We start from the raw sequence: 72,089 nt of genomic DNA on the forward strand, positions 1-72,089 counted from the left end.
AGTGAACCTTGCATTAATAAGGGCATCCCTGACATCCCGGGCAGCAATGTGAGCATTGCCCTCATCACCCTCCTCCTCCTCGTCTTCCTCCTCCTTCTCCTCCTTGGAATTGTCCGAAGAGGGTCTGAGCTCTGCACTTTGTTCCTCCTGCAGGTCCAAACCTCACTGTTGCGCAATATTGTGCAGAGCGCAGCACGCCACGACCATTCTGGAGACCCTGGCTGGTGCCTACTGATGAGCACCTCCAGATCTGTCCAGGCACCTGAAGCACATCTTCAGCATGCCGATGACTTTCTCGGTCACACTTCTGGTGGTATTATCGCATTCATTGTAGCGCTGTTGGACTTCATTGCTCAGGTTTCTGACGGGTGTCATCAGCTAAATTTGAAGTGGGTATCCTTTGTCTCCTAGCAGCCGCCCCTTAAGTCTGCTTTCAGGTCTGAAAACATCAAGGAGCTTGGACTGCCGCAGGGCAAAAGCATCATGGCAGCTGCCTGGGAATCTTGTGCACACCTGCAGAAATATATTTTTGTGTTTGCACACCAGCTGCACATTGATGGAGTGGAAGCTCTTGCAGTTGACGAATACTCCTGGTTGATCTGGGGATGCCCAGATAGCCAGGTGTATACAGTCGCTGACGCCCTGCACCTGTGGGAAACCAGCCAGAGATGCAAACCTGAGTACCCTCTCATTCTGACATCGCAGGCAAAGTTCACATAACTGCCGGCCCTGGCAAACAACCCATCAGTCGCCTGTCTTCTGCATTTGTGGGCTGCCAACTGGGAGATCCTGGATATGTCCGCGGCAAAGCACTGGAATGATCCGGAGGCTAAAAGTTGAGGGTTGTGGTGACTTTTGACAGCCACTGGTAAAGCGTGGCCACCAGGTCCAGCAGGGAACAAGTCTTCTTCTAGGATGTCTGCCACCACCTGACGTGACAACCTGAGCCTCCTAAAACACTGCTGTTTGGACATGTCAAGGAAACTCAGCCTCTGCCTGTACACCCGGTATCTTGGGTAGTGCCTCCCGTGAGCTGCACCTCCATGCTGCTCCCCTCTCTGCTGTCCTGCTACAGGTCTCTTAAGGTCAGGCTGGTGCTGCTGCTGGTTATATTGGTCCTCGTCCGAGTGCTTTGCTTCTCCTGACTCCTCAACAATTAAAAAAAATAATCACACTTACCTTTTCTGTGGCGGCTGCTGGCTAGGCCTCATCCATGTCCAGTAAACTCAAACAGTGCAAGGCTGAGTTCTTCTCTGCTCCAGGCAGCTGAATTTCTGGAAAGGGTCCTTAAACAGACCTTAGGCCTCTTATTAGCATATGTAAAGGGCCTAACATCTGTGTTAGGCAACTGCCCTGGACGTGTGAAAAACGGCCTGACTCAATTTTGGGTTGTATGTTTTTCAGACATCCTTGGGGTGCGGGACATTGCACCCCAAAATAAATTGTTTTGTACCCATTTAATACTTCAAAACAGGTGGAACAAGGATCAATTTCTTTCCCAGACAAACACACAGATAGAAAGAAGTACTGATAGAGAGAGGCAGACAGTGTCTTTCTTCATCTTAAGTTGAGTTTAAAAAAATAAAAAAACAAATAAGTTGAATTTTGAAAGCAACACAGCCTCTTTAAGGGAAAGGCGTAGGAAGGTAGACTAGGAGATGGATGGAAGCAGGTTGAGGATGAGGGTAATAGAGCCTTTGTTCTTTTGACACTTGCTCTTGAGGGAGTGAGTGGGAATGAGGACTAAGTTTTTTAAAATTTGTTCACGGGATGTGGGCGTCGCTGGCAAGGCCATCATTTATTGCCCATCCTTAATTGACCATGAGAAGGTGGAGGTGAGCTGCCTTCTTGAACCGGTACAGTCCCTGTGGTGAAGGTACTCCCATAGTGCTGTTAGGAGGGAGTTCCAGGATTTTGACCCAGTGACAATGAAGGAACAGCGATATATTTCCAAGTCAGGATGGTGTGTGACTTGGAGGGGAGTGGATAGAGGGTTAAAGGTGATCTGAGTTATTGCAGAGTGAGGGGATGGATTATACAGGGGTTAAGTGGGTAGTTCAAAGAGGAAGAGGTAGCATAAAAATGGCAGAGTAAGCATAGTGATGGGAGTGAGGGGTAGTAAAAAGAGGAGATGGCAGGGGAAGGTGTAGGATAGGGGTAGTGCTGGGAGCAAGGGAATGGGGAAGCATAAGTGATGGGACATTGGACGGGAGCCTTTGAGGGCTACAGGCCACATTTTCCCTGCAACTCACACCAGAAAATGCAACCTGCACGCTTTGGTGGCCCCCTTCTGCCCAGTGTCCCAGACCATCTCACACCATCTCAGACTAGCCCACACCATCTCAGACTAGCCCACACCATCTCAGACCATCCCACACCATCTCATTCAATCCCACAGCATCTCAGACCATCCCACACCACCTCAGACCATCCCACACCATCTCACACCATCTCAGACCATCCCATAAGAACATAAGAACATAAGAAATAGGAGCAGGAATAGACCACTTGGTCCCTCAAGCCTGCTCTGCCATTCAATAAGATCATGGCTGATCTTGGGCTCAAAAGCCACTTCCCCGCCCGCTCCCCATAACCCTTCACTCCCTTATCTTGCAAAAATCTGTCTATCTCCACATTAAATGTATTTAATGACCCGGCCTCCACAGCTCTCTGGGGCAGAGAATTCCACAGATTTACGACCCTCTGAGAGAAGAAATTCCTCCTCATCTCAGTTCTAAAAGGGCGACCCTTTATTCTAAAACTATGCCCCTGAGTTCTAGATTTCCCCACGAGGGGAAACATCCTCTCTGCATCTACCTTGTCGAGCCCCCTCAGTATCTTATATGTTTCAATAAGATCACCTCGCATTCTTCTAAATTCCAATGAGTATAGGCCCAGCCTGCTCAACCTTTCTTCATAAGTCAACCCCCTCATCTCTGGAATTAACCTAGTGAATCGTCTCTGAACTGCCTCCAATACAAATATATCCTTCCTTAAATAAGGAGACCAAAACTGTACGCAGTACTCAAGGTGTGGTCTCACCAATACCCTGTACAGTTGTAGCAGGACTTCTGTGATTTTATACTCCAACCCATTTGAAATAAAGGCCAACATTCCATTTGCCTTTTTGATTATTTGCTGTACCTGCATGCTAACTTTTTGTGTTTTATGCACAAGGACCCCCAGGTCCTTCTGAACTGTAGCATTTTGTCATCTCTCTCCATTTAAATAATAATTTGCTTTTTTATTTTTCCTGCCAAAGTTTATAACCTCGCACTTTCCCACATTATACTCCATCTGCCAAATGTTTGCCCACTCACTTAGCCTGTCTATATCCCTTTGCAGGTTCTTTGGCCTAGAAATTGGGTATAGCCCCGCTTGAGGCGTTAGAACTGGCGCTGCGCAAAGTTTATAGCCAGACGAAACTTATAGCTGCCTGGCAAGATATTGGGTTGCATCGCCCCCAAAGGGGATTGAGGCGCGAAATCAGACGTTGCACGGGGCTCCTAAGGCGCAAAAGTTCAGGCGCTACCCAATATTGGTGATCTCAATTACCGGAAACCACGAGACTTCCAGGCGCCGGCTGGCTCTTAAAGGGGTGGGTCAGTCAGCCTGAGCTGCCACACTCAACGCCCTGTAGGCCTCAGAATCGGCGCTCGCCCTTCTCTGGCGCAAGAAACTTGGTCAGGATGGAGAAGGCGAGACAGAGAGCAGAGCGCTTCAGCACTGAGGCTCTGGACCAGTTGGTGTCTGCAGTTGAGTGCCGTCGAGATGTTCTGTATCCTGACAATGGCAAGAGGCCGAATCAAAAGGCTTACCGGCGATCTTGGAGGGAGGTTTCTCTGAGGGTCAACTCCAGCAGCATGGCGACCAGGACCCCTGTTCAGTGCAGGAAGAAATTCAACGACCTCACTCGGGTCGTTAGGGTGAGTGTTGGTTATGCAAACTTCTGATTCCCTCCATCTGCACCTGACTTCGAGCACCCTGTTGCCATGATGCCCCAATGGCCATCTGTCAGCAAGCACCCATGGCCCTTTCTGGGCACACACATGGACATTTCACTCAAGGCCACATGTAAGGGCCCTTGCACCATGGGGGGCATGCGATGATCTCTCAAGGCCTCATGTAAGGGCTCTTGCACCATGGGGGGCATGCGATGATCTCTCAAGGCATCATGTTACAGAACTTCCCCTTCTTTCCCCTGCAGTCCAAGCTGGCGGCGAGGCGAAAGGACCAGACTCGAACCGGTGGCGGGCCTCCACAAGTCGTCACTCTGACGGATCTCGAGGAGAGGGTGCACCAGATTCTTGGAGGACGTCTGTCTGGTTCTGTTACCACTGCAGCTGCCGACCCCATTTCCAACAGCGAGGGTAAGGCTCTCTCCTTTTTCAGCTGTTTCCTTCCACTTGGTCCCCCCTCCAGCATGCTTCCTCAGTGTGCAGCCATTTCAGAGCCTTGCCGCAATCTGGCATGCCTTTCCGCCAACCTGTCCTTTTGCTAAAGCCACTCTTCCACCTCCCTGCTTTCAGATGATGCATCACCAACTCGGGCTCAACGCCCTGAAGCTGCCAGTGCCAGTGCCTCCGGAGGCGAGGATCAGGAGGAAGCCGGACCATCCGTTCCAATCTCAGGGGAGCATACACATCTACAGACTGGGGATAGTAGTTCCCTGGAGGGGAGGGGGAGCGGCTCTGAGGATCAGCCAGTTGCCGGAACAAGCGGCATGCAGCAACGCAAGGGGGGTAGGCAAGTTCGGCCACCGTCTCCCCGGAGGGCAAGGCAGGTAGTGATGACTGCTGCACAGAGTGCAGAGGAGGTGCGTCGCCTGGCTGAAATGAGCACCCAGGCCCGGCTCAGGCACACTGAGCTGATGGCTGCAGTGGGGAGGATGCCTCAGTCAATAGATACACTGGCAAAGATTGTGTTGGACTTCGGGGCAACAATGGAGAGGACTCTCCAGGGCTTCGGGGCAACAATGGACAGGACTCTCCAGGGCTTTGGGGCAACAATGGACAGGACTCTCCAGGGCTTCGGGGCAACAATGGAGAGGACTGTCCAGGGCTTCGAGGCCGCTATGGAAAGGACTGTTCAGGGCTTCGGACAATCCCTGGAAAGGCCTGTCCAGGGCTTGTCCGAGGCAGTGGAGCGGTCGGCACCGGCCTTGTCCGAAGCAATGGAAAGAACTGTCCAGGGCTTCTCCGAAGCACTGGCACCTGGCTCACAGGTCCTCACTGCTGCCACACAGTCACTTGCCGGCCTCGTCCACACCCAGATTGAGGCAACGCGAACTCTCACTGCAGCCACCCTATCTGCATCAGCTAGGATCACCCCGGGCCCTTCCAGTCCCATACAAGGCCAGGAATCAGTGGAGTATGCGATTGTGGCGGATGAGCCGAGCCGGTCCCCTCAGAGAGCCAGTGTGTCGTCCGACCATGGTGCAGGTGTCCTCTCTCGGCAGGTGACCATTGCACATGCCAGCGCTGGTACGTCTGCAGTGCAGCTGCCACCACCTGCAAGGCACACTGCTTCCAGCCATGCTCAGATCAAGCATCCTGCGTCCGCACCCTCCAAGCCCAGAGGTCAGCCAGGCCATCCCTCAGGGGCTTCTGCGCTTCCACACAGTCAGCAGGCATCCCCCAGCCTTCGCCCCGCCACTGGGGTTCAATTACGTAGGAGCAGCAGGGAGGGAAGGGGCCGACCGCGAAAGAGAAGTCATTCTCCATCAAGGGGCCAGCAGTAGAGGGAGATGCTGAGACGTTTCTTTGGCCAAATTCAAGGACACCCTCACCTGTTGTAATTGTTGGAAATGGTTTGTTGAGTTTTGCAGCTTTGCCGAAGAGTTAACTGTTATTTTGTTAGTTATGGTTTCTGTTGACATGACATTGTTTTGCTGTAATGAAAGACTTTTGTGACAATAAAGAGAAGTTTTAATGTGCTATGGTGCACGTGACTAATTACAGTGATGCTGGCCTTCAGAGGCTTTCAAACATCCAAAGTGCGCAGGAGTAAAGACACTCATCATTCCGCCAGAGGGGCCTCGAAACGAGTCCTCATGAGCCTCTGACGGATGGCCCTTCCACTTTCAGGAGCCCTTCCATCTTCCTCCACCTCCTCCTCCTCCTCCTCCTTGTCCGCATGCTCCTCCTCCTCCTCCTCCTCCGCCTGCTCTTCCTCCTCCTCCTCCTCCTCCTCCTCCTCGACCGCCTGCTCTGCTGGTCGTTGAGGGACAGCTGGAATTGGCTGGGTGCGTCGAATCGCCAAGTTGTGGAGCATGCAGCAGACGACGACGATGTGACCCACTTGCTCCAGCGAGTACTGCAGGGCTCCCCCCGAATGGTCAAGACATCGGAAACGCTGTTTGAGCACACCAATAGTGTGCTCTACAATGTTCCTGGTCACCTGATGGCTGCTGTTGAACAGCTCTTCTGCTGGGGTGGCGGACACACGGAGTGGTGTCATCAGCCATGGGCAGAGAGGATAGCCCTTGTCCCCAATAAGCCAGCCTCGTGGTCGAGCCGGCCCCTCAAAAAGGTCACAAACTGAGGTCTACCGCAGGATAAAGGCATCGTGGCTGCTCCCTGGGAATTGGGCGTTGACTGCCATGATGATTTGGCAGTGGCCACAGACCAGCTGCACGTTGAGGGAGTGGAACCCCTTGCGGCTGCAGAAGTCCTCAGGATTCTGGAATGGCGCCCTCAAAGCCACGTGTGTACAGTCAATCGCCCCCTGCACCATGGGGAAGTCCGCAATAGCAGCGAAGCCCTGCGCGCGCTCCGCCTGCTTCTCCGGGGTCAGAGGGAAGGTGATGAATTGATGCCTTCGCCTATAAAGGGCAGCTGTAACTTGCCGGATGCAACAGTGGACTGCAACCTGAGAGATATTCGCAATGTCCCCAATGGCTGACTGAAAGGATCCGTTGCCATAAAAATTGAGGGCAACAGTCAGTTTAACGGCCACCGACAGAGAGGTCCTGCACTGTAGACGCGGCTGCAGATCCTCAGCAAGCAGGTGGCACAGCTCAGTAACAACGTCCCTCCCGATTCGGAGCCTTCGCACACACTGCTCCTCCGACATGTCAAGGTATGACACCTGCTGCCTAAAGACCCTCGCAGCATACCCTCGGATTGGCCGACCTCCATTGCCCCTCCTCCTTCTGGCCAATCCCGGCCCTCTCTCCCGCCATCTCTCTGCCCCTTCATAGTGTTCGGCCATGAGGCCGTCGCCCTCCAAAGCATCTCCCATTCCGATGCCAGTTTGTCAAAAGGCTGTTAGGTCTAGTGCTCCAACTGCTCCGGACAGGCTTGAAGGTCCCAAGTACTCTAATGCTAAATTCCAAAAACTCTGCTCCACAGTAGCTCACCAACTCTCTCCAGCAATGATCGCAATGAACAGGCCAAGTGGCTGAAGCTTCTATACTAGAGCTGTCCCCTTTAAATAGCGCCCCCCGACTCCGAGAAGGGCCTGCTAACGCTCCTTCGAACTGTCACTAATAGCGCTAGGCGTAAAGGCTCCGGGCGCCACCCAATATCCGCTCAGGCGCCCCTAAAAGGTGTTGCAAACTGAAATGACGTCATGATCTGCTTGCGCTCGCGGGCGCGCGCAAACACTTAGCGCAGGCGTTAAATGTATAGTCAATATGGGAGTTGTCGCTATCTTCATTGCGCCCGCCCCAACATTGGGTAACGCCCCAATTCTCGGTCTCTTTAGGCGCTAACCGCTGGCGCAAACAACCGAATTTCTAGGCCTTTGAGTCCTCTACACAACTTGCTTTCCCACCCATCTTTGTATCATCTGCAAACTTGGCTACATTACACTCGGCCCCTTCATCCAAGTCATTAATGTAGATTGTAAATAGTTGAGGCCCCAGCACCGACCCCTGTGGCACCCCACTAGTTATCGTTTGCCAACCGGAAAATGATCCATTTATCCCGACTCTCTGTTTTCTGTTAGTTAGCCAATTCTCTATCCATGCTAATATATTACCCCCAATTCTGTGAGCTCTTATCTTATGCAGTAACCTTTTATGTGGCACCTTATCGAATGCCTTCTGGAAATCCAAATACTCTACATCCACTGGTTCACCTTTGTCCACCCTACTCGTTACCTCCTCAAAGAGCTCCAGCAAATTTGTTAAACATGATTTCCCTTTCATAAAACTATGCTGACTCTGCTTGACTGCATTATGCTTTTCCAAATGCCCTGCTACTGCTTCCTTAATGAAGGACTCCAGCATTTTCCCAACGACCGATGTTAGGCTAACTGGTCTATAGTTTCCTGCTTTCTGTCTCCCTCCTTTCTTAAATACAGGTGTTACATTTGCGCTTTTCCAATCCGCTGGGACCTCTCCAAAGTCCAGGGAATTTTGGTATATTGCAACCAATGCATCCACTATCTCTGCAGCCACTTTTAAGACCCTGGGCTGCAGGCCAGCTGGTCCAGGGGACTTGTCTTCTTTTAGTCCCATTATTTTACCAAGTACTATTTCCTTAGTGATAGTGATTATCTTTAGTTCCCCCCTCCCTGTGGCCCCTTGATTATCCATTATTGGGATGTTGTTAGTGTCTTCTAACGTGAAGACAGATACAAAATATTTGTTCAGAATATCCCACACCATCTCAGACCATCCCACACCAGCTCAGACCATCCCACACTATCTCAGACCATCCCACACCATCTCACACCTGGAAGGAAACTAGAAAGGAAGAAAAAGATGGAGAATGAAAAAGAAGAGTTTGGGAGAAAAAGAAGCTGAAGAGAAGAAAAAGAGAGACAGAATTAGATGAAGGGAGATAGAGTGAGTAACAGAAACATAGAGACAACAGAGACAGGTAAGAGAGAGGCCATACTCTCTGATTAACAAAAGATCCACTAGTTCTTGTTCAAATTGTTGAAGGTCTACCATTTTGCTTTAGGCGACGTCTGATGATGGTATATGGTTTATATTAGAGGTGCTTCCAGTCTTTGAAGATGCTTTTGACATCATTTAGGGTTATTTTATAAGCCTGATGTTTGTAGATTTATTTTTTTATATTCACCTATCCACAAACCCAATCCCGACATTTGAACCTCTTGTCATTAATATCCACATATCTAGCATGTGATTGCTTCTTCATGTAGCCTCCTCCCTATGACCCTGGCGGTCTGTATACCTGTTCCTTTCTGCCAGGTCCCTGCCCACTTGCCTAATTCTGTGTTTATGTACTTCTGTCTGATTGAGAACATTGGATATGCTATTCCAATGTCCCGAGTGATTTCATTATAGTGTTTTAACAGAGAAGCATAAAAAATAAATGTGAAAAAAAGTTTTTCATTACTGAGGAATGAACAAGAGTGATCAAGTCCTATGTGGATTTATACAACAAATTAGTTTACTCTAATTTCTAAAGGAAAATGCGTCTTGTGTGTTAACATTGATAAATATTGTATAATTTGCTCAGTAATGTGTTAGATTAAGGACTCAAGTGCAGATACAAACTGGGAAATGCTGTTCTCTTTAATTTAGTTCAGAAATTCTTAATTCGCAGTGAGGCAGCTTTTAAAAATGCTAGAAGTACACACAACACTGAGCAGCTTAACAAGGTAGCATTCACAATGTACTTCTAAAGACAAAACAAGGAAAGAGGTGCATCACTGAATTACTTCTTGAGGCTAAAATCAGGATGTCTTACGGAGGATTTTAACAGGCAGTAATAGACATGTATCATATTTACTGAATCCATTATTTTCAGCTGCAACTGCGTCAGCACTAAAGCTGAACTCAATGCTCTTGCACTGCAATAAAACTAGAAAGGGAACCACGTGATCAGGCAAGATAGATGAGTGATCTTGTTTACAGCAGCTTGCCCTAGTAACTAACCCAGCAACTTTGTTTCCTTGTTTCAACTAATTTCACAGCTGACTGCACCGTAGAAGTCTCATCACTTTTTGAGCTTTTATTTCATGTTCAGAATAAACCAGCCTGTCTGAACTTGTGAAATCTGCTGATTGTCCCAATCAATTGATGGTGCTTGGGGGCAGAGTTACATAGGGTGATTCTATTTAAATCAATTACTGTAAAAACTACACAGATGAAAGAGGCCAAGTGAGTAATTAGAGGATGATTTATTTTGCTGTAACTTGTCTCAACCTTGAATAGTGTGCATGTTAAACTGCTCAAAATGTCTCAGTGGTACACTGCTGATAAAGCTAGATAATCTGGAAAGTAATTTCTAACTCAGGTTATATTTTGTTTCTGCACAAATGGGAACATTTCCTGTATCTGAAACGTTGGATATCTCACCGAGGCTTCTGAAAACTGGGACAACTCAATTAGTTCATCAGAGATGACGCGGAAGTGACAGATGGGAACTTGCTCCAGTAACTAGCTTTCCTGGTGTCAAAGACATTGGGAACTGAGAGGTAAACTGAAATAGCGCACTGTCCTGTCACAACCAGAAACTGGTTTCAAATCCAGCACAGACTGATTCAGTGAAAGTTACCTCTCTTTGCTAAATGCAATGGTCCTAAATTTGGACAGCTTCAGTCCAGTTCCAAGTCGATACGAGTCCATAAAACAGACATTTTTTTGCCATTTGTAGTATGAGTGAGATCATAAAGATTCCTTTTATGGGAAAATGGAAAAGTTGCCGAGAGTGTTTTTGTGAAACTGAATTAAAGCAGATTGCTGTGCAGTGTATGGAAACCTTTATCTTGCAATAACTCCCTTGCATATAACCCAAGCCATTATTGACCTGGGAGTGCTTGGTACAGTTGTTGTCATTTCCATTCTTATCCCACCTGCTCCCATGGAGTTTAATAATGTAATTCGATCTCTATTTCTGTCTTGGAAGCTCCCAATTCTGTTCTTAAAAGCTCAAGTAGTATGAAATTTCATCCATTACAGAGGCAGCCCGCTGAGAACGTAAATTAAAAACAACAGCAAAGCAGGAATAGGTTGCAGCCATCCTCTTAATACTGGTTTGCAGCTGGCCAGCAAACCTGAGCCAAACTATGAATATTCATGATTTAGAGATCTGACAAATGAATTGCTTTTTGTTATCAAAAGACATAGAGGCACAGGAGAAGGTGCAAACTTTGTTTTTACTAGAATGATAGCAGAACTGAGAGGTTAAACCTATTGGGAAAGATTGCACAAGCTGGGGCTCTTTTCTCTAGAAAAGTGAAGACTGAGGGGTGACCCGATAGAGGTCTTTAAGATTATGAAGTGTTTGATAGGGTAGACGTAGAGAGGATGTCTCCACTTGCGGGCAAGGTGGTTAGAATGTGGAGTTCGCTACCACAAGTTGTAGAAGCGAATAGCATAGATGTATTTAAGGGGAAGCACATGAAGGAGAAAGGAATAGAAGGATATGTTGATGGGGTTAGATGACGCGTGGGAGGAGGCTCGAGTGGAGCATAAACACCGGCATGGGCCTGTTGGGCTGAATGGCCTGTTTCTATGCTGTAAATACTTTGTAAAATGTATTAAAAGTAAAATACCTAAAAGCCAATACCACTCAGCATAACTAGACCCATGGTTTGTCAGTAAACCTCTAGGTAAGGCTTGACATTACATATTTCTGTATGAAGTATACTGAACCACACGTTCTGTGTTTATAAACATCTGATTGCATGTTGCAACCATAGAACATTGAATTAAATAAACAAATTGCCATCTGATTAGTACCCGGGGGCCTCAGAACATGGGTGAGTAGTTACATAAGGACTTAAGAAATAGGAGCAGGAGTAGGCCATTTGGCCCCTCAAGCCTGCTCCGCCATTCAACAAGATCATGGCTGATCTTCTACCTCAAATCCACCTTCCCGCACCATCCCCAAATCCCTTAGTTCCCAAAAATTTATCGACCTCTGTCTTGAATATACTCAACGACTGAGCATCCACAGCTCTCTGGGGTAAAGAATTCCAAAGATTCACAACCCTCTGAGTGAAGAAATTTCTCCTCATCTCAGTCCTAAATGGCCGACCCCTTATTCTGAGGCTGTGACCCTGTGTTCTAGATTTGCCAACCGGGGGAAAAAAATTCTCAACATTAACCCTGTCAAGCCCCTTAAGAATTTTATATATTTCAATTAGATCACCTCTCATTCTTCTAAACTCTAAGGAATATAGGCCTAGTCTACTCAATCTCTCCTCATAGGGCAATCCCCTCATCCCAGGAACTAGTCTAGTGAACCTTCGTTGCACTCTCTCTAAGGCAAGTATGTCTTTCCTTAGGTAAGGAGACCAGAACTGTACACAGTACTCCAGGTGTGGCCTCACCAATGCCCTGTATAATTGCAGTAAGACTTCTTTACTCTTATACTCTAATCCCTTTGTAACAAAAGCTAACATACCATTTGCTTTCCTAATTGCTGTACCTACAAGGTAACTTTCAGTGATTCATGTACAAGGGCACCCAGGTCCCTCTGAATGCAAACATTTCCCAGTCTCTCACTATTTAAAAAATATTCTGCTTTTCTGTTTTTCCCACCGAAGTGGATAACTTCACACTTCCCCACATTGTATTCCATTTGCCATAAGAACATAAGAACATAAGAAACAGGAGCAGGAGTAGGCCAATCAGCCCCTCGAGCCTGCTCCACCATTCAATAAGATCACGGCTGATCCAATCTTGGCCTCAACACCACTTTCCCGCTCTCCCCCCGTACCCCTTGACCCCCTTGTAGTTCAAATGTCTGTCAATCTCCGCCTTGAATATATTCACTGACTCCGCCTCCACCGCTCTCTGGGGTAGAGAATTCCAAAGATTCACGACCCTCTGAGAGAAGAAATTCCTCCTTATTTCCGTCTTAAATGGGCGACCCCTTATTCTGCAACTATGCCCCCTAGTTCTAGATACCCCCACTAGGGGAAACATCCTCTCAGCATCCATCCTGTCAATCCCCCTCAGAATCTTATATGTTTCAATAAGTTCACCTCTCATTCTTCTAAACTCCAATGAGTATAGGCCCAACCTGCTCAACCTTTTGTCATACGTCAACCCCTTCATCCCAGGAATCAACCTAGTGAACCTTCTCCAATGCAAGTATACCCTTCCTTAAATATGGAGACTAAAACTACACAGTACTCCAGGTGCGGTCTCACCAGTGTATTGTAAAGTTGCATCAAAACTTCCCTACTTTTATACTCTATCCCCCTTGCAATAAAGGCCAACATTCCATTAGCCTTCCTACTTACTTGCTGTACCTGCATGCTAACTTTTTGTGTTTCTTGTACTAGGACCCGCAGATCCCTTTATACCACAGCATTTTGTGGTTTCACTCCATTTAAATAATAACTTGCTTTTTCATTCTTCCTTCCAAGGTGGATAACCTCACATTTTCCCACATTATGCTCCATCTGCCAAAGTTTTGCCCACTCACTTAACCTCTCTATATCCCTTTGCAGACTCTATGGGCTGGATTTTGTCAATGGGGACGTGATGGAGGCGGGACTCCCACTTTTTGGGCTGTAGTCCCGCCTCCATCGATTTGTGGCCAACCCACATGCTTTTCCCTTGATTGACCTTGTTGAGCCCACCCAGCGGGCTCAGCAGGCCAATTAAAGGACACCCAGTTACAGGTGATGTCAGGGATTGACATTTCATCTGTCAAGAGCTTTTGACAGATGAAATATCAGCGTTTGACAGCTCTGTGAAGCTGTCAAACACTGACAATCTGACTTCTAACTTGAGTCCTTCTCCACAGACTCAGTTAAAAATCTCTCCAGAACAGAAAGCAGAAGGCTGCAGCTTTTGACAGCTCGCGGCCATTCTGCTTTCTGTGCCGGTGAGATGAGGGACTCCCGAGACCTGAAGGAAGGAAACCTGCATTAGTAAGTAAAGGTAAGTAAAACTTATTTAAACACTTTACACGCACCAAGCATATTTACCTCTGCACTCATGCACCCATCACTCACCTGAACACCGGACATCTCGAACCCTCCAAGCCCTTCAGCCCGACAGTCCGCCTCGCTAACTCGGCGTGGTTTGGAGCCGTCGGGAATCCCACACTTCAGGGCTAAAAATAGGGATTAGGCCAAAAACTGCCTGTTAACTACCTGTTAGCAGGCAGTTAATTGGCACTAATCCCCTTCCTGCCTCGGGGAGGCGGCTCCCAGCACAGGTCGGGTACCCGCCTCCTGGGAAACAGGCATGGAGGCGGGTTGGGGCGGGAAGGGTTCATGCCCCCTGATTCTGCAATTTTCCCCCCACTCCCGCCTCTAAACCCACCTCCACGGGGCTTGGAAATTCGAGCCCTTTGTGTCCTCCTCACAACTTGCTTTCCCACCTATCTTTGTATCATCAGCAAATTTGGCTACAGTACACTCGGTCCCTTCATCCAAGTCATTAATATAGATTGTAAATAGTTGAGGCCCCAGCACTTATCCCTGTGGCACCCCACTAGTTACAGTTTGCCAACCTGAAAATGACCCATTTATCCCGACTCTCTGTTTTCTGTTAGTTAGCCAATCCTCTATCCATGCTAATATATTACACCCAACCCCGTGAGCTCTTATCTTGTGTAGTAACCTTTTATGTGGCACCTTATCGAATGCTTTCTGGAAATCCAAATACACTACATCTACTGGTTCCCCTTTATCCACCCTGTTTGTTCCATCCTCAAAGAACTTTAGCAAATTTGTCAAACACGATTTCCCTTTCATAAAACCATGTTGACTCTGCTTGATTGTCATGTTGCCATGTTCTTGCCCACTCAGTTAACCTGTCTATATTTCTCTGCAGCCTCTTTGCATCCTCCTCACAGATTACTTTCCCGTCTAACTTTGTATCATCAACAAACTTGGATACATTACACTCAATCCCTTCATCTAAGTCATTAATATAGCTTGTAAATAGCGGAGGCCCAAGCACTGATCCTTGTGGTACCCCACTAGTTACAGCCAGCCAACCCAAAAAAGCCTCATTTATTTCTACTCTCTGCTTTTTGTCCATTAACCAATCCTCAATCCATGCTAATATATTACCCCCAATCCCATGATTCCTAATTTTGTGTAATAACCTCTTGTGTGGCACCTTATCGAATGCTTTTTGAAAATCCAAATACACTACATCCACTGGTTCCCCCTGATCCATCCAATTAGTTACATCTTCAAAAAACTCTATCAGATTTGTCAAACACGATTTCCCTTTCATAAAAGCATGTTGACTCTGCCTAATCATATTACGATTTTCTAAGTGCCCTATTACCATGTCCCTAATAATAGATTCTAGCATTTTGCCTACTACTGATGTCAGGCTAACTGACCTATAGTTCCCCGTTTTTTCTCTTCCTCCTTTCTTAAATAGCGGGGTTATGTTTGCTACCTTCCAATCCTTGGGGACCATTCTAGAATCTAGGGAATTCTGGAAGATTAATACCAGTACATCCACTATCTCTGCAGCTACCTCTTTTAAAACCCTAGGATGCAGGTCGTCGGGTCCAGAGGATTTTTCACCACTTAGTCCTATTAATTTCTCCAGTACTATGCCTTTACTTATTTCTTTAAGTTCCTCATTCTCTCTAGACCCTCGGTTCCCCATTATTTCTGGAATTTTTTTGTGTCTTCTACCGTGAAGACAGATACAAAGTATTTGTTTAATGTCTCTGCCATTTCCTTATTGCCCATTATAATTTCTCCTGTCTCTGCCTCTAATGGGCCCACATTGACTTTCACTAATCTCTTCCTATTTACATACCTATAGAAATGTTTACAATCTGTTTTTATGTCTCTTGCTAGTTTACTCTCATATTCTTTTTTCTCTTTCTTTATCAATTTCTTGGTCCTCTGCTGAATTCTAAAATCCTCCCAATCCTCAGGCTTACTACTTTTTTGGCAACATTATAAGCCTTTTCCTTTGATCTAATACTATCTTTAACTTCTCTTGTTAGCCACGGTTGGACCACTTTTCCCGTGGAGTTTTTGTGCCTTAAAGGAATGTATATTTGTTGTAAATTATGTATTGATTCTTTAAATGCTAGCCATAGCTTTTCTACCATCATACCTTTTAATGTAGTTTCCCAATGTACCTTATACACTCGCCCTTCATACCTACATAGTTTGCTTTGTTTAGATTTAAGACCCTAGTTTCAGACTTAACTAAATCACTTTCAAACTCAATATAAAATTCTATCATGTTATGGTTACTCTTCCCTAAAGGTCCCTTTACTACAAGGTTATTAATGATCCCTTTCTCATTGCACAATAGTAGATCTAAAATAGCCTGTTCCCTAGATACTGATCTAGAAAACTATCTTGTATACATTTCATGAACTTGTCCTCCACACTAATATTGCAAATTTGATTTGCCCAGTCTATATGTAGATAAAAGTCCCCATGATTACTGTATTACCCTTGTTACATGCGCCTCTAGTTTCCTGATTTATACTCTGCCCTACATTACAACTACTGTTTGGGGGCCCTATAAACAACTTCCACCAATGTTTTCTGCCCCTTGCTGTTTCTTAGCTCCACCCAAACTGATTCTACTTCTTGATTTTCCGAGCCAAGATCCTTTCTCTCTACTGTCTTTATCCCATCCTTTATTATCAGGGCTACCCCTCCTCTTTTTCCATTTTGCCTATCTCTTCTAAAAGTTAAGTATCCTGGAATATTTATTTCCCAACTTTGGTCACTTTGTAACCACGCCTCCGTAATGGTTATTAGATCAAATCTATTAATTGCTATCTGCGTTATTAATTCACCTATTTTGTTGCGAATGCTTCGCACATTCAGTTACAGTGCCTTTAGTTTAGTCACTGTTGCCCTATTACCTTTGTTACTTTCTCTGTCCCTTCCTGACCCACTCTGCTTATTTTTACCCAAAACTCTGCTCTGCTCTAGAGCTTTGACATTTCTCTCGCTGCTTTTAAATTTACTCTTTCCTGAATCCTCCCACCCCCCCCCTTCATTAGTTTAAAGGCCTGTCTACTGGCCTAGTTATTCGATTCACCAGGACACTGGTTCCAGCCCAGTTTAAGTGGAGCCCATACCAACGGAACAGCTCCCTCTTTCCCCAGTAGTGGTGCCAGTGGCCCATGAAGCAAAACCTCTGCCTCCCAAGCCACTCTTTCAGCCATGCATTTAACCTTCTAATCTGCTTATCCCTATGCCAATTGGCACATGGCTCAGGTAACAATCCAGAGATTATTACATTTGAGGTTCTGTTTTTTAATTTGGACCCCAACTCCTCAAACTCTCTCAGCAGAACCTCATTTCTAGTTCTACCTATGTCGTTGGTTCCTACTTGGACCACGACAACTAAATCCTCCCCTTCCCACTCCAAGTTCTTCTCCAGCTGCGAGCAGATGTCTTTAACCCTGGCACCGGGCAGGCAACACAGCCTTTGGTACTCCCTGTCGTGGTTGCAGAGAACAGTATCTATCCCCCTGACTATACTGTCGCCTACCTCTACCACATTCCTTTTTACTCCCCCCATACTTGAATGGCTTCCTGTACCATGGTGCTGTGGTCAGTTTGCCCATCCTCCCTGCAGTCCTTGTCCTCATCCATACAAGTAGCAAGTTCCTCATACCTGTTGGACAAGATCAAGGGCTGAGGCTCCTCCATCACTACATCCTGGGTCCCCTTACCTTCCTGACTCGCAGTCACACCCTCCTGTCTCCGACCATTGACTAACTCTAAAGTATTACTTAACCCAAGGGGTGTGACTGCCTCCTGGAACAAAGTGTCCAGGTAACTCTCCCCCTCCCTGATGCATCGCAAGGTCTGCAGCTCGGACTCCAGCTCAACAACTCTGAGCCGAAGTTCCTTGAGCTGCAGACACTTACCGCAAATGTGGTTACTCGGGATCTCTTTGGTCTCCACCAACTCCCACATGCTGCAGTTATGACACACCACCTGCCCTGCCATCTCTATCTTATCTTATTTTATTTATATAATTAGTTGCAGTTTTTATTCAAACGATTATTTTTAGTTTTCATTTTAGTTTTAATCAGTTAATTTTGTTTAAGTTATGAATTCAATAAAGTTATAGTAGTTAATACTCTCCCAGTTCTGAAACCTAGAGAGCAAAAGAGCTGTAATACTCACTAACCAATCACCTACCTGCTGTCCTGTGACGTTACTCCTTTTTTGTTGTTTTTGAATTTGAATGTCCCTCCGCCCCTCCTCTCGCTGCCGCTCAGAGCCGCTCTGCCCGAGGCCTTCTCTCCTGCTGTTTTTGTGCCGTCGGTCCTCCTCTCGCTGCCACTCAGGTTGCATATTAATTTTTTTGGGCTTTGGCGATTAAGCAAAACGGGTGATAACGAATCAGCAGCCTGTTTTACACCCCGCCCGATTTTCTTTTCCATTCAGCGGGATGTAAAATCTGCTGTTGAATCACTATCATCCATTTTGTACTACCGGCAAAGACCAATTTCACTCCCAATGTTCCTTTAAATCTGTAATATTAGCAAATTAAGGCTAAAAAGCCTTGCACCATATCTGTTACTTGTGAATGACTCGTTGCCCAATAACCGCTGGTATAAATGGAAGCCACAGTCTACTGTGTTCTTGTGTCAGTATAAAAGTGAAAGGGTCCATTTAACCCCCAGTAGGTATTGGGCGCTCACAGGCCTATATTTGAGGCCCAATGTATTTTAACACCTGGGCCTCGCCTGCCTGTCCGCCTGAAATGGCTGGAGAGTGCCAACTGACAGGTGGGCGGAAGAGGAAGCTCGGGTGGCCAATGTTGCCGGCTAGCTCCAAAGGATGGCTCGTCAGCAAGCAAGTAGGTTGCAGGAAGGGGGTTTCAAGAGGGACTTTTGTAAGAGAAGGAGTGGGAGTTGAGGGCAGGGCTGGCCATGACTTTCCTTGTGGGGCCCAGAGGAGCACTCCTGCTCTTTGTGGACCCACAGAGGGAAAGTTTTTCACTATCCTTTGAGGGTTTCGTCACCCTTACCAACAGCTGCTAACCTGCCTTTACCTGGCAGGAATGACACAGCGCCTTCCCCGCTTAGACCCGGGTTAAAATGCACAAATTGATGTAATAGGATCCCAATTTGCATGAATTCATGAGGCTTCTGCGTGCTACCTGCAAGTGCTACAGCCATCTAACTGTAGTCAGCAGCTAAAATGGTGGTTAACCTGATTCCCGTGGCAATGGGCCAGTAAACCTTCAAGAATGGGTATGGTAGCATAGTGCTAATGTTACTGGACTAATAACTCAAAGATGCGAGTTCAAATCCCACCATGGCAGTTTATGAATTTGAATTGAGTTTAATAAAAAAAAAATAAAGCTGGTATCAGTAAAAGTGACCATGAAGCTATTGGACTGTCATAAAAACCCAACTGGTTCACTAATGTCCCTCAGGGAATGAACCCTGCTGACCTTATCCGGTCTGGCCTATATGTGACTCCAATCCCACACCAATGTACAGGAAACTCTTGTTTAAATGGCACCTAAATTATCCGGAATTCTCTATTAACCGGCAAAATTCATACTCCGAAAACAACACCTCAATAACCAGAAATGTTGCCGAGTCCGAGTCTCCCATGGTGGCCGAGTTAGTCAGTGGGGGTAGTTCTCCAAACTGCCACTACTCGGCTTCTTGATGCTGTCGGAAGTCCGAACACCTCAATAACAGGAGTCTGACTCTCCCATGCTGCTAGTAGTCTCTTCCGATCCGCCAATTACTGTATACTGCACATTTCTTGATTTTTTTATTTTTGTTTGTTAAAAATAGCCTCGGTAGATAACCCTCTCCGTCATCCGGAATTTTTAATCAACCGGCACCATCCCGCTCCCGTCGGTGCCGGTTACCAAAGAGTTTCCTGTACTTGAATCTTAACTGCCCTCTGAAATGGCCAAGCAAGCCACCCAGTTGTACCAAACCGTTACAATAAAGAATAAGAATAAAATCCACCAGGCCACTCGGCTTCGATGTAGGCATCGGGTTTGGACACAGCGATGGCAGACCCTGTCCAGTCGACTCTGCAAAGTCCTCCTCGTTAACATCGGGGACTGGGGCCAAAGTTGGGAGAGTGGTCTAGTCAAGCAACAGCATGATATAGTCATACTCACAGGATCATATTTATCAGCTAATGCTCCAGACTCCTCCATCACCATCCCTGGGTATGTCTTGTCTCACCGGCAGAACAGACCCAACAGAGATGGGGCACAGAGGTATACAGTCCGGAGGGAGTGGAAGTCCTCAACATTGACTCCAGACCCCATGAAGTCTCGTGACATCAGGTCAAGCATGGGTAAGGAAACCTGGTCCCATCCTCAGCTGATGAATCAGTACTCCATGTTGAACATCACTTGGAGGAAGCATTGAGGGTAGCAAGGGCAAAGAATGTACTCTGAGTGGGTGACTTCAATGTCCATCGCCAAGAGGAGCTTGATAGTACCACCACTGAATGAGCTAGTCAAGTTCGGAAGGACTTGGCTGCCAGACTGGGCCTGCAGAAGGTGGTAAGAGAACCAACAAGAGGGAATAGCCGACTTGTCCTTGTTCTCACCAATCTACCTGTTGCAGATGCATCTGTCCACGACAGTATTGGCAGGAATGACCACCGCACAGTCCTTGTGGAAACCAAGTCCTGTCATCACACTGAGGGCACCCTTCTTCATGTGGCATCGGAAAGCCCTGCAGCGGGTAGTCAAAACTGCCCAACGCATTACCGGCACCCGGCTACCGACCATAGAGCACATATACCATAAACGCTGTCTACGGAAGTCACGGTCCATCATCAAAGACCCTACCCACCCCAGCCACAGTCTGTTCACCCTCCTGCCATCTGGGAGACGCTACAGATGCATTTGCACCCGTACGACCAGATTTAGGAACAGCTTCTTTCCCAGGGCTGTCATCCTACTGAACTCCACAAATAAACTCTAAAGCCTGCACATCTGCCAATGCACTTTATTATGGTTATATTTATGTTAATATACTACAAGCCAAATGTATGTTGAATGTTTAAATGTCTTAATCCAAATGTACACTCTCGGGAGCCGCAAGCCTACATTTCGTTGTACTGCACTTGTGCACTAACAATGACAATAAAAGTTGATTTGATTTGATTTGATTTGATTTGATAGCGCTAAATGGGATAGATTAGGAACAGATCTAACAGCTCAAAACTAGGCATCCATGAGGTGCTGTGGGCCTTCAGCAGCAGAATTGTATTCCACCACAACCAATAAACTCATGGTTTGGCATATCTCTCACTCCTTCATTACCATCAAGCCACGCGACCAACCCTAGCTCAAGAAGGAGTGTAGAAGTGCATGCCAGGAGCAACACCGGATGTACCTAAAAATGAGGTGCCAACCTGGTGAAGCTACAACACAGCATTGCATACATGCTACACAGCAGAAGCAGCATGCTATAGACAGAGCTGACAGATCAGGTCACAGTTCTGCAGTCCAGCCACATCCAGTTGCGAATGGTGGTGGACTATTAAACAACTAACGGGAGGAGAAGGCTCCATGAAGATCCCCATCCTTAATAATGGCGGAGCCCGGCACGTGAGGGCAAAAGTCAAGGCTGAAACGGTCGCAACTATCTTCAGCCAGAAGTGCCAAGTGGCTGATCCTTCTCAGCCTCCTTCTGAAGTCCCCACCATCACAGAAGCCAGCCTTTAGCCAATCCAATTCATTCCACGTGATATCAAGAAATGAGTGAGTGCATTGGACACAGCAAAGGGTGCTGGTCCCAACAACAGTGCTGACGATCTGTGCTCCAGAACGAGCCGTGCCTCTAGCCAAACTGTTCCAGCACAGCTATAATGCTGGCATCTACCCAACAATGTGGAAAATTGCTCAGGTATGTTCTGTCCACAAAAAACAGGACAAATCCAACTCAGCCAATTACCATCCCAGCCACTTACTCTCAATCATCAGCAATGTGATGGAAGGTGTCATCAACAGAGCTATCAAGCGACACTTACCAATAGCCTACTCACAGATGCTCAGTTTGAGTTCCATCAGAAGCACTTGGCTCCAGACCTTATTAACAGCCTTGGTCCAAACATGGACAAACAAGATGAATTTCAGAGGTGCGGTGAGAGTGACTGCCCTTGCAAAAAAGGCAGCATTCAACTGAGTGTGGCACCAAGGAGGCCTAGTAAAACTGAAGTCAATGGGGATCATAGGGAAAACTCTCCAGTGGCTGCAGTCATTCATGGCACAAAGGAAGATGGTCATGTGGCCAATTATATCAGTCACAGGATATTGCTGCAGGAGTTACTCAGGGCAGGGTCCTAGGCCCAACTATCCAGCTGCTTCATCAATGACCTTCCCTACAGCATAAGGTCAGAAGTGGGGATGTTCGCTGATGATTGCACAGTGTTCAGCTCCATTCACAATTCCTCGGATAATGAAGCAGTCCATTCTCGCATGTAGCAAGACCTGGACAATGTCCAGGCTTAAGCTGATAAGTGGCAAGTAACCTTAGCTGCACACAAGTGCCAGGCAATGACCATCTCCAACAAGAAAGAATCTAATCACCTCTCATTGACATCAATGGCATTACCATCATCACATCCCCCACCATCAACATCCTGGCGGCCACCATTGATCAGAAACTCAACTGGACCAGCCACATAAATACTGTGGCTACAAGTTCAGAGGCTGGGTATTCTGCGGCGAGTGGCTCACCACCTGGCATCTCCGGATGGGTTAAAATTGAATCCAGAATGTTCCTTTATACTATTTAGGTGCAATTTGATTTATACCACATATACACAAAATACTGTTGATAAGTGGAATTATGATCAAATTAACAAGACGTTTACAACTCCTTCAATTTATATGCCTTATATAGGAAGGAAATTAATATATCTATATATATATGTTTTATCAATAGCGTGCATTGATCAATCTGTAATCTAATTCATAAACTTGTTAGTTATTCTAATAGGTATCTTTTGTCATTTTTTCTGTCCTCTAATCAGGAGCCTATTTTCTCTTAAAGCCACTTTATTCAATTAATATTTTAGTTATGCTGGTGATAGTGAGTTGTAAAGTCAAGTGTAAGAATTCAGTCAACAATGCATAAACCATAAGAGATTTTTGACCTTTTGAAATAGGTTAGTATGAACCTCTGGTTCAAAGTAATTTGATCTTGCTTTAGACACAATTTTTCATTAAGGTTGACAGTTCATAAATTTTCTTTTTATGAGCTCTATATTGTCCAACATTCAAACTTCCACAGCTCTTCAGTTTGAGGAGAGGCCGTCTGGGCTCTTAGCATTTCCACAACATCACATAAAGGGCTTTCTGGTGATTTCTACAGAGGAAATGTTGACATCGTTCAGCACTTGCAGCTTGGTGATGGATTTGAGTTCCTCCACGCGATGTTTGAACTGACAAACTGTAGTTCCGTCAAGCGTAACGTGGAAATATTCTTCATCAGAATAAATTTCAACCTGTCACAAAAACAGAATATAAATAGGTGAACCCCTTTGAAGCCTAGGAAAGAATATTAGGGTGAGATTCAAATCCCGAAGTAAAGGAATCCCGCCCCAACTGCGGTTTTACCATACGTGGTTTCCACTCTGCGACTATTTTTGTCAACCACGGCAGTGAACTTCGCGTATCCGTGGTTTTTAATTTAGGAATAAGGTAAAAAAACATGATTTTTATGCTATTTATATGCTTAGCTTCTTTTTTATTGTGTTTATACTGGATTTGCCAACCGGGGTTTTACTAACCGCGGGGGTTTTCAGGGACGTATCCCCTGCGGTTGAGGAGGGATCCCTGTATAGCGTTACTGAATTTACCCTACAAAGACACAAGGCCGGATTTTAACCCAGCCCGCTTGGAGCGCATGTGGTTCATTAAATGGCAGTCAGGGGATTGCGCCATGTTCCCACGTCCTCCACCATTTTTACTAACCTCAAAACAAGCAGGGGAGGGCTGCTCATGATGAGCAGATGGGGACCTACTTTGCCTTCAAAAAAATCACAGCTGCATGATGTCATCGATGCTATAGCACGATTTTAACTCAGAATTGGGAAAGCCGCACAGGGCCAAACCCGACCACCAGAACTGACGGGAGTCAGCAGAGTGGCCAGAAGAGGTCAAGGTAAGTATATTTCTTCAACGTTTCTGAGGATTTGGCCATTTAGGACTGAGATGAGGAGAAATTTCTTCACTCAGAGGGTGGTGAATCTTTGGAATTCTCTACCCCAGAGGGCTGTGGAGATTCAGTCATTGAGTATATTCAAGACAGAGATCGACGGATTTTTGAATATTAAGGGAATCGAGGGATATGGGGATCAGGCAGGAAAGTGAAGATGAGGTAGAAGATCAGCCATGATCTTATTGAATTGCAGAGCAGGCTCGAGAGGCCGAATGACCTACTCCTGTTCCTATTTCTTATACCTTGTGGGCCCTGCATGGAGTCCTTGGACTGCCCCAGCCCCGGCCTTGCCTCTCCCTCCCAGCGCCGGCATCTCCTTTCAAACCCCTCGCTAGCAGTCAGAGGACCGTTCGCTTGGGTCCCCGGCAGCGTCGGTTCTCGTGTTCCTGTTCCCACTTGTCGGCCCTGTCGGGAGACAGCTCTGCCAAATGAACATAAGAAATAGGAGCAGGAGTAGGCCATTTGGCCCCTCGAGCCTGCTCCGCCATTCAATGAGATCATAGCTGATCTGATCTTGGCCTCAACTCCACTTTCCCGCCCACTCCCCATAATCCTTGACTCCCCAGTAGCTCAAAAATCTCTGTCTTGAATATATTCAATGACTCCGCCTCCACAGCTCTCCGGGGTAGAGAATTCCAAAGATTCACAACCCCTGAGAGAAGAAATTCCTCCTCATCTCCATTAAATGGACGACCCCTTATCCTGAAACTATTCCCCCTAGTTCTAGATTCCCCCACGAGGGGAAACATCCTCTCTGCATCTATCCTGTCAAGCCCCCCTCAGAATCTTATATGTTTCAATAAGATCACCTCTCGTTCTTCTAAACTCCAATGAGTATAGGCCCAACCTTTCTTCATAAGACAACCCCTTCATTTCAGGAATTAACCTCGTGAACCTTCTCTGAACTGGCTCCAATGCAAGTATATCCTTCCTTAAATAAGGAGACCAAAACTGTACGCAGTACTCCAGGTGTGGTCTCACCAATGCCCTGTACAGTTGTATCAAGACTTCCCTACTTTTATACTCCATCCCCCCTTGCAATAAAGGCCAACATTCCATTTGCCTTCCTAAATGCTAACAAGGTCAGAAGTTAAACTCACGTTCAACTCTCCACGGGGGATTCCCACCTGCTTAAAATTGGGGCTGAAGTTGACAGGCATGGACTAGTTGGGCAGAATAAAATTCTATATGTACTTCTATATATGTAATGATAAAAAGAGAAAATATGAATGTTGGAAATCTGAAATATATCAGAACTCGTGACTTCTGTTAATTATTCTCTTCCACATTTGTTTTTGTGAGTCCTGTAAAGTTCTGTTCTACTGTTCTACCTGAGCATGCCAATTCTGATGAAGAGCTTCCCCTGAAACTTTCTCTTTCAGATGCTATCAGGGCCTGATATGCATTTCCATCATTTTACGTTGATGGGAAATAATATTGTGCTTTTTTTTGATGAGGTTGTGTTATGTTGTCGGGATAATATAGGGAGTTTTGCGGTGCATCCAACTCAATCCATACCCGACTTCTTTTATTCCATAAAATGTGGTCGTGCTTTGAATAAAAACATCCCCTTTAATTTCAGTTGTCACTGAGGGCCATATTTCTGTAATAACTACTGGATCTCCCATGGCGTTGCTCACAGGAGGTCTGGAGCAAGGCTGTGATATGGAGCTCATCACCTGGCCTGTTTCTTTAAGCCCACTGCTCTCAATAGGCAAATCCAGGTAATTGAAGCTGCTTATAAAGTGCTGAGGCTGCTGATTGGGCAATTGTAAGAGCTTCTAGGTTTCAGGCTCTCTGCCAACGACCGGCTTTCTTTCTCTTTTTTTTTAATGGCTTTACATCTGTAATAAACTGTGACCCTTTCATAGAATCATAGAATGGTTACAGCACGGAAGAAGGCCATTTGGCCCGTCGAGCCCGTGCCCACTCTCAGCTAGTCCCACTCCCCTGCCCTTTTTCCGTAGCCCTGCAATTTTTTTTCCTTCAGATACTTATCCAACTCCCTTTTGAAAGATAAAATTGAATCTGCCTCCACCACCCTTTCAGGCAGTGCGTTCCAGATCCTAACCACTCGCTGCGTAAAAAAGTTTTTCCTCATGTCGCCTTTGGTTCTTTTGCCAATCACCTTAAATCTGTGAAATCTTGGAATTATGATCTCTGCAATGTGATTGTTATATGCTAGACACAAGACATTAACCCATATAGATTATAATACATGCTTTAATTACCACTTTATTACAATGTTAAAACATCTGTACGTTTCAACTTGTCTCATTTGTTAGCAGTCTTGTTGCTGAGTCAGAAGGCTATGGGTTCAAGCCCTCCTCCGGGGCTTGAACTACGGTCTATGCTGACACTTCTGTGTAGTATGAAGGGGGTTCTGCACTGTTGGAGATACTGGGGTAATCAACTTACCGTCTGGGCATAAAACTGATGTTCTGGATTGGCCGCCAATATAGAAACCACCCCATTTTCCATTGCCATTGGTGATTTCTATAATGGGTGGCTAATCCACAATGCCAGTATTATGCCCGGCCAGCCATTTGAAAATCTACCCCACTGTCTAGCAGTTAAGATGCTGAACTGAGGCCCTGCCTGATTAGGTGGACAATCAAGATCCCATGGCGCTATTCAAAAAAAGCAGGCTTTTCTTCTGGTATCCTCTGCAACCTTCCCCTTACAACCAACAAAGAGATTAAAGGCTCGATCATCTGATCTGCAATTTGTCAGCCCATGCTACTATGCCTGCCAGCACAACAAGAGTGCAGTTCAAAAATAATTCATTAGACGTGAAGCACTTCAGGACGTGATAAGCTGCTATACCAATGCAAGCTTTTTCTTTTCATTTCACATGATGAATGAATTAGAGCTTGGCACTGCACCCAACACAATTCATAGCTGACTATTTTATTCTCTAAAATGTGGGTGATGTAAGAAAACTACTATAAGGCATTTGGTCTGAATATTAAACAAAGCTTTAATCAACTGTTTTTCAACATGGAGATCTAGTTGTGTCCTTCACTAGTTCCTGTTAAAGAATGTCCAGAGCAAGCTGGGCCCGTGCCCGAGTATTTATACTCTCCCTGGACAGCGCCACCAGCAGGCTGCCCAGTATTACTTCATAAGTCATTTCCACATGAATGACAAGATTCATGTCAGTGGGCGTGCTTTGAACAAAAAGCGATGCGGCGGATATACAATTAGCTGATGAGCAGATTCTCAAACTTTGACTCCATATTTTTTTTTAAATCACTGCACTAATAATCAATATTTTATTAAAAAATTGCACTTATCTCTCTCAGAGAAGAATATAGAGAAGTCCACTCATCGGTGGAAACATTAGAAAATTATCTATAGTTTTTTTTTATGGGTGAGGTGGGCTGTTTGAGTATAATGAAGCATAATTTTATGTTAAAATTCCCTTTTTTTATTAGTTACCTCAGGTGTGGGTCAATTTATTTTAGGACATATAAGGCTAGTCAAGCAATGCATTGGTGGCAAAATTTGAAGAATGGTATTAACACTGCTCTTAGGTACCTGTCTTCGGGAGATCATCTAGGTGGTTGTCCATCTAGAATCGTGTACAATATAAACTGGCGAGTTTTACTTTTGTAGCAAACTGGCTATAAAAAGTGCACATCTGCAAGTGAGCAATATGATGTAACAGCACAGCAGAAATGTCAACCATGTTTTTGCTTCTGTGGCCTGTATATGGGCTGTAATGTGTAGGCCAGAACAATTACATATCCTGAGGAACAAATGCAAATGAAATGTTTTGTAAATTTGTTATGCTGCACAACCTTGTTAATTTAACTTGTATGAACATATTCACTGAAACTGTGGTAAATGTCAAAATCTTCCCATTCAGTAAGCTAATTAATGTGATCTCTGACCTGGAGTTCAATAGCCACATTTCTTTTTTTATATATCTCTTTCCTCCCTTTTCCCTCTATGCACTCTGCAAGTTTTTCACGATTAGCCTGTGACACGTTGTTAACAAGGCCTTAACAAGCAAAAAAGCTTGGGTTTTTTTGTTGCTAATTTCCCTGAACCCATTTTAGGATGGGAGTACTACTGAGAGTAGCGGAGCAAAGATGTGAATAATCATTAAAACTTTCTCCTGTTCCTCCACCTCTGTTTACACATGTCTGCTTGTTGATATAATATAAACACACAAAGGAAATATGCCCCAATATAAACTGGCAATGAAACTCTTTTCCGACTTAAAAACTGCAGTGGGTATTTTTCTCCATCTCTCGTTCTGACTCTTACTGATGTGCAACTATACAATCACGGGCCATGCTCCAGAACTATAACTAAGTTCTGATGAAAAGTCACCGACCTGAAACGTTAACTCTGTTTCTCTCTCCACAGAAGCTGCCTGACCTGCTGAGCGTTTCCAGCATTTTCTGTTTTTACTCCAGAACTATTGCTGTTGTGTTTTTTTAATATATTCATTCATGGGATGTGGGCGTCATTGGCAAGGCCAGCATTTATTGCCCATCCCTAGTTGCCCTTGAGAAGGTGGTGGTGAGCCGTCTTCTTGAACCGCTGCAGTCCATGTGGTGAAGGTACTCCCACAGTGCCGTTAAGGAGGGAGTTCCAGGATTTTGACCCAGCGACGATGAAGGAACGGCGATATACTTCCAAGTCAGGATGATGTGTGACTTGGAGGGGAACTTGGAGGTGGTGGTGTTCTCATGCGTCTGCTGCCCTTGTCCTTCTAGGTGGTAGAGGTCGCGGGTTTGGGAGGTGCTGCTGAAGAAGCCTTGGTGAATTGCTACAGTGCATCTTGTAGATGGTACACACTGCAGCCACAGTACGTCGGTGGTGGAGGGAGTGAATATTTATGGTGGTGGATGGGGTGCCACTCAGACGGGCTGCTTTGTCCTGGATGGTGTCGAGTGTTGTTGGAGCTGCACTCATCCAGGCCTTGTGCGAGAATACTCAGTGATTGTCGGTACAATATTTAACCACAGGAAGCAGAGTCTGGTTCTTTATTTGTCTGACATCCATGTTTGCACACTTTCTAGCCAGAGCCATTGGGTAGCAAACAAGAGTTGGAGCCCTAGACAATTTTTTTCCTCAGTCCAGTGACTGGAAAAATTGCAGTGGTTTTCATTAGAACGGAGGAGATTAAGGGATGATTTGACAGAGGTGTTTAAAATTATGAAGGGATGGGACAGAGTTTTTAGAAACAGACTGTTTCCAGTGATTGAGGGGTCTAGCGCAAGGAGAATAGGTTAGGTAGGTAGTCAAAGGAAAGGGAAATAAAGGGCTGTGGGAACAGAGCAGGCACATGAAATTAGGACAACTGTTGGCATTACCTCAACATAGACTAATTAGGTCGAATGGCCTATTTCCATGTTATAATATCAGTGTAATTCTATGAATACTCCGACTAATTCAACACAGACTGAGGATCAAAGTTAAGAACTACTCGCATTCATGGCCGTGTACTGCACTGGGAGAGTTCTTACCAGCTGTGATTGTGCACCATTGTGCTCAGCCTGAGGGAGCAGCTGGGAGGGGGGAATGTAATCCGGGAATAAATGGAGAGAGTTAAACAGGATAATTTCAGTCTTTCCAAGGCTAAGCTGGAGAGAGTTTTGTCTTGGCCTTGGATAACAACTGCGCCTTCCCCTGAACAAGGCATTGCAAACTTTACATTGAAAAAAATGTGATGTTATTTTCAAAATTTATAATTACTACAGCACTGGATGATTACCTGGAATGGTTCTTCTGCCTCGAGTGGACATGTTGTGGCCCGTTCCTCCTCGCCCCACTCTTTGGCCAGGTAGGAATTACACACAAGCAATGATTCGGTAAAGCGTGGGTTAAAATGGAATGCTATTTCTTCACTTCTTTCACACACAAAATTGATTTCAAACCTATCAGCAGAGAAACCACAGTTAGATTGTGTTTAATTCTGACCTTCAGTGTCTGCTTTGATTTTCCTAGTTAATCCTTCATTAAGGACAAAATCCTGTCATTCTCATCCCACTCCTGCTCTCCTGGGGTCATCGACGCTCTGTTGGTGCACGTTTCCATGGTCACTGATCATTATAATTCACCTGTGAGTCTTGGCTGTGAGTGGTGGTAGGCTATTCAACTCAGGGTCAACGCCCTCAAACCTGACCTGATATCCACTAATCCGCTAATTGGGGTAGGCAAGCATGGCTAATTTTCCCTTACATAACTTGAAGCCAGTTGTAGTGTCTCCGCCAATGCCTCACACAGCATGAATTATGGATTGAACCTGGGATCGACGTAGCCAGAATGGCTCAGCTACTCACTGGAGAAATAAACCATCCGGGGATCAAACACCTGAAATTTAAAGCAGCATTGACAATTGGTAGATTAATAAGAACATAAGAAATAGGAGCAGGAGTAGGCCAATCGGCCCCTCGAGCCTGCTCCGCCATTCAATAAGATCATGGCTGATCTGATCCTAACCGCCAATCCACTATCACAGAACCATCTCCTGAATCTAACAGAATTAGACACACGAAATAGGAGCAGGATCAGGCTACACGGCCCCTGGGCCCGCTCCGCTACCCACAGGGCCATGACCGATCCGAACCTAGACTCATGTCCAAATTCCTGCCCGCTCCCCGTAACCCTTAATTCCCTTTACTTCTAGGAAACTGTCTATTTCTGTTTTAAATTTATGTAATGATGTAGCTTCTACAGCTTTTTGGGGCAGCATATTCCATGGACCTACCACTCTCTGAGTGAAGTAGTTCCTCCTCATCTCAGTTTTGAAAGAGCAGCCCCTTATTCTAAGACTATGCCCCCTAGTTCTAGTTTCACCCATCATCGGGAACATCCTCCCCGCATCCACCCGATCCAACCCCTTCACAATCTTATATGTTTCAATAAGATCGCCTCTCATTCTTCTGAACTCCAATGAGTAGAGTCCCAATCTACTCAACCTCTCCTCATATGTCCATCCCCTCATCCCCGGGATTAACCGAGTGAACCTTCTTTGTACTGACTTGAGAGCAAGTATGTCCTTTCTTAAGTATGGACACCAAAACTGTACGCAGTATTCCAGGTGCGGTCTCACCAATACCTTGTACAACTGAAGCAATACCTCCCTATTTTTATATTCTATCCCCCTAGCAATGAAAGTCAACATTCCATTGGCCTTCTTAATCACTTGCTGCACCTGCATACTAACCTTTTGAGTTTCGTGCACCAGGACCCCCAGATCCCTTTGTACTTCAGTACTTTCCAGTTTCTTGCCATTAAGATAATAACTTGCTCTACGATATTTCCTGCCAAAATGCATAACCTCACACTTTCCAGTATTGTATTCCATCTGCCAAATCTCTGCCCACTTACTTAGCCTGTCTATGTCCCCTTGAAGGTTTTTTATGTCCTCCTCACTCACTACTTTCCCCCCCATCTTAGTATCATCTGCAAACTTTGATATGTTACACTCGGTCCCCTCCTCCAAATCGTTAATATAGATTGTAAAGAGTTGGGGACCCAGCACTGACCCCTGCGGAACACCACTAGTTACTGATTGCCAGTCTGAGAGTGAACCATTTATCCCAACTCTCTGCCTCCTGTTAGATAGCCAATCCTCTATCCATGCCAGAATATTACCCCCAATCCCGTGATTTTTTATCTTAAGCAATAATCTTTTGTGTGGCACCTTGTCAAATGCCTTTTGGAAGTCTAAATACACTACGTCCACTGGTTCCCCTTTATCCACCCTATACGTTACTTCCTCAAAGAACTCCAGCAAATTTGTCAAACATGACTTCCCCTTCATAAAACCATGCTGACTTTGTCCTATTAAATTATGATTATCCAAATGTCCTGTTACTGTCTCCTTAATAATGGACTCCAAAATTTTACCTACTACAGATGTTAGGCTAACCGGTCTATAGTTTCCAGCCTTCTGTCTACTGCCCTTTTTAAATAAGGGTGTTACATTAGCAGTTTTCCAGTCTGCCGGGACCATTGCCGAGTCCAGGGAGTTTTGGAAAATTATTACCAATGCATCCACAATCCCTACCACCACTTCCCTCAAGATCCTAGGATGTAAGCCATCAGGTCCAGGTGATTTATCCACCTTGAGTCCCATTATTTTACCGAGTACCACTTCCTTAGTGATTTTGATCGTGTTTAGCTCCTCCCCCCCTTTAGCCCCCTGTTTGTCCAGTGTTGGGATATTCTTAGTGTCTTCTACTGTAAAGACTGATGTAAAATATTCATTCAGTGTTTTTGCCATCTCCATATTTCCCACCATTAATTTCCCGGTCTCATCCTCTAAGGGACCAACATTTACTTTAGCCACCCTTTTTCTTTTTATATAACTATAAAAACTCTTACTATCTGTTTTTATATTTTTTGCTAATTTACTTTCATAATCTATCTTCCCTTTCTTAATCAATCTTTTTGTTATTTTTTGCTGTCTTTTAAAGTTTCCCCAATCCTCTATCCTCCCACTAAATTTGGCTACCTTATATGCCCTTGTTTTTAGTCGAATACTATCCTTAATTTCTTTACTTAGCCACGGATGGCTGTCTTTTCTTTTACACCCTTTTCTTCTCAGTGGAATATATATTTTTTGGAAGTTGTAAAATAACTCCTTAAATGTACACCACTGATCATGTATCGTCTTACCCTTTAATCTATTTTCCCAATCCACTCTACTCAATTCCGCTCTCATACCTTCATAGTCTCCTTTATTCAAGCTTAGCACGCTTGTTTGAGATCCAACCTTCTCACCCTCTAATTGAATATGGAATTCAACCATGTTATGGTCACTCATTCCAAGGGGACCCTTTACTAGGACATTTTTAATTAATCCTGTCTCGTTACACAGGACCAGATCTAAGGTTGCCTGCCCCCTGGTCGGTTCAGTTACATACTGCTCAAGAAACCCATCCCTAATACACTCAATGAACTCGTCCTCAAGGCAGCCCTGCCCAATTTGATTTGTCCAATTAATATGATAGTTAAAATCCCCCATAATTATAGATGTTCCCTTATTACAAGCCTCAACTATTTCCTGATTGATACTCCGTCCAACAGAGTTGCCACAGTTCGGAGGCCTATAGACTACGCCCACTAGTAGATTCTCCAGTTAGTAAACAGTGTGCATACTGATGGAATTGATGATAGAATTACAACAGTGCATTACCACACACATCAACTCTCAGTTTATATGCCAGCTTGGGGCTCAGTTGGTAGCACTCTTGCCTTTGGGTCAGCATGTTGTGAATTCAAGCCTCATTTCAGTGTTAGCCCATAATCTGGACTGACCCTGCAGTATAGTACTGGGAGAGTGCTGCATTGTCAGAGGCGCCATCCTTTGGATGAGATATTAGACCGCGACCCCATCCGTCAATGCTTCGGGTGGACATCAAAGATTACGCAGCGCTATTTGGAGAAGAACAGAAAGTTCTCCCAGCATCCCGGCCAAAATTCCTCCCTCTACCAACATAATCAGATTAACTGGACATTCATCACAATGCTTTTTGTGGGACATGCTGGTGTAGAATGGCTGCCACATTTGCCTCCAAAACAACAATCACTCTATTCCAAAGTAAACCAATGTGACAAGCGTTTGAGACGTTTCAACGTGACAAAGTGCTAGTAGTATTTATATATTGGCCACTACATCTTTTCAATGATAAACATTTCTAATAATCAACTAGCAAATTGATGACATATGATACAGCACCAATAGTGTGTGCTGCAGAATGAATCTTCCCCTGAGGCTAACATAACACCATCAGATTTTGTGCTGACAGATTTTCTGTCTGTTTTTGCAGGTCTGTGTGTAACTTCTTCACGTTACATTGGATTTACTTTTTTTTTTGAGTGATTGTCCCTATCAACACTTCCTTCCCGGGGGGCACTGGGCTGTGGCCATGACTTGTATTTCAAGTTGTTCCTGGTCAGATCTATCTGCGCGCTCGGGGGCCTGGCTGAAGTTACTGCCGGAAGCTGCGTTGATGATTATTTTATGGGATAGATTTTCAACCTGCCACCCGAGCGCAAAAGTAGCACCGGGAATGAGCCCACCCATTATAGAGACAGCCCAATTTTCTTTTCCATAGAAATGTCTCCGGAAGAAAATCTACTTTGCCAGCCAGATGTGCTGTTGATGTTATTCTTTTTTTTGAGGCTGAGTCTTTTTGTTCTCTAATTTTCTTTCCACTCCTCTGGGATGCTTTGCAGGGATTTTGTTGCGCACACACCAAGCACCTTCCATTATCTTACCCAAATTAACATTCTTCACACGTGGATCTTGACAGCGTGTGTTGGCACGACTACTTGAAGCTGAGGCTGATCCAGTCCTGAGCTGATGTCCACACACTTGCTCACATCAACATCAGAAGTAGCAACTCTGGATGATTCTCCCCTACTTAACACAATGGCGCCGCAATTCACTCATGTCACCTTACGCTGCCCTGGCTGAGATCAGCTAATTCACTAAATAAACTTGAGGTCATCCAAAACTCAGATGTCAGTGTCCTAACTCGCACCAAGTCCCGTTCACCCATCAACCTTGTGCTTGCTGACCTACACTGGCTCTCGGTCCAGCAACACCTCGGCCTAGAAATTGAGTTGACGCCGCGCCAGGGCTTTAGCGCCGGAAATTTAGCGCCGGCGCTAATTCCCTTGCGCGCGCCAAAAATTCAGTAGCGCCGCGCCCAGATGGCTGCCGGCGCTACTGGCGGGCGTGAGTGCCTCCCAATGGGCGCTGAGTGCCGCATTGCGGCGCTAATCCGGCGCTGCGGCACCCGATGCGGTGCGGCAGGCTGGGGAAGTGCAGGCCTCCTCCTCCCGTTAAGGAGGCGCTGCCTTCACCCGATCGCTGGCCGTTTGATTTTTTCAAAAATGAGCCCAGCACCTCGGACAAGTGCCGGGCTTGCAGGCCAGACGCATCTGTTCCGCGGGGGGGGGGGGCGGTGGAGGAGTCCGGGGAGGGAGGTGCGGGCAGGCGGCCGGCGGGAAAGCGGCCGGCCGCCGCGCGACCTTAATGCGCCGGCGCTAACTTGTGTAAGACTCGGTTGCCAGAGTCTTAGTTGCGGCTGCCATGGGCGAGGCGGTCGCAACTGAATTTCGGCGTTCGGGCGCGTTGCCACGGCAACCGGGACGCTGCGCACACCGATGATGTCATCGGTGCCGGCGCAGCGCAACCGGCTAACGCCGATGGCAGCGCCGAAGTGAATTTCAGAAACGGCTATCATTGTGGCGCTAGGCCCTCTAGCGCCGCAAAATGGGCGCTAACCCTACTGAATTTTCAGCCCCTCGAATTTAAAATTCTCAATCTCAACTGGAGTATTGTGTCCAATTCTGGGCACCGCACTTTAGGACGGATGTGAAGGCTTTAGAGAGGGTGCAGAAAAGATTTACAAGAATGGTTCCAGGGATGAGGGACTTCAGTTACATAGATAGACGGGAGAAGCTGGGGTTGTTCTCCTTAGAGCAGAGAAGGTTGAGAGGAGATTTGATAGGGGTGTTCAAAATCATGAGGGGTCCAGACAGAGTAGGTAGAGAGAAACTGTTCCCATTGGCGGAAGGGTCGAGAACCAGAGGACACAGATTTAACATGACTGGCAAAAGAACCAAAGGCGACATGAGATGACATGGTTAGGACCTGGAAAGCACTGCCTGAAAGGGCGGTGGAGGCAGATTCAATCGTGGCATTCAAAAGGAATTGGATAAGTATCTGAAGGGAAAAAAATTGCAGAGCTATGGGGAAAGGGCGGGGGAGTGGGACTAGCTGAAGTGCTCTTGCAGAGAGCCAGCATGGTCATGATGGGCCGAATGGCCTCCTTCTGTGCTGTAACGATTCTATGATTCCACGATTCATCCTTGTTTTCAAACCCCTCCATGGCCTCGCCCCTCCCTATCTCTGAAATCTCCTCCAGCCCCACAACCCCCCGAGATATCTGCGCTCCTCTAATTCTGCCCCTTGAACATCCCTGATTATAATCGCTCAAACATTGGCGGCCGTGCCTTCTGTTGCCTAAGTCCTAAGCTCTGGAATTCCCTCCCTAAACCTCTCCGTCACTCTACCTCTCTTTCCTCCTTTAAGACGCTCCTTAAAACCTACCTCTTTGACCAAGCTTTTGGTCATCTGCCCTAATTTTTTCTTATGTGGCTCGGTGTCAAACTTTGTTTTATAACACTCCTGTGAAGCACCTTGGGATGTTTTACTCCGTTAAAGGTGTTATATTAATACAAGTTGTTGTTGTTATTGTAAATAAACTTGCTGAGCCAGGAACTGGTACTTCCTTTTTTTAAGATATCCTCGTGCCTTTATCTGCCTTGCATGCAATATCACAAATACTCTCAGGCCTCTGACAATGCCACTCTGAAACCAGCCACTGGCAAGTGTAGAAATGATGCTCAGAGCAACTCCCTGATTTTCTCTCCTCTGTAGTGAAGCTCCTGACTTCAAGTGCAAATTGGCTGCTGTATTTCCCCACATAACCACAGTCCCTACACTTCAAAGGTTCATTAGTTGTGAAGCGCTTTGGCTCGCTTCTTCCTTTTCAGCTTCTCCCCATGATGGTGCAGCGGAGGTCAAATGTGCTCTATCAGCGCATGGCAATAACGTCCTGTACGACTGCAACAAATGCAAAATACTGCAGATGCTGAGATTCTTAAATAAGAACAGAAAAAGCTGGAAACACTCAGCGGATCTGGCGGCATCTGTGGAGAGAGAAACTGAGTTAACATTTCAGGTCGATGACCTTTCATCAGAACCGTACCACTGTTGCTTATTGTAGTTAATCCTGTGTATAGTGCAGGTATGAATTAGTAGCATGTCGTCCTATCACACGAGGAGATCTTCACAAATGTAAATAAGATGGGGCACCTAACCTCTCAGTGGTGAATGTACCGCACTGTGTGGAGCTGAGCCTTACACAGCAGATAGGTTTCAACTCCCGTTCTGATGAAAGGTCATCGATTTGAAACGTTAATAGTCTTTCTCTCTCCGCGGGCGCTGCCTGACCTGCTGAGTGTTTCCAGCGTTTTCTGTTTTTTTTAAGGCTTCAGCTTCGCTCCCCTGCCTGTGCTGAGTGAGGCAATCTCGGATAGAGTGTTATATAAATAGCACTCATTTGACAATGTCCAGTGTCTTTGTGGGCAGATAAACAAACTCGGATCATGGCCGTTTCTACAGGTGTTACTAGAGGTTGAAGAATAGGCAAGGCTGCCAGCTTCTGGGCGTGAAGTCAAAATGTGACTGCAGTCTTTAATTGAACCACAATTTGTGTGTTTCAAATGTAACCCTCTTCCCTACACACACACCATAGCAGCGTTACATTTCCATTTGCAGCATTCTCTGTCATTTCAAATTCCATTAATTTGCCAGAAAGTAAATACTGTTGATGTTAAGGTGCAATGTCAACCTTTATCAATTAACAACTGCACTTTGACTGACCAAGGACATTTAATTTAAGATGTGTAACGGAGTGAGACCGACGGGTGCAAAGGCCGAAAGGAAAGGAGCCGATGACAGGCGTAGAAAAAGATTTGACATGAGACCATGACAGAGAGCAAGAGGTAAATGATAAAAGGGAGACAACGAGACAGAGTCTGCTCTTGTATTACAGTGCTGGCACTGACTGCAGCCTTGACTTTGATGACAGGTGCACAGATGTAATATAAATGAGGTGGCACCAATGTCTCTTATAGTACAAGGTGCCATGTTAAGAGGTTTTTTTCTCCAAGCTACTAAAGAAACAATGTCAGTGGCAGCAAATATAAATGTCAGACTCTGGCGGTACAATAACGTGCATTTATTTAGTCCATTTATCGTAGTAAAACATCCCAAGATGCTTTACAGGAGCGATTATCAAACAAAATTTGATACCCAGCCTCATAAGGAGATATTAGGACATGTCAAAGAGGCAGGTTTTTGTGAGCGCTTTAAAGGAGGAGATAGACGTAGAGAGGCAGAGAGGTTTAGGGAGGCAATTCCAGAGAAAGGGCCTATGGTGGAACGATGAAAATCGGAGATGCGCAAGAGGCCAGGATTAGATGAGCACAGAGATCTCAGGGGTGGGGGGGGGGGTGGGATTGTAGGGCTGGAGGAGATTACAGAGATAAGATGGGGTGAGGCCATGGAGGGATTTGAAAACAAGAATGAGAATTTTGAAATTGAGACATTGCCAGACTGGGAACCAATGTAGGTCAGCGAGCACAGGGGTGATGGGTGAACGGGACTTGGTGCGTGTTAGGGTACAGGCAGCAGAGTTTTGGATGAGCTCAAGTTTACAGAGCATGTACAATACGTTCAAGGACTTTGGAGAAGAAAGGGCGGTTGGAGATGAGGTGGTAGTTTGCAAGGGCAGAGAGGCCAAGGGTGTTTTTTTGAGGAGGGGTGTGAGGATGGAAGATTTGAAGGAGAGGGGGACAGTACCTGAGGAGAGTGAACCATTACCAATATCAGCTAACATGGGGGCCAGAAAGAGAAGTTGGGTGGTTAGCAGTTTGATGGGAATAGGGTCAAGGGAGCAGGAGGTGGGTCTCATGGACAAGATGAGCTCGGAGAGGGCATGAGGGGAAGTAAGAGAGAAACTAGAGAAAGATGCAAGTTCAGGGCTTGGACAGGGGTCGGGGGGGGAAGCCTTAAGGGAAGTTTGAGTTGGTGGGCTAGGCAAAGGGGGGAAGTGACAGAGGCAGCTGAATGGATGGCCTCAATCTTAGTGACAAAGTAGTCCATGAGCTCCACACACTTGTTGTTGGAGGTGAGACTGGCGGAGGCAGGGGTGTGGGGTTTAACAAGACGGTTTGCAGTGGAGAAGGTAAGCCAGGGGCATTCCAGGATGATCCTGGAACAGTGAGCCATTTTGGCAGAGCAGAGAGGACCCGATAGTGTTTGATGAGGTCCAGCCAGATGTGGCGATGAATGGCTAAACCAGTTGTCCACCATAAGTGTTCAAGTTTGCGTCTCCTGGACTTAAGGGAGCAGAGATGGAGGCCGTACCAGGGGGATCAACCAGGGTGAGAGATAGTAATGGTTTTAATGGGGCCAAGAGCATCAAAGGTGGAGGTAAGGGTGTGATTGAATACAAGCTGCTACAGGCTTTTGTTTTTTCTCACCATATCTGGGTTGAGGGCCTAGACAGCTCCTCCAGTCAGCAGTGCAGTTGTGCAGAACTTTCACCAACATCTGGAAATGTCCAAAAAGCTGAAATCCTAATTGTGATTTTTACAAACATATGAGCAATGGCGGACAGGAAAAGACCCTCTGGTTCATCCAGCCTGTCCCACACAGCTGCGATGCCTTGTGCATCACAACATATACAGTCCCCACCCCACCTAAAAGTCATGCGATCTCCTGGGAGAGGCGAAAAGCCAGATAAACACCTAAGCCAATTAGGGAAAAGAGACCTGGAAAATTCCTCTCTGACCCTGTTAGGTGATCGAAACTAGTCCAGGAGACCACTCGGACCCTGATTTTTGTATGGTGTGATCTCCGCCCCAGCTAGAAACAAGTCCAGCTCTCACTTGATGGAATTTGGGAATGCTGTGTTCACTGGACGGGCCTGTTCCAGAGGTCCACTATTTCTGGGAAGGGACCACCTCCGAACATCTAACATATTTGCACGTGTAGTTGTGTTTGTGTTGCTGCCAGAGCTCTGAAACATGCACATGGGGTGGATTCCAGAGCATTGGAAATTAACAGAAACAGAATGGGCTGGATTTTCATTAAGCTGTCGGGAAGGAGGCCGGACTACAACTTTCGGATTTTAGTCCTGCCTCCATCGATGTCCGGCCAATCGACACGATTTTCCTTTGATTGACCTTGTTGAGCCCGCCCAGTGGGCTCAGCAGGCCAATTAAAGGGCCACCCAGCAACAGGTGACGTCACAGACTGAAATTTCATCTGACAAGAGTTTTTGACAGATGAAATATCAGTGTTTCACAGCTGTTTGAAGCTGTCAAACACTGACAGTCTGACTTCTAACCTGAGTCCTTCTACGCAGACTCAGTTAGAACTCTCACTGGCACTAAAAGCTGAAGGCTGTCACTTTTGACAGATCGCAGCCATTCAGCTTTCAGTTCTGGCTGAGTGATGGACTCCCGACGCCTAGAGGAAGAAAGGCTGTTAAGGGAAGTACAGGTAAGTAAAACTTCTTTACACACTTTAGACACACCAAACACACTTACCTTTGCACTCATGCACTCATCACTCACCTGAACACCGACATCGCGACCCCTCCAAGTCCTTCAACCCGACGGCCCGCCTGCTCTAACCTGGCGTGGTTTGGAGCCGTCGAGAATCCCACATGACACCCCTCAAAATAGGGATTAGGCTAAAAACTGCCTGTTAACTACCTGTTAACAGGCAGTTCATTGGCACTAATCCCTTCCCGCCTCGGGTCGGCGGATCCCACTGCGGGGCGGGTAACCGCCTCCCTTGAAACTTACGTGGAGGCGGGTTTTGGGCGGGATGGTGTCGGGACCCCCGAATTCGGGACTTTTGCCCCCTGCACGCCTGAAAACCCGCCTCACGGCACACTGAAAATCTGGCCCAATGAGTTCCATTTGAAGTGCTTCAAAATAGTGTACACCAAGTATGCAGAAGACCAAAAGACAGAGGCGACGAGTAAGGGAGAGAATGAGAAAATACAGAGATGAAAAGACAGTGGGAGATGGAGAGACAAAAAAAAGGATGAAATGTGTGAGCCTTGACAGTGAGTTTCAGCAAGCAATTTGAGCTGGGAGGAGGAGCATCGGAGTCTGGTCTGCTTCTGCCCTCACCGGATAGCCACAAACACACACATGAGCACTTCCAGAATCGACCACTGAATCGAGGTCAGGAGTGGGAACTCCAGCTGATTTGCAGAAATATTTCTAATGTCTGCTGATGTGTGAACAGAAGGGATCTGTTCTGAAATGGTATGGATTGGCTCCACTTCACTTCAAGGCTAAACCAGAACATATAATGACTGTGGCAGACAGCGTGCTCTTCAATTACCTTTTGGCTTCTGAGCGTGGTTCACCCTTCAGTGTCACGTTCCAACCAGGGCACAGGCCCTCGGGACACACAGCTTCAAACTGCCCAAAAAAGGAAAGATTAATAACATTTTATTAAAGCAACACATTTCTCTTCAGAAACATAGAAACATAGAAAAATAGGAGCAGGAGTAGGCCATTCGGCCCTTCGAGCCTGCTCCGTCATTCAATATGATCATGGCTAATCCTCTATCTCAATACCATATTCCCGCTCTCTCTCCATACCCCTTGACGCCTTTTGTGTCTAGAAATCTATCTATCTCCTTCTTAAATATATTCAGTGACTTGGCCTCCACAGCCTTCTGTGGTAGAGAATTCCATAGGTTCACCACCCTCTGAGTGAAGAAATGTCTCCTCATCACAATCTTAAATGTCCTACCCCATATCCTGAGACTGTGACCCCTCGTTCTAGACCCCCCCAGCCAGGGGAAACATCCTCCCTGCATCCAGTCTGTCTAGGCCTGTCAGAATTTTATACGTTTCAATGAGATATAAGTAAGTAGATAAGTAAATTAATATACACATAATTTTTTCCGATTTAGTCCCCTCCCTGGCTGATTGCCAATCTTCATTTTCCTGTAGTTCGGAGAAGGAGTACAGTTGAGGTTGTAGACTTATCTGTGACTATTTAAAATAGGGGTCTATGATTGGCTCGAAGAAGATTAGGGCCTAGAAATTCAGTATAGCCACTTTTGGGGCGGTAAAGTTGGGCGGCCGCTAAACTTTGCGCCCGGTGCAAAGTCGAGCCCCCTTCGCCGATATTCAGTTGCATCGCCCTAAGAGGTTGCTGCTGCGCTAAAACAGGTGATGCACGACTATCATTAGGCGCTAAGCCGGCAGCCCGGGGCGCTAACACCGGAAGTTGGGCGCAGGGCAGGTGCGGCGAGCTGCTGATTGCCGGCAGACACTCTGGCTCCGGTGAGCTCTTAAAGGGGGAGGGTGGATTTGTTTTTTTGAAAGGCCGAGACTAGTGTATTTGTGTGTTTTTGGGGAGGGCTTCTCTCCATCAGTTTGTTATGTGGTATCCTCCTCCTCCTCCTCCTCCTCCTCCCAAAGAAGGAGTGTTGCAAAACGGCTGCCTTTTCTACTGCAGGAGTGCCCTTTAATTTGCGCTCCCCGCGGCCCGCCTCGGCTGTGTACCGTTCCACTTCACAGTCGTTCGGGCCGCCAGGCGCACAATGGGGCGGCGCGAGTGAAGTTCCGGTTCCGGGCGCACAAAGGGCGTTGCACGACGAAATGACGTCATGATCTGCGCGCGCAGATGAGCACGCGCAATGACTTTACGCCGGCGCTAAATGTCTACTGAAGTTGGGGCGAGGCGCAGATCGCGCTGCGCCTGGGCGCTAAGTGCCTAGCGCTCGAGATCTGCTCCTCCTAAGGCGCTAACGGCTGGCGCAGCCAACTGAATTTCTAGGCCTAGATTTCATGAACCAAGGCAGCACCCTTACCCCCTCCATTCATACCTTGCTATCATATAGTCCTCTCTCTGGCTGAGAACAGAGAAGGGCCTGAGCAAATTGGTTTGAACTTGACTTATTGCCAGAGTTAATTGTTCAATTGCATGAACCACTTAGTTGCTCTCATTTTCCCCATTTGCATCATCTTTGTCAGCATCCCTTTATTGTAATATAACTGCTTACAGATCAGCTAAATGAGAAAGGAATGGTGGCATGGCACCAGGTTCATGATGGTCTGATATATAATCATGATGAACGATAGGTTCACTCAGTCACTCTAGCAATGTTCGTCCTACAATCATTGCAGAAAGTTTAAAACTAAAAGTATAAATAGAGTTTTCTGAATAACAAGTCAGTTTTTGTCCCAGTAGAGAGGCAAATGAATATCCAGCTTATATCAGAATCTGTGGTGTCCATTAATGAGGAGGTACTCTTAAATGTTTGTCAATTATGCTAAAGGTTTGGATTTGATTAGTCAAGTGGGGCTGTTTGAGGTGCCGCTAATATTGGGTTTTGTTCAATGTCTTGTTGCTCTTTTACGAGCGTTACATCACTGTAGTGATTGGATAGAACAGAGAAGAAGAAGAAGAAGAAAAAACAAATAAACAAACAAAACAACAACAACTCGCATTTATATAGTGCTTTTCACGTAGCAAAATGTTCCAAAACTGCTTCACAAGACTGTTAGCATTCAGAGTCTGACACCGAGCCACAGAAGGAGATATCAGCACAGATGAGCAAAAGGTTGATCAAAGAGGTAGGTTTTAAGGAGTGTCTTAAAGGAGGAGGAAAGAAGTAGAGAGGCGGAAAGGTTTAGGGAGGGAATTCCAGAGCTTAGGGCCCAGGCAGCTGGAAGCACGGCCGCCAATGGTGGAGCGATTAAAATCAGAGATGCGCAAGAGGCCAGAATTGGAGGAGCGCAGAGATCTCGGAGGCTTGTAGGTCTGGAGGAGGTTACAGAGATAGGGAGGGGCAAGGCCATGGAGGGATTTGAAAACATGGATGAGAATTTTAAAACGGAGATTTTGCCGGACTGGGAGCCAATGTAGGTCAGCAAGCACAGGGGTGAACGGGACTTGGTGCGAGTTAAGCTATGGGCATCAGAGTTTTGGATGAGCACAAGTTTATGTAGGGTGGAAGATGGGCGGCCGGCCAGGAGAGCGTTAGAATAGTCAAATCTAGTGGTCACAAAGGCATGGATGACGGTTTCAGCAGCAGATGAGCTGAGGTAGGGGTGGAGGCGGGTGCTGTGACGGAGGTGGAAATAGGCGGTCTTGATGATGGAGTGGATATGTGGTCGGAAGTTAAAGTAGCAAACATTGATATGAGTGTTATATGTGTCTGCATGCTAACAGCATCAATAGTCCTTTCTATCCTCATTTTTAAGTATGTGTTTCGTTGTTTAAAAAACTGATCTTGCCCCACCTTGTACAATGTGGAAGATTACAATCTGGGAGCTGGAAAAACATCTATTATATTGAGGAGTATGCGATAACAGATTGTAAATGAATAATTATTTGATTGCTTTTCAGCAAATGTGAATAAATTGAATAAAACACAAGCAATTAAATTAGTATTGAAGTGTCTAGTGCCCAGACAGTTCAAGAACTTAAAGATAGTTGTAATATGTGCAGTCATTCAGTTTAGTTCTCTAAGTCTGTGCATTAGTGTATTATAAGTGAAAATATGTTTGATAGCGATGAATATATTAAGTTCCAATTCGCCACAGGCTAAATATTTTGAAATCTGCATCAAATGAGACGTGTATAAGAAACCCTTGAAAAGCATTGATTTGAAGTCTAATTGGAAGTACTCAATGGGCTGAGCTAATATTTGGATATTTTCATATCCCGAGTAAGCTCCAGCTTCACTGATATGAAACCACTGACGCTGGCTCTAACCTCATATAGAAGCCTGAGGGAAGCTTTGCTTCCATTCACAGTTGAGCTGACAGGGATGTGGATATTATTCACTTCTGCAATGCTCAACCCATTCAGAGGAGGAAGACTGATTTAGGCTCTTCCTCGCAGAAATGGGGGCTTGTATATCCAGATATTTGTCACATCCCGGAAGCCTAATGAAATTCTCCAACAACCTGGCATTTAAGCGCCACAGCAGCTGTAAATCAACACGGAAGGCCAAACTGCATTAGGGGTGAGAATTTAAAAAAAAAACCCTCTAGGGTTGCAGAGATTGCCTGGTATTATGCGTATTTTGTTATGTTGATCTGTTGGAAGGGTGTGTGTATGGTCATTGAATGAGGACAGGCCTCGGCTAGGCTGTGATGTCCCTTTGATTGAATGGCCTACCAACACACATTGTGAAGGCTCACGCTTGAAGATTAATGACTTGGGAAAGGCTCTGGAGTCTGCCTCCCCTGGAACCATACCTCAGCATGGAGTCATTGCCACAATGGGGGAGGGGAGGTAATGGCAAAGATTGATATAAATAATCAAGAATTTGCATTGCTCTCATTGATTTTAGCAAATTAAAAACAGCGAAAAGACTTTAGTTAAAAAATTATTATTTAAATTAAACAGTCCCATAAAGATTAGATGTGGATTTGACAGCTACAAATAAATAAAAGTTGAACGTCTTAATAAACACAATGGGCTGCACTCCATCAAAAACAACTCATTTGTGAAAGTAAATGGTCCATATTGTTTTCCCCAAACAAGAAACATGTAGAATTCAAACATGCCTGCCAAAACTTCAAGATGATTGAGGATGCCCTTATATAAGAAATATAAACATACCCGCACACGCACTCTCCCACATCCACACTTCTTTTCCACTCTGAAAGGTTCAATACATTATGGGGATAGTGTTCTATCTGATAAATCCAAACCTGGAATTAGCCAAATTGCTGTTCAACTTCAAAATGAAATGTGCTCTACTAGACACTCACAGCCTTATTGTTCACCTCTAATTTAGGAATAATCTTTCATTGTAAACCTCAGTTTGAATTATAGGTGAGCTGAAAGATCAGTCACGGTTAACTGTTTCTTCATTGTGCAGTAGATTATTTTGCCAAATCCAAAAACAGATGTGGTCAAAATCAGGGTTATATGTTGGCTTGAGCCCTGATATTAGGTATGCTGATGATAAAAGAACTAATTGAATTGTTATAAATAATTATCAGCCGTGACTCAATGGTAGCACTCTTACCTCTGAGTCAGAAGGTTGTGGGTTCAAATCCCACTCCATGAGACTTGAGCACAAAATCTAGACTGACACTCCCGGTGCAGTACTGAGGGCGTGCTGCACTGTCGGAGGTGCCGTCTTTCGGATGAGACGTTAAACCGAGGCCCTGTCTTCCCACTCAGGTGGAAGTAAAAGATCACATGGCACTTTTTGAAGAAGAGCAGGGGAGTTCTCCCTGGTGTCCTGACCAACATTTATCTCTCAACCAATGTCACTAAAATAGATTATCAGGTCATTATCACATGTGAGAGCTTGCTGGGCGCAAATTGGCTGCCACGGTTCCTACATTTCAGCAGTGACTACACTTCAAAAAAAAGTACTTCATTGTCTGCAAAGCACATTGTGCGTCCTATGGTCGTGAGAGGTGTGATATAAATTCTTTCTTTATATCAAAGACTCAAAAGTAAGTGGAAAATGGACATCTGTTTTAACAATCACATCCTGTACACACTGTGGAAATTTCCAGGCATCACCACTCAAAAAACATAATACACCTAGCTACCGTAGTCATGAACCCCGTGCTTTCAGAAGAAATTTTCCTTCGATAGATGGGAACAAGGACATACTTCCAAAGAAGTATGGTGATGTAGCAACAATATACCCGACACCAGGGAGTTTAGGATAGGCCTCTGGATGGAAAGTACTGACCTATAGTGTCATCTTTAAATCCAGCATGCCTCTCCTTAATTCCCTGGGGCTGCACACATTCTTCTACATTATTCCTTAAATCTGTCATTTATGTGTGAATATTACATAATGCTACAACCTGAGCATTATTAGTAATTTTTATTGCATTTTAAAGTTTAAAACCCTCAGTAAAGCTAACAATTAAACTATTTATATTCCTCTTCAATTCTGAGAATCACTCCTATCTTCAGATAATTATTTATTCCCTTTTCTCCTGTCATTTTAGTTTATATTTCTTTGATTTATTGTCAGACATTTCTGAAAATGAAGCAAAAACTTCTCAGTTCGACATTCTGATTCTGGCTGTAATGAAACTTAACCAAGACACAGCGCGTGGGAGAAGGATTTATATTGTGGAATATATCTCACAACACTACCCATCTAACAATGCATGAACAAACGCAATGCTGAGGGACAAGCTACATTTTTAAATCAATAAGTAATTCAATTGTGGAGCTGGAGATGTTAGAAACTTCACACTCACCCTTAAAGCCATCGTGTCTGCTATGATCTAGCTGTGCACTGAGGACTCTGGACTCACATCAGTTCCAGCTGGGAAGCAGATATAAAGAAGGACTGGGACCACGTGGGACCGGATTAGCGGCCTGACAAAGCAGAGGGGGGGTGGGGGGGGGATATGTGCTAAACACAGGAAAGCTCTGTTTACCCTGTGGCTGCAAATCAAACATAACAAGCTTCTCATGATAGGAGAATAGATAGGAATGTCTGTGCTAAAGACCAACTCTTCAACCTCGCCCCTCTCATGGCCCCACATTTCCCTTGGGTGGTCTACGGGTGGTCAGCGGGTCTTCTAAAAATGTTCAAAAAAATTAAAATTGAATGCATGAACTTCCTGCGGTCTGGGTGGATATCTTGGCAAAATGTGAAAAAAATACATTTGTTCAAAACTAGCTTTGGCAGCTTACATGGTAGAACAATTGACTTGCATCTAAAAGGCTTGAGTTTCACTCCCAAACTTGTCTTTGACTTTCATTTGCTTGATCGCACTCTGTATTTCTCAACACCCAAACACAACCAGTTGGTCCATGATATGCAATATGACTTGTAGAATTATGCAAGGCCATTCTGTGTAATTTAGTAACAGCAGAATGTTGAGCAATCTGTCGGCTAATGCCTGCCATCTCTCCATCTCCTAGGTCTAGTTCCATAACTCCTCAGCTCTATTTTTAGTCCTTTTCTTCCATTGTTACTTTTACAATAACATTTTCAGGAGTGTGGAGGAGGTAGTTCCAATGTTATAGTATAAATAATAGCTGGTCAATTGTGATGGCAAGAGAACAATTAAATTCAGTGAAACTTGTCCATATCATGACTTCATGTCTTACCAGGAGGGGTGTGATGCAAAATGTTTCATATGTAATTAAAGGCAGATGGATGATTTCAGGAGGTATTGGGGGGAGCATGGGAGTGGGACATGTGGCCAGTTGTCTTTGGAACTCTGGCAGTTTCAAATATCCTATCATTAGTCCAAAGATGTGCGGGTTAGGTTGATTGGCTATGATAAATTGACCCTTAGTGTTAGGGGGATTAAATACGTGGGGTTACAAGGATAGGGTGGGATATGTGTTGGTGTAGGGGTTACGGGGATTGGGTGGGATATGTGTCGGTGCAGGCTCGATGGGCCGAAATGGCCTCTATCTGCACTGTGGGGTTTCTGTGATTTCTGTGATTTCTGTGATTAGCTCTCGTTTCATTCAACCACTGGGATCTACCAGTTGTTTTACTTGATTTAAAAAAAAAATCATTTAGGGGATGTGGGCGTCGCTGGCAAGGCCAGCATTTATTGCCTATCCCTAATTGCCCTTGAGAAGGTGGTGGTGAGCCGCTTTCTTGAACCGCTGCAGTCCGTGTGGTGAAGGTACTCCTAGAGTCCTGTTAGGGAGGGAGTTCCAGGATTTTGACCCAGCGACGATGAAGGATCAGCGATATACTTCTAAGTCAGGATGGTGTGTGACTTGGAGGGGAACTTGGTGGTGGTGGTGTTCCCATGTGCCTGCTGCCCTTGCCCTTCTAGGTAGTAGAGGTCACAGGTTTGGGAGGTGCTGTCGAAGAATCCTTGGCGAGTTGCTGCAGTGCATCTTGTAGATGGTACACACTGCAGCCACGGTACTCCGGTGGTGGAGGGAGTGAATGTTAAAGGTGGTGGATGGGGTGCCAATCAAACGGGCTGCTTTGTCCTGGATGGTGTCGAGTAGCTTGGGTGTTGTTGGAGCTGCACTCATCCAGGCAAATGGAGAGTATTCCATGGCAGAGGCGGTTTTGCCATTTTGATACTTTCAATAGTCAAAAAATACTTTTTTCCTGCAACCTTCCATCGAATTTTGCAGGCACTAACTTGTGCTCGTTTATGGCTCCACAGATGTCAGCTACCCAAATGACTAGAGTTGACGTGTGTCTAGACAGTGGGTGTCAACAGGCTAATATGACCATTGAGTGAGGGCATCCCAGACAAGCCTGATGCTTTCCTCACCTGTATCCACACATGGACACGTCATTGCAGCATTCACTGGATAGTGATCAGGAACACTAGCCTGGGAGCAAGGAGCTGAATGGTAATACATACCACTGTCATCCCAGTTCAGATCAGCAAACTCAGCATAGAGAGGGAATTAAACCCAAGGGGGAAGAAATTCGGTTACGCCCCGTTTGGAGGCGGTAACCGAATTAGTGCTAGCCATTTAGCGCCCGGCGCGGAAGTAATGACCCGGCCGCTAAATTGGGCTTACCGCCCCGGCAAGGAAGGGGAGCGCTATCTTGGGCGCTCCACATCCTCTTGGGGCGGTGCCTGGGGCGCAAAGTGCCCCCTTCCGTTAAAGGGGAGGGACGCTGCACACTCTGCAGGCTGTTTGACAGCCTCCACTAGCCCACCAGGGTGGCGTGGTGCCATGGCCGCAGACCGAGACGCGGTGCCGGGCTGTGCGATGGTGGCCACGGTCCATGCCAAGGGCTGCCACGAGGGGCCGAGCTGGAGGTCGGCCAAAACAACGAAGTGCCGGTGCGGGACGCAGCCGGGCGGAGGTCAGCCCAGTTCGTGACCCGCAAGGCTGTCGCTGACATCGCCCACGGCAGCTTCGCGGGGGCGCAGCCGAATTTCTACCACTGCCGCTAACCTCCCGTCAAATTTTGCGGGAGGCGTTAGCAGCGCTAGGTGTTTTGCGCCTCTCATCAGTGCCCCCTGGGGGCGCTAACGTGAGGCGCAAACCAACCCAATTTTCCCCCCAAGGTCTCTCTGGTTTGCATAGCTCAGTTTTGCATTGGATAGTGTATTACTAACTGAGCCATGGAGGGAGCTTGCCATTTTTTTAAACTACTGTCTTCCTGTATGCACGAACCATTATTGATTGTTACGTGACTCTTTGCTCACGAGGGCAGTGTTGACTATAATTTCTTTTTTTGGAGCAGAGCCTAGGTGTGTGTCCTATAACGACACTGTGGCTGAATTTAATCAAAGCAGCAATCATGCTGTGTGAGCGTTTTGCCTGACACATTGTTGTTGAATTCGTTCCCTCAGAGATATTTTATTGTCCTAATGTCGGTTCACATTTTCCACTCTGTAGGTTTGGCTTTGCTGAAAACTACACACGAGTGGCTCACTATAATGCCATTGCTTGAACGTCAAATTCTTGTTGAAGCCTAAAATTTTTAACAGTTGACAACCGCAAATTCCTCGGCTCGACAGTATTTTCTGCTGATTTTTTTTTCATTCTTACAAAATATGTTGCCAGAACAATGTAGTGCCAAAGTGATAGCCTCGATAGTCTGCTTATATAAGCACCAGCCTAGCACAGTCAAATTCAATCAAAGTATTAACATCTGTTCAAGGATTCTCTGGGAAACGATACACTGGTATGGTGATAGTAGCTGGGCTAGGCGGGTTAATGCAATTTCTGAGATTAGTGGTGCAATTGAAATTGCTGTTGGGGCAACACAGTGGAAGAAAGCTCCCTACTGTATCTGCATCTGACCTGGTCATACCTAGAATCACAGAATCTTACAGCATAGAAGGGGGCCGTTCGGCCCATCATGCCTGTGCCGGCTCTTTGAAAGAGCTATCCAATTAGTCCCATCCCCTGCTCTTTTCCCACAGCCATGCAACTGTTTCCTTTTCAAGTATATATCCAATTCCCTAGTGATTTAGAAACATTTAATGCTCCAACTGTCACTGAATCCAAGGTGGAAAAGAATTCAAAACAGAAAATAATGGAAATACTCAGCAGGTCTGGCAGCATCCGTGGAGAGAGAAGCAGTGTCAACTTTTCAGGTCGTTGACCTTTCATCAGAACTGCAGAAACATTTTCTAGTTCTGACGAAGGGTCATCGTCCTGAAACGTTAACTCTGTTTCTCGCTCCATGGATGCTGTCTGACCTGCTGAGTATTTCCTGCATTTTCTGCTTTTATTTCATATTTCCAGCATCTGCAGTATTTTGCTTTTGTATTTGTGGAAAAGAATTACATGCTCAGAGGAAAATAGATTATGAAAGTAAGCTTGCAGGGAACATAAAAACTGACTGTAAAAGCTTTTATACATATGTGAAGAGAAAAAGATTGGTGAAGTCAAGCGTAGGTCCCTTACAGTCAGAATCAGGGGAATTTATAATGGGGAACAAAGAAATGGCTGACCAATTAAATACATATTTTGGTTCTGTCTTCACGAAGGAGGACACAAATAACCTCCCAGAGATGTCGGCGAATATAGGGACTAATGAGAGGGAGGAACTGAAAGAAATCAGTATTTGTAGGGAAATGGTGTTGGGGAAGTTGACGGGACTGAAAGCCGATAAATCCCCAGGGCCTGATAATCTACATCCTAGGGTACTTAAGGAAGTGGCCCTGGAGATAGTAGATGCACTGCTGGTCATCTTCCAGAACTCAATAGACTCTGGAACAGTACCCATGGATTGGAGGGTAGCTAATGTTACCCCACTATTCAAAAAAGGTGGTAGAGAAAAAGCGGGGAATTATAGACCGGTAAGCCTGACATCGGTAGTGGGGAAAATGCTAGAGTCCATTATAAAAGATGTAATAGCAGAGCACTTGGAGAGCAGTGACGGGATCGGACAAAGTCAACATGGATTTACAAAAGGTAAATCGTGCTTGACTAATCTACTGGAATTTTTTGAGGATGTAACTGGTAAAATAGATAAGGGAGAACCAGTGGATGTGGTGTATTTGGACTTTCAGAAGGCTTTCGATAAGGTCCCGCATAAGAGATTAGCTTGCAAAATCAAGGCACATGGGATTGGGGGCAAGGTATTGACTTGGATAGAGAAATGGTTGGCAGATAGAAAGCAAAGAGTTGGAATAAACGGGTCGTTTTCCGAGTGGCAGGCAGTGACTAGTGGGGTACCACAAGGATCGGTCCTAGGACCCCAGCTGTTCACAATATATATTAATGATCTGGACGAGGGAATTGGATGTAGTATCTCCAAATTTGCAGACGACACAAAGCTGGGTGGGAGGGTATGCTGTGAGGAGGATGTCGTGAAACTCCAGTACGATTTGGACAGGTTGGGTGATTGGGCAGAAACATGGCAAATGCACTATAATGTGGATAAATGTGAGGTTATCCACTTTGGTGGCAAAAATAGGAAGGCAGATTATTATTTGAATGGCAATAGATTGGGAGAAGAGGAAGTGCAAAGAGACCTGGGTGTTCTTGTGTACCAGTCGCTGAAGGTAAGCATGCAGGTGCAGCAGGCGGTTAAGAAGGCAAATGGTATGTTGGCCTTCGTAGCAAGAGGGTTCGAGTACAGGAACAAGGATGTCTTGCTGCAGTTGTACAGGGCCTTGGTGAGACCGCACCTTGAGTATTGTGTGCAGTTTTGGTCGCCTTATCTGAGGAAGGACGTTCTTGCCATGGAAGGAGTGCAGCGAAGATTCACCAGGCTGATACCTGGGATGGCAGGAATGACGTATGAGGAGAGATTGTGTCGATTGGGCTTGTACTCACTGGAGTTTAGAAGATTGAGAGGGGATCTCATCGAAACCTATAAAATTCTGTCAGGCCTGGACAGGCTAGATGCAGGAAGGATGTTCCCGATGGCCGGGGAGTCCAGAACTAGGGGTCATAGTCTAAGGATAAGGGGTAAGCCATTTAGGACTGAGATGAGGAGGAATTTCTTCACCCAGAGAGTGGTGAACCTGTGGAATTCTCTGCCACAGAGGGCGGTGGAGGCCAGTTCATTAAATATATTCAAGAAGGAGTTGGATATATTTCTTAAGGCTAAAGGGATCAAGGGATATGGGGAGAAGGCAGGGACAGGGTACTGAATTTGGATGATCAGTCATGATCTCATTGAATGGCGGAGCAGGCTCGAGGGCCGAATGGCCTACTCCTGCTCCTATCTTCTAAGCTGCTATCCTGATCTTGACGAGGAAGTGTAACCAGGACAAATACATAGGCTGCAATTTCACAGACCGAGAAGGGTCCGGGTCAGCCGGGGTCGGTGTCGCGGTCCCAGCCCGCTGCCTACTGCAGCCCGCACTCTCCAAGTGGTTTTACATTAATAGGGCTTGTTAAGCCCACCCTGCGAGGTTCCCGGCCAATTAAAAGGAAGTGGGTCTGATGACGTCATTTGATGACGTGTCATCAGCCGGTTTCCTTAAAGGGGCCATGTCCAAATTGATCTTGACATTTTTGTTGTCAGTAATCTACAGCCTTGAGGTGCACGGCTGCACCCAGGCTCTCCCATTACAGCACACAGGGAGGTTCTCTTCCCTTCCCATAGGCGGAAGAGACCTCCCCAGGAGATCAACGCAGCCTGGATGCACATTGCACAGGAGGGCACAAGCAGGGATGTCATCAGGAGGACCAGGCTGCAGTGGCGCAAACTTTTCAATGATCTGAGCAGATCATGAAACGTTACTGACAAACCACACTCAACCTCATCCTGCTGTGCCACTCGTCACATCCCCATCACTCTGCCTTCCCTACAGTACTCCTGCACATCTTTACTTACACCAACTTACCTTGCACCTCCACCCATCTCTCTCTATCTATGTTATCACTTCCCCATCTCACTAGCCACCCCTCACACTCACGCTCAACCTACTGCAAGCATACCAACTAACAACACACAAGGGTAGGCACCTGGGTGGTTTAGATAATGTTCATGTGAAGTTTCTGTTTATGTGTTGTCAAACATTGAAATCTATATTTTCAACACTTTACCTTATTGGACAGATCTGTGCTCACCTTTGGAAGTGTCTTAGTGAGTTCCAGTGAATGTTGAGACATAACATCCCCCACCCCCCCAATTATGATGAGTGTGAAAGGAATGGCTTGGACATTATAGGAATGCTTTATGGTGTTGGTGTGGGGTGGTTAATTAGCAATCTTGTTGTACAAGGCCCCTTGGGTCGGAGCGATCATAATATGATCGAATTCTTCATTAAGATGGAGAATGAAGTGGTTGACTCAGAGACTAGGGTGCTAAATTTAAATAAAGGAAACTATGATGGTCTGAGGCGTGAGTTGGGTAGGATTGATTGGGGAATGTCACTCAAAGGGTTGACGGTGGATAGGCAATGGCAAACATTCAAAGACCGCATGGATGAACTACAGAATTTGTTCATCCCAGTTTGGCATAAAAATAAAACAAAAAAGGTGACTCAACCATGGCTAACAAGGGAAATTAGGGATAGCATAAGATCCAAGGAGAGGACATATAAATTGGCCAGAAAAAGCAGTAAACCTGAGGATTGGGAGCAGTTTAGGATTCAGCAAAGGAGGACAAAGGGATTAATTAAGAAGGGGAAAATAGAATATGAGAGTAAGCTTTCAGGGAACATAAAAACTGACTGTAAAAGCTTTTTAGATATGTGAAGAGAAAAAGATTGGTAAAGTCAAGCATAGGTCCCTTGCAGTCAGAATCAGGGGAATTTATAATGGGGAACAAAGAAATAGCAGACCAATTAAATACATATTTTGGTTCTGTCTTCACAAAGGAGGACACAAATAACCTCCCAGAGATGTCGGGGAACATAGGGTCTGATGAAAGGGAGGAACTGAAAGAAATCAGTATTTGTAGGGAAATGGTGTTAGGGAAATTGATGGGATTGAAGGCCGATAAATCCCCAGGGCCTGATAATCTACATCCTAGGGTACTTAAGGAAGTGGCCCTAGGAATAGTAGATGCATTGCTGATCATCTTCCAACATTTGATGAAATCTGGAACAGTACCCATGGATTGGAGGGTAGCTAATGTTACCCCACTATTCAAAAAAGGTGGTAGAGAGAAAACGGGGAATTACATAAAAAGTGACATCGGTAGTGGGGAAAATGCTAGAGTCCATTATAAAAGATGTAATAGCAGAGCACTTGGAAAACAGTGACAGGATCAGACAAAGTCCACATGGATTTACAAAAGGTAAATCGTGCTTGACTAATCTACTGGAATTTTTTGAGGATGTAACTGGTAAAATAGATAAGGAAGAACCAGTGGATGTGGTGTATTTGGACTTTCAGAAGGCTTTTGATAAGGTCCCGCATAAGAGATTAGCGTGTAAAGTTAAGGCACATGGGATTGGGGGCAAGGTATTGACTTGGATAGAGAACTGGTTGGCAGACAGAAAGCAAAGAGTTGGAATAAATGGGTCTTTTTCTGAGTGGCAGGCAGTGACTAGTGGGGTACCGCAGGGATCGGTCCTTGGACCCCAGCTATTCACAATATATATTAATGATCTAGACAAGGGAACTAGATGCAATGTCTCCAAATTTGCAGACGACACAAAGCTGGGTGGGCATGTGTGCTGTGAGGAGGATGCCGAGAAACTCCAGGATGATTTGGACAGGTTGGGTGATTGGGCAAATGCATGGCAGATGCAATATAACGTGGATAAATGTGAGGTTATTCACTTTGGTGGCAAAAACAGGAAGGCAGATTATTATCTGAATGGCAATAGATTGGGAGAAGGGGAAGTGCAATGAGACCTGGGTGTCCTTGTGCACCAGTCACTGAAGGTAAGCATGTAGGTGCAGCAGGCGGTTAAGAAGGCAAATGGTATGTTGGCCTTCATAGCAAGAGGGTTTGAGTATAGAAACAAGGATGTCTTGCTGCAGTTGTACAGGGCCTTGGTGAGACCACATCTTGAGTATTGTGTACAGTTCTGGTCGCCTTATCTGAGGAAGGATGTTCTTGCCATGGAAGGAGTTCAGCGAAGATTCACCAGGCTGATACCTGGGATGGCAGGAATGACATATGAGGAGAGATTGGGTTGATTGGGCTTATACTCGCTGGAGTTTAGAAGAATGAGAGGGGATCTCATTGAAACTTATAAAATTCTGACAGGACTGGACAGACTAGATGCAGAAAGGATGTTCCCGATGGTCGGGGAGTCCAGAACCAGGGGTCACAGTCTAAGGATAAGGGGTAAGCCATTTAGGACAGAAATGAGGAGGAATTTCTTCACCCAGAGAGTGGTGAACCTGTGGATTTCTCTACCACAGAAGGCAGTAGAGGCCAATTCATTAAATATATTCAAGAAGGAGTTGGATATATTTCTTAAGGCTAAAGGGATCAAGGGGTATGGGGCGAAAGCAGGGACCGGGTACTGAATTTGGATGATCAGCCATGATCGCATTGAATGGCGGAGCAGGCTCGAGGGGCCGAATGCCCCACTCCTGCTCCTATCTTTTATATTTCTATGTTTCTATGTCAACCTGTGCATTATGTAGCAGCCAGGGTGTACAGCGTCAAGTGAAGTAAATCTGGCCATGGTGATGCCATTGCTGGCCTCCCGGGCAGCAATGTTGTTGGGTAATGATGCCCTGTGTCCTGTGCAGCATCATGTGATTGCAGAGAAGGTTGTTATTGTTGTTGGTGATGTTGGTGTGCCTGGTGATGTTGGTGCTGGGGCTGATCGTAGTGGGATTCTGAGGACCAAGGTGTGATTCTTTCAAGTGTACCGATGTTACTGGAATAGATGGCAGCTGAAGTTGAGATGACAGACGTGATCTGTCAATGGTGAGAGAGCTTGCTCCAAGGAGGTGACAGTGGATAGAGAGCTTACTCCAAACATTTCCAAACTGCATAAAGCTCAAAAGTGTCCTCCAAGTCCTGAAGGCTCAAGCTTCTGACATTGCAAAGTGACCAGCTGTGAAATGGAAGCTTTTATACCACTTTTGCTGCTGTCACCTATTCACAGCAACGGGGAGACATAGAGAACCCGACCTACTTACCTGACGTGATCTCCAAATGATGTGAACCCCGTTAAAAAAGTGGGAAAATAGAAATAGGCTGGCAAAATAGTAGTTAACAAGCATTTAACTATCTTAAATGCCTCCCCAGTCGCTTGGTGTCAGGTCTGTTCTGAAATTGCAGATCCCACACTTTGGAAACACATGGAGGTGGGTTCGGAGCGGTTTCCCAACCCACTGTCAATCATTTCGATTTTGACAGCGGACCCGCCTCCGAACCCGCACTCTGAGCGTCGGCAAAATCACGGCCATAGATACTTCTTTAAAATTTATATTCTGGTGAATGGGTTTAAGTGCAATCCATCCGCCTATGGAATTTGAATTCAAATCCAGTCTAGACTGATGGGACAGAAGTATTCTCACTGGATGTAAGGGTACCAAGTAATATAAGTCTGGCAGTCTCACTCTAGTTCCTTAGGGATGCAAGGCAATAGCACAGAGGTTCATATAAATTGCCACGAGTCGGCACTAAACCGACAACTCTAATCGTAGATGGATGGTGCCACAATACGCAATAGAGTGTTAGTCTGAGGGTTTGAGCACGTATTTCGTAGGAATACACTCCATCTAACTTGCATTATATTTGACTGGGAATGTGTAATACATCATCAAAAATGATTTTTTTTCCCTTTCCCATAGTTGCTTCTTGAAATTAAGAAAAAATCTAAATCACACACGTGTATCATCTGCTTTTAAATTTCTAAATGGCAATTCCTACCACCAAAGTTTCTGTTAGGAAATCTGGCGTGGATCACCTCAACAGCAGGGGTTTTCATGCAGGGCGGGACTGTTTTCTACTTTCAGTTTCTCTTTCTGCCCTTCTCTTCCCAAGATAGGATGTTTTGCTGCAATGCAGTGCTTCATCTGTCACCTCGGCTGAGACCAGGCCAACGCATCCATCCAAAGCGAACAAGGCTGAATGGCAATTAAAGCTGGGGTTTGAAATCATGACCCTTTTGTTGACAGTGTTGATGAACGTAACGCTACTCCTAACTTTACTGCATCTTAATGCTTTTATTTTTAGAATTAGGATAACAAATTTCCATTCCAAATGATAGCTTAGCCTTAAAGTAACTTTACTAGAAGCCGACAGTACTTTAATAGTTTTAATAGTAGGTTCAGTTTGAACTAGTAAATAGAGAAGCTGCCTCTGAAAGTACTGCATTGTGTATATAAAATCAGTACGGAGGCACAGTTTGTGCTGGCGTGAATTGCCGATACTGACTCCGCTCCTTGGAAAAATATATTTATAGTCAAAGGGCAAAGCTCCACTGTGAATGTCTGGAAAGCTGTTGGTTAAGTGATGCGTAAACAGGGTTTCCGCTGAGGCTTCGGCGGCGCAGCAGGAGAAGTCTCAAGGAAATTTGCCCCCTAAGAGTTTTATTACAACTTTTGGGAGCGCGAATTCAAAAGAATAGAGTGCTTAAAGACAGGGCAATGAAAAATGACTGAGATTTTCTGTAATTCTGGTGACTGATTCAGGTGGGAAACTCACCTCAGATTCCTTACTTGATGGACAAGGTACACTGACATCAAAGAGTAGTGTGAGAAACCCAAACCAGTTTAAGTCCCTTTGCCAGTTACTGGGACTTTCTCTTTAAAAATGAAAAAAAAGGATTTCTACCCAAAATAGATTTTTTTTTTCATGAAGATTAATTAACATGGTAGACTTTTCTCATCTTAAATTATGCCGTTAACATTTTGCAGATTGTTTCGTATTTAATATTTTGCAGAATATTTTGCGCTTTTTAATAAATAAATATATTAGTTATTATCGTCTGTTTACCTGATTTTAAAATTTGTGATTCAAAAGTAAGTGTCACAAAGTAGCCTAAGAATACATATAATACGATAAACTGCAGTCAGTGTAATTATTAATCCTTTGGGTCAGGCTACACTGCAAAGGCAGATTGCATGAAAGGGACAGGTTCTGAATTATAGGGTTTAAGGTCCATGCACAAGAACTGTTATGGAACCATTGAGAAAGAAAACAGTTCCTGAAAGTGTAATAATCTCTGTATCCTCATTCATTTATCACTGGCGTCTCTTTACTGCCTGTAGTGCATTTATTGATGGATTGGTTGTGGAGAGCGAGGGTTAATGTCTGCATTTTTCCTTCTTAGGACAGCTGGACATTTTCTGGGCCATATTTCAGTTTGTCATTGCACGCTCCTTATTAATCCCAGTAAAGGCCCTGTGACAGAAACTAGATCTGTCCTGTTTCAAATTCTGTTACTTTTATGTAACATCTTTTAATTCATTATCTGGGCCAAAGTTGGCAAAATTAAACTAGTTTCTGTTCATTGCTGTCTGGAAGGGACTTATTCTGCCTCCTTGGGTGGGTGTGGGTGTTTTGAGTGAATGCACACAATCCTGCCTGGAGTCTATATGCTAGCATCAAAGGACAGACAGTCTCTATTTAGATTAATTACTGGGAGACAGACAAAAAATGGTTTGATTAATTTCTCAGCAATGGTTTTGATGTTTGACACTGTGACAGACACATTATCTGTAATGGTTGTCTTATCAAAAGTATCCTGCTAGAACTATACTACATTTTTCACTTATGATATGAAGGCTTCTTTTGGCATAAAGGTCTTAATGGAAAATCTTCCCCCCCAAGAGTATTCGGTGGGTAGTCTGCATTAATTCTGGTATAACCCAATGATAAAGGGCAGATGGTTAACCTTAAAGAATGCTACATCCAATTTGCTACATGCATATGGTTAAGTTCCATTTCAGAAGAGACTTAGGCCTGCTTATGGAAGCTGCCTTTTGTAGTGAACATGAGTGAAGAGTGTTGAGGAAACAGCCCAAATCGTTCTCTGTTTCTGGATATTGTACTGTGTGCCTTGGTAGACCAGGAAAACATTTTTCACGTTACTTGAAAGAACAATTATGTTTTTCTAGGAACCTAAGCTGGACTGGTGCTGGTGGGCATCCTGAATCTGTGGGTTCTTGTAGACAGGGTGAAATTCCTCCTATTCGTAATTTTAGAGTAAAGTTAAGTGTGATTGCAAAGGAACTGTTTTCACTAAAATCATTGACAGTCTGGGATTTCAATCCCACGAGAGCTGGAATCATTTATTTTTGGAGAAAGGCGCTTTTTTTTAAATGTTATTGTTGTGTAACCAGCATTTTAGCCTGTGCAATGTAAAAATATAAGAAAACTCAAGACTGTGAAAAGGCCGATCAACTCATCAAACCTCCTCTCTCCAGTTCTCTAACTGTCCCATTATAGCATTTAGCTGCATCACTGGAAGCTATTCAGTGAAGGCCCAGTTGTAAAGTGTCCTGATTTTGCATAGAACCATTAATGATAATGTCCCGGGGGCATTAAAACCTTGGCCCTTCCAGTGCACTCCTGTTGTGACTCCAGCAGAAGTCTGGAAGCAGGGCCGAAGATTAGGCTGGGACCTACGTCCAGTAGGTCTTGTTGGGGGCAGAGCCTCTGCCCACCCCAAACAAGGACACTGGCATAAGAGGGCCAAGACGTAAGAAAACTCACTAAGCACTTGGTTGAGTATAAAACAAGGCTTTAATCAACTGTTTCACAACCATGAGATTCTAGGTACATCACTAGTTCCTGGTTACAAAAACGTCCTGGGCAACCTGGGCCCACGCCCGAGTATTTATACTCCTTGGACAGCGCCACCAGCTGGCCGCCCAGTGTTATTTCATGAGTCATTTCTTCATGAATGATAAGATTCATGACAGGCCATGTCTGGAGAAAGGAATCCCAGGCTGGCGGAGCATCGGTGGGCTGGCATATCCGGTGAGAGCGGGCATGACAATGGATGTGAGATTGTGGTCAGGACCCCCAGAGATCAAGATTTTTTAATAAATGATTCGCCAACTCCCTTTATAAAGTGTACAGGTTATTTATCTTTCTTGGGGAGGCCTGGCATCACCCCTGCTGCCCAGGAGCTGGCACCCTCCATTGCATTTTACAGCCCTTTCAGACAGGAGGGTGCTTATGATTTGCCCCAAGTAGCACAGGTGCCAGCCTGGGTTACTGGAGTTAAGTGAGCTCCCTGGACCCCAGGAGGGATCAGCAGTGGTGGGCTTATCCTGGCATTTTTGCCAGGACCAAGGGCCTGTGGGGTTTTGCCCCCGGTTGCTACGGCTTGTGAAACTAATCAGTAGGTAATATATTTTTGCATGATTGCAAGATCATTGCAATGCCTCATATCATGATTCAGCTGTTCTGGTGTGTCACAACTTTGTCTTCATATTTTTCCAGTGTTATTTCGTCCCTGTGTTTTCTTATGCAGACACGCATGACTAAAAACACAGTGAGAAAAGATGATAGAAAAGGGCGATTTATATGTTAATTGTGAATGAATAATTAATACACCTTCTGTTAAATGTATGCCAAAGAAAGATTTGCGTTTATATAGCGCTTTTCACGATTTCAAGACGTCCCAAAGCGCTTTACAGCCAATGAAGTGTAGTCACTGTTGTAATGTAGGAAACGTGGCAGCCAATTTGCGCACAGCAAGCTCCCACAAACAGCAATGTGATAATGACCAGATAATCTATTTTAGTGATGTTGTTTGAGGCATAAATATTGGCCAGGACACCAGGGAGAAATCACCTGCTCTTCTTTGAATAGAGCCATGGGATCTTTTATATCCATTTGAGATGGCAGACGGGGCTTTGGTTTAACATCGCATCTGAAAGACAGCACCTCCAACAGTGCAGCACTCCCTCGCTGCTGCACTGGGAGTGTCAGACTTGATTTTTGCTCAAGTCTCTGACGTGGGGCTTGAACTTGCAACCTTCTGACTCAAAAGGCAAGCGCGCTGCCATTGAGCCAAGGCTGACACCTGGATGTACCTGTAAGCAGACTGTACAGCAGCTTGTATAAGTGCAGAAAGTTACAACAGAAAACCTTTTGAATGTAAGAAGTACAGAGATTTGAATTTGGGGTCATAAGAATATAAGAACATAAGAATTAGGAGCAGGAGTCAGCCACTTGGCCCCTCAAGCCTGCTCTGCCATACGGCCCCTCGAGCCTGCTCCGCCATACAGCCCCTCGAGCCTGCTCCGCCATACGGCCCCTCGAACCTGCTCCGCCATACGGCCCCTCGAGCCTGCTCCGCCATACGGCCCCTCGAGCCTGCTCCACCATACGGCCCCTCGAGCCTGCTCCGCCATACGGCCCCTCGAGCCTGCTCCGCCATACGGCCCCTCGAACCTGCTCTGCCATACGGCCCCTCGAACCTGCTCCGCCATTCAATAAGATCATGGCTGATCATCGACCTCAACTCCACTTTCCCGCCCGATCTCCATATCCCTTGATTCCCCTAGAGTCCAAAAATCTATCAATCTCGGCCTTGAATATACTCAAAGACTCAGCATTCACAGCCCTCTGGGGCAGAGAATTCCAAAGATTCACAACCCTCTGAGTGAAGAAACTCCTCCTCATCTCGGTCTTAAATGGCCGACCCCTTATCCTGAGACTATGCCCCCTAGTTCTAGACTCTCCAGCCAGGGGAAACAGCCTCTCAGCATCTACCCTGTCAATCCCCTTCAGGTCAATTGGCATCTTTAAAATGGAACTGTTTAAAATAGAGATGCAAAGCACTGCTTGACTCCTAGTGCTAGTTGATACCTTGGTGTTCCCTAAATGGTGTGGGAGGAATATTCATTTGAAAATTTATACATGGAGCAGGCTTGATGGGCTGAATGGCCTGTTTCTGCTCCATATTTCTCACTGGTTGTGATACACATAACTAATCAAATCACTGGAGTAGACCTTGACTTTGTGCGATCTGCTGCTGCTGAAACCCTCATCCATGCCTTTGTTACCTCTAGACTGGACTATTCCAATGCTCTCCTGGGCGGCCTCCCACCTTGCACCCTCCAAAAACTTGAGCTCATTCAAAACTCTGCTGCCCGTAACTGAACTCGCACCAAGTCCCGTTCACCCATCACCCCCTTGCTTGCTGACCTACATTGGCTCCCGGTCCGGCAACGCCTCAATTTTAATATTCTCATCCTTGTTTTCATCCTCACCCCTGCCTATCTTTGTAACCTCCTCCGGCCCTACAGCCCTCCGGGATCTCGGCGCTCCTCCAATTCTGGCCCCAATTTTCATCACTCCACCATTGGCGGCCGTGCCTTCAGCTGCCGAGGCCCCAAGCTCTGGAATTCCCTCCCTAAACCTCTCCTCCTCTCTACCTCTCTCGCTTCCTTTAAGATGCTCCTTAAAACCTACATCTTTGACCAAGCTTTTGGTCATCTGCCCGAATATTCTACAGTTCGATGTCAAGTTCTGTTGATAATCGCTCCTGTGAAGCGCCTTACTACATTAAAGGCGCTATATAAATGCATGTTGTTGCTGTTGTTGAGAGTATAAAACGGGTGATGGCGAGTTGGCAGCCGGTTTTACATCTCTATTGAATGGGAAATAAACATCGAGATGTAAAATGGGCTGCCGACTTGACATCGCCCGCTTTATACTGCTGAACAGTCAAGATCTCCCCCACTCAGACTGTGTTTATTCAAAAGTAGCTTGGCTCCTTTCGCAAGCTTGGCAGAGAATCAGCAAAACTTGCAACATTTGTATTGAATATCAAAACTTGCAACATTTGTATTTGCAAGGGACGAGGTACAAGCTGCAGCTCGTTTTTAAAGTTCATTCTCGAGACCTGGGCATCGCTGCCAAGGCCGACATTTATTGTTCCCTCAGTTGCCCCTCGAGAAGATGGCGGTGGGCCTTCTTCTTGAACCGCTGCAGTCCGTGTGGTGAAGATGCTCAGCGGTTTGATACAAACCGAGTTGTTTGCTCGGCCAGTTCAGGGGACGGTTAAGAGTTAACCATGTTGGTGTGGGACTGGAATCACATATACATACGATATATATATGCCGCAGAAACAGGCCATTCGGCCCAACCAGTCCATGCCGGCGTTTATGCTCCACACGAGCCTCCTCCCGTCTTTCCTCATCTAAATCTATCAGCATAACCCTCTATTCCCTTCTCCCTCATATGCTTATCCAGCCTCCCCTTAAATGCATCTATACGATTCGCTTCAACCACTCCCTGTGGTAGCGAGTTCCACATTCTCACCACTCTCTGGGTAAAGAAGTTTCTTCTGAATTCCCTATTGGATTTCTTGGTGACTATCTTATATTGATGGCCTCTAGTTATGCTCTTCCCCACAAGTGAAAACATTCTCTCTGTATCCACTCTATCAAAACCTTTCATAATTTTAAAGACCTCTATTAGGTCACCCCTCAGCCTTCTTTTTTCAAGAGGAAAGAGACCCAGCCTGTTCATCCTTTCCTGATATGTATACCCTCGCATTTCTGGTATCATCCTTGTAAACCTTCTCTGCACCCTCTCCAGTGTCTCTATATCCTTTTTATAATATGGCGACCAGAACTGTACGCAGTACTCCAGGTGTGGTCTAAAGGGCATTAGTGAACCAGTTGAGATTTAACAACAATTTGACCGCTTCACGGTCATGGTTTACTGATACCGGCTTTTTACTTCCAGATTTATTTTTTAAGCTAAATTCAAATTCTCAAACCGCCATGGTAGGATTTGAACTCACGCTCTGCTGGATTATAGTCTGGGCTTCTCGATTACTAGTCTAGTACAGGAAACTTTCGATTTACCGGCACCTAAATAACCGGAAATCTCGGTTAACCGGCAAAATTCAGGAGTAGGTTCAGGTAACTTTTATTACTTGCCTTCCTCCATTTGTTGCTGTGCAAGGGTGTGGCTGCAGCTGTAGCTAAGCTACAGAGACACTTGCAACTTGTGGCCATTGTTCTGAAGCTGTGCAACAGGGTTTGTTGCTTTATACGGAGCTCTCAGCTCCGTATCTTTTACTATAGCTTTCGGTTATCCGGAATTTTTGATGAACCGGCACCACGTCGGTCCCGTCCATGCCGGATAAAAAAAAGTTTCCTGTAACATTTTAAACTAATACCTGGAATGGGCGGGTTGTCTTATGAGGAAAGGTTGGACAGGCTAGGCTTGTATCCGCTGGCATTTAGAAGAGTAAGAGGTGACTTGATTGAAACATACATATATGAAACATAGATCCTGAGGGGTCTTGACAGGGTGGATGTGGAGAGGATGTTTCCTCTTGTGGGTGAATCTAGAACTAGGGGTCACTGTTTAAAAATAAGGGGTCGCCCATTTAAGATAGAGATGAGGAGAAATTTTTTCTCACAGAGGGTCGTGAGTCTTTGGAACTCTCTTCCTCAGAGGGCGGTGGAAGCAGAATCTTTGAATATTTTTAAGGCAGAGGTAGATAGATTCTTGATAAGCAAGGGGGTGAAAGGTTATCGGGGGTAGGCGGGAATGTGGAGTAATCAGATCAGCCACGATCTTATTGAATGGCGGAGCAGGCTCGAGGGGTCGAGTGGCCTACTCCTGCTCCTAATTCGTAAGTTCGTAAACTGCTTGTGACTAGTGACTGATTAAAGGGAACCTTTGCAAAAACGAGAATAGGATGGAACTGTCATTTTGGTCAAAATAACTTTTAGGATTATGTGACATTTCAATAGAATGCAGATCCCTTTTTAATACTAGAATGTGAGTAGTTTGTTTTCTGGTTTCTAGATTTACCCATGTTTGCTATTTTCAGTGTCCTTGTACACTGTTCTTTTCTCTCCATCCCTGTGGAATTATCCAGGTCCAATAAATGGATAATAATGCAAATGTCGCAAGTATTTGACATTTATGTCAATCCCATGAATAGCAAGGTCACACAGAGAAGGTTGTAGAGGCAAGAAAACAAAAATAAGGCATTTAAACAAAAGGAAATCTTTCTGTGATCTGCAGGGATATAAAATTAATTATAAAAAAAGAAAGATTTATAAAAATAAGTAAAAACAAATAAACATTTCTACAAGCAGCATGAAACTCTCATACATGGGGAATATCACAGAGCAAGGGAAGAGGTTATAGGCCAATCTCTCAATTGAAAATAACCCTTTGTAACCTTGCTCTATCCCCTCTGTCAAAATCCACAAGACCCTCGAGGTTCTGCAAATTAAACTTTTGAAAATTACAAGCAGCTGCATGGATGGCCCTGGAGAGTTGCGAGTGTTTTGAAAATCAATCTAAAGATTTTTTTTTATATTTTAAAAGCATGTGTCGTTTTTAGTGGGAAATTGCAAGACGATGAGGAACTGTGCTCTCGGATTGGAAAAAGCTTGCAGCAATGCAGCCCAAGTCAACTGTATCCCAACTCGTGATGGCTTTGCAGTCTGCTTTATGGTCCCAAAATAATATGCGAACATACGAAAACGTCGACTAGGGAAAGACCAGCTGGTCCATCTAGCCTGTCTCACACAGTTGTGATACCTTATGCATCAGGTCAAGAGCGTCCCTGCTCCCTTGGTGCGATGTAGGCTCCTGGGAGTGGCAGATAAACCAGATCAAAAATCCAAGGCCAATTAGGGAACAAAAAGAATCTGGAAAATTCCTCTCCGATCCCGAGAGACCATATTGACCGTGGCTTATATAATTTGATACCTAACTCTTGTATGATGCTAGCTTCAGCCCAGGAACTGGTCCAGCTCTCTCTAGAAGGTACACTGCAAGTCAGCACTCACCACCCAAGCCGGCAAGGTGTTGCACAGGTCTACTTTTCTCTGGGAGAAGATCATCTAACCTATTTCTTCCCATGTGTAATTTATACGCGTGACCTCCTGGTCTATCCCAGCCTATCTAACTTCAATAATTTGTCAGTGTGCACACAACTGAGTCCTTTCATTATTTTATAGACCTCAATCACGTCATGCCTGAGTCTATGCTTCACTAAAATATATAGACCCAGCTCTTTAAGCCTAACTGGCTAGCTAAGATTTTTAAACTGGGAATCATTCCCAGGGCCTTCCTCTGTACCTTTTCCAAAACCTCTGTATCAACCACCATGTGAGGGGACCAAAACTGGCCACAGTATTGTAAATGAGGATCAACCAATGTCTTGTATGAAGACAAACTGGTACGTTTCATTTTGTAATGAATAGTCCTGTGAATGCACCCCAGTACCCAATTTGCTTTAACTATAGCTTCACAACTTTGGTCGTGAACCTTTTAGAGAGTTATGAACTACGATATCAAGATTGCTTCCTTTCACCACAGGCTGCAGTTCTGTATTTGTAAGGTGTAACTATGCTTAGCGTTGGTCCTGCCCACATGCATGTCACTGCACTTCTCCAGATTAAATGCCATTTGCCAAAGGCGTGCCCATTCCCCCAACACATCGAGATATGCTTGCGGTTGTCTGGTCTTCTCCATAAGTGTTAACGCCAGCACAAAACTCTGTATCTGTTGGATCCGTGATTCTTAGAGTATGATGTTTTCCAATAACTACACGGAGGCTGTAACTTAACAATCAACAGGTGTTTACTGGAGTAGGGTAGTCTCAAGACTGGCAGTACAGAGGCATGCTCAAGGCTTATATACAGGTGTGGTCACTGCCGGTACTACAGTATACAGGAGCTGTAAAAGTAGTTCTCTCTTAAAGGTACATACACTACAATTCCTCCCCTTTTAGATTAGCAGTACCCATAATATTCAAATAACAATTAACACTTTAGCATGCACATTAAACAGAAATAGTCCATTTATAGATTCAGTCTTTGGGGCGGCTTCCTGATCCTTCCTGGATAGCGCCTTTCCTCAGGTTCTTGTTCTTGGTGCGGAGGCGATTCTGGCCCCCTTTCGTCGGTTAGTACATCAGTTTCCACTGCTACTGTTTCTGAGGTAGATGCTACCGGTATGTCGGGTTCATCCCCAGGTACATGAGACATGGGGTTGACTCGTTCCTGTGACGCTAAGATCTGGTCGACGTGGCGTCTCACAATGTTCTCCCCAACATCCACTGTGTACATTAATGGCCCCTGCCGTGTGCATATCGTTCCGGGTTGCCATTTTTCTGTTCGGTAGTCACGGGCCAAGACTGGTTGTCCTACATTGAAGCTCCTTGTCGGCTTCTCATTGATGTGCTGGAATTGTTTGTCCTCAACATTTCTTCGCACATTTGGTCTGAGCAAATCCAGACGAGATCTCAACCTTCGGTTAAAGAACATCATGGCCGGGGTCTGGTTGGTAACTGCATGTGTCGCATTTCTGTAGGCTAACAGGAAATTGTCCACCTTGTGCTGTAGTGGAATTTCATCATCGCACATGGCCTTTATCGCCTTTTTAAAGGTTTGTACGAACCTCTCAGCCAATCCATTTGTGGCTGGATGATACGGGGCGGATGTGTAATGCCTTACCCCATTCCTTCTCATAAATTTCCGAAACTCTTCGGACACAAACTGTGGTCCATTATCAGAACAAATCTGCTCTGGCAAGCCGTTCCTGGCAAATATGGTCCGTAGGATTGCAATCGTTTTCTCTGTAGTGGTTGAAGACATTTTTATCACCTCAGGCCATTTCGAGTGAGCATCCACTGCTATTAAGAACATTGAGTCCATGAATGGACCAGCAAAATCAATATGCACCCATTGCCATGGAGAGGAGGGCCACTCCCATGGGTGTAGAGGGGCATGTGGTGGTGCATTTTGGACCTTCTGGCATCCTGAGCAGCTCCTGGTTAGGTCCTCGATTTGTTGATCGATCCCCGGCCACCACACATAAGCCCTAGCAAGGCTTTTCATTTTCACCCCTCCCAGATGACCTTCGTGAGGCTCATTTAGCACTCTCTCCCTTAACTTGGGTGGAATTACCACTCGGGATCCACACATCACTGTCCCCTGGCATACTGACAGCTGTTCTCTTCTGGATGAGAATGCTGGCACCAGTGAGTCGCCATGTGTTGGCCATCCCCACACCGTCAAATCATATACCCGAGACAGTGTCGGATCATTGCGGGTCTCCTTCTCTATATCCGTGTTAGTTACTGGCAATCGTTCAATTATTGACGAATAAAATATCTCGATAGGGTCCACTGCTGGTGCTTCCTCCACAGTAGGCAGTCGCAGGCGTGATAGCCCATCAGCGTTTCCATGCTGTTTCGTGCCTTTATATTCTATTTCATATTGGTTCGCCCCTAGAAAAAGGGACCATCTTTGTAACCGTTGTGCAGTCATCACCGGAACGCCCTTCTTTGGATTAAAGATGGAGACAAGTGGTTGGTGGTCAGTCAGCAAGGTGAGCTGCTGCCCATGCAGATAGTGGTTGAATTTTTTTACTCCCCATACTAGGCTGAGGGCCTCCCTGTCAATCTGGGCGTAGTTGCGCTCGGCTGAGGTTAGTGACCGAGACGCAAAGGCTACTGGCCTCTCCAACCCGTCTGGGAATTTGTGCGACAGCACCGCTCCAATACCATAGGGTGATGCATCACATGCCAAATGAATTGGTAGTGCTGGGTTGAAATGGGCCAACACCTCTTTTGATGTGATCAATTCTTTGCACTTCTGGAAAGCTCATTTACGTTCGTCATTCCACTTCCATGGTACCCCCGTTTGCAGTAGGTTGTTCAGTGGGTGTAATACTGTAGACAAATTTGGTAAGAACTTATGGTAGTAGTTCACCAGCCCGAGGAACGACCTCAGTTGTGACACATTTTCCGGTGCTGGAGCCTTGACTACTGCCTCAATCTTTTCAGGGGACTTATGTAACCCCTCTTCATCAATAACGTGGCCACAATACGAGATCTGCTTCTGGAAAAACTCGCACTTGTGGCGATTAGCTCGTAGCCCATATTCCTTTAATCTAGTGAGCACCTTCTCCAGGTTGACGAGGTGATCACTGTCATTTTTGCCCGTGACCAGGATGTCGTCCAAATAACACTGGGTCCCTGGAATCCCTTGCAGGACTTGATCCATCGCCCTTTGCCAAATAGCTGGAGCCGATGCTACCCCGAACACCAGTCGGTTGTATTGGTAGAGACCTTTATGAGTGTTGATCGTGAGGTATTGTTTCGAGGCTTCTTCTACCTCCATTTGCAAGTACGCCTGGGCTAGATCAATTTTGGTGAAGCGTTTACCTCCAGATAGCGAGGCGAAAATATCCTCAATCCGTGGAAGCGGATATTGTACCGTGTGAAGGACTGGGTTCACTGTCACCTTAAAATCCCCACAGATGCGGACCTTCTTTGGTTCCCCAGGCGTATTACTCAACGACCTCTTCATTACAGGAACGATGGGTGTAGCCCACTCGCTCCAGTCTACTTTGGACAGTACTCCTGAATGTTCCAACCCTTCCAGCTCTGCTTCGACGGCTGGTCGGATTGCATAAGGCACTGGTCTGGCCTTAAGAAACTTTGGGCTTGCATTTTCCTCTATTTTAATTGTTGCTGTTATGCCTTTTAGTGTTCGAGTCCCTCCTGGAACACTTCTTTTGCGTCAGTTAGCATTTTTGACAGTCGTACAGGTGTGATGTCGTCATCCTTTTTGGCCTCAACCTTCAGTGCCTGTATGGAATGCTAATCTAATTGTATCTTCCGGATCCATTCACGTCCTAGTAGTGGTGGTCCTCCATCTGGCAATACATATAGGTCCATTTTAGGTATTTCCTGGCCTTTGTATATCACTTTCACCCTTATTTTTCCTTTGGGGTAGACTTTTTGCCCCGTATACGTCTTCAAGACAATCTCTGTAGCTTTCAAGGGTATGTGTGAAAATAGTCGCTTGTAGTCCCTTTGGTTTATGACTGTTAGGGCTGATCCTGTGTCCAATTCCATTTTCACTTGGACTCCGTCTATCTTGAGTGTGACCCAGATAGTCTGGTGAAAATCCATTTTGGTTACCTTATGTAGTTTCAGACAACCCAGCTCCTTGCTTCCGGAGTCTGTATCACTTTTCTGTTCGTCTGAACTACTGTCCATCACCTTATGTACCTTTTTGTACTTCTCTTGAGGAGATTTCTTGCTGTTGGTTTTCTTCCCTGACCTGCAGACTCTTGCTATGTGTCCTGCTTTTCCACACTGTCTGCACACTTGGTCCTTGAACCAACAATCCTTCTGGTCGTATGTTGTTCTGCCGCAGCGATAACACTTCCCTGCTCCATATGACATTTCATTGGTGCCATATTCTTGTGGTCTCCGTTGTATCTCTGCAGCGCCCCTTGCGGCTGCTTCGTGTGATACTGCCATGCTGAAAGCCTTGTCCAGCGTAAGATCCTTTTCTGATAGAAGCCGTTTCTGGGTTCCTTCACTTTGAAGCCCACACACAAACTTGTCCCTTAATGTATTTGCTAGTCCCACTCCAAACTGGCAGTGTTTCGATAGCTTGCGCAGTTCCGTTAAGTACTCAGCATTACTTTCGTCTTTATGCTGGTTCCTTTTGTGGAACTTAAATCTTTCTGCTATCAGCAGTGGTGTGGGGTTTGAGTGGTCCTGTAGGATTTCTACTATGCTTCCAAAATTCTTATCCACGGGCTTCTCTGGGGTTATTAGGTTTCGCAGTAAGCCATAAGTTTTTGCACCCATGGAATTTAACAAAACCAGTGCTTTCCTAGCATCTGGTACTTCATTCGTCCTGCAGTACACCTCAATGCGTTCCACATATGTCACCCAGTCTTCGACTTCATTGTCGAACGCAGAGATACTGCCACTCTTCGGCATCCCTGGGTGTAATTTAACTGTCAAAAATGGCGTCTCCCATGCTCTCCCTTCTTCTCCGCTGGCACAAAATGGCGTCTCCCGCACTTTCCTTTCTTCCCGCGCTCACCCTTCTTCTCCGCTGCGGCTTCTAAAAATGGCGTCTCCCGCGCTCTCCCTTCTTCTCCGTGGCTCAATGGCGTCTCCCGCGCTCTCCCTTCTTCTCCCCGCGGACGCTGTTCAGCCCTTGAGCCCTGGCTGTGCTCTGCGCGTTCTCCTGTGCGCCTTTCCCGTTTCCACTGCTCGGTCCTGAACCCGGCTGCTGCTTTACCCTCTCTCTCTGTTTTTGTTTTTCCTCGACGCCGCTCGGTTTTCAACCCCCGGCTGCGCCCTGTGCGCTTCACCCTCTCTCTTACCCCGTCGATGCTGCTCGGCTTTTTCTCTGCCGTCGGTCGGCTCCAGCCACCGCTGTCCGGGAAGGGTCTGCGCTGTACCTGTTGCCAGTCTGTTGCTGGATCATCGTGGCTGGGGAATCAAGCCCGGCTCTCAACAGCCTCCCCTGCGATGTTCACTCTCTGCCGGACGACTGGGCGGTTGCTCGTGGTCGACGCCCGTGCTTCTGGCCTCAACTTTCTTCCACCGCCCTCCTGGAGCGAATCCTTGAAGGGAAATGCAGAGTTGCAGGTAGATTCGAATCGACCTCGTCGCCACTGTTGGATCCGTGATTCTTAGAGTATGATGTTTTCCAATAACTACATGGAGGCTGTAACTTAACAATCAACAGGTGTTTACTGGAGTAGGGTAGTCTCAAGACTAGCAGTACAGAGGCATGCTCAAGGCTTATATACAGGTGTGGTCACTGCCGGTACTACAGTATACAGGAGCTGTAAAAGTAGTTCTCTCTTAAAGGTACATACACTA

At 45.6% G+C, this 72,089-nt stretch overlaps 1 protein-coding gene across 1 annotated transcript; it reads right to left on the reverse strand.

Annotated features, from left to right (window-relative positions):
• Positions 1–20,831: 20,831 nt before the first annotated feature.
• On the reverse strand, positions 20,832–46,993 carry grifin (galectin-related inter-fiber protein). Its single transcript, XM_086000414.1, has 4 exons — positions 46,914–46,993; positions 41,044–41,123; positions 29,800–29,962; positions 20,832–23,352 (listed from the first exon to the last, which is right to left on the reverse strand). The coding sequence occupies exons 1-4, from the start codon at positions 46,923–46,925 to the stop codon at positions 23,188–23,190; spliced, it is 420 nt and encodes a 139-aa protein (XP_085856540.1). The 5' UTR covers positions 46,926–46,993; the 3' UTR covers positions 20,832–23,187.
• Between the last annotated feature and the right edge of the window lie 25,096 nt (positions 46,994–72,089).

The sequence above is a fragment of the Somniosus microcephalus genome, chromosome 11, assembly GCF_052327205.1.
Source record: "Somniosus microcephalus isolate GS21.2 chromosome 11, FLI_Smic_1.0, whole genome shotgun sequence".
NCBI classification, from domain to species: Eukaryota; Metazoa; Chordata; class Chondrichthyes; order Squaliformes; family Somniosidae; genus Somniosus; species Somniosus microcephalus.

Excerpts from the sequence above, each read along its gene's own strand:
- grifin (XM_086000414.1), bottom strand. Across the intron at positions 29,963-41,043 it reads CCACGCTCAGAAGCCAAAAG|GTTTGAAATCAATTTTGTGT; the intron begins GTAATTGAAGAG and ends CTCTGCTGATAG. Across the intron at positions 23,353-29,799 it reads AGGCAGAAGAACCATTCCAG|GTTGAAATTTATTCTGATGA; the intron begins GTAATCATCCAG and ends TTTTTGTGACAG.